The 72,089-nt window shown below is 37.4% G+C and overlaps 1 long non-coding RNA gene across 1 annotated transcript; it reads left to right on the top strand.

Annotated features, from left to right (window-relative positions):
• Positions 1-40,594: 40,594 nt before the first annotated feature.
• On the top strand, positions 40,595-61,626 carry LOC149795123 (uncharacterized). The gene is made up of 2 exons (XR_016422260.1): positions 40,595-41,017; positions 60,953-61,626. It is a non-coding gene; the product is annotated as an uncharacterized LOC149795123 (long non-coding RNA).
• The last annotated feature ends 10,463 nt before the right edge of the window (positions 61,627-72,089 follow it).

Genomic DNA, 72,089 nt, shown 5'->3' with positions numbered 1-72,089 from the left:
TTTGCGAACATTACAAATCTTGATATGTCAACTAATAATGAGCCATTATACAAGAGTCAATATTGTTTTGTTCTAACGACGTACACCCTGATCTCCTGATTTATTTGTCGGCAGACAGGGTTTTATGTTGTTGGATTTGAACTTTACGGACGGTATATACGGTATGGTCTGTTGTGTTCATGTATTAAATAAACTAAAATGTTATTTTTCATCGCAATTCACACACGAAAAGAGGCTTTAGAATTTATATTTTACACAGCATATCTCCTTTTCTTAAGTATTACCAGGAGTTTTAATGGAATACGGCGTGTTAATCCCTACATTCCTCTTTGTTCTGTTACACTCTCTTCAAACAGAGGGAAGATGATAAACAGTTCCAATTAAAATATCCATTTGTACACCATAATTTGATTCAACTCTCAAAACCTTTCTATCTCGCTAATTTGAAGTTTTTATACTAATTGTTCCATTTGAATCTGCTTAATTTTCTGAAAAGGAAATTGTTTTGTCATACATAGCCTCGCTTATCTATCAATTAGACATATAATCAAACAGAGAAATTGAACGCAAAGTTAATTGTTTCAAAATGAGCTGATGAGAGATGAGCTTGGATGTTTGAGTAGAGCGCGCGCGCGCGCGCGTCTGTGTGTGTGTGTGTGATATTTGGATTTTTAACTTTAACAAAGTTCCAGTCATATCGCTACGACGTCTGCAGCGAGACAGTTTATATTGATGTCTAGCAATGTGGCATCATGCCGCATACAAGTATTACGATGGCCCTCACAGTCACATTATCCTGACACCAGGCTGACCAGTCCTAACACTAACCTCTTCATGCTGAAGTTTTGCTTTGATTAATGACATTAGCATACATAGTAACTTGCAACCATCAACACAAAATACTACCACATGTCAGAAAACAAAACGGAACGGGAAATGGGTCTGGTCACATTTTATTTAACTCATGTTGTAATAACTTACTCAAAATCGAATCTAACTATGTTCACCTGCTGCTAAATGTAACCTAATACAAAATATGCTAGTTTATAATTTGCGTCATCCAAAACTACATCCAATGCAATTCAATGTGCCTTCTCTCTTCACTTGCACTCTAATCCTTCAAAGTTCATAAATAATGGACATGTACAAAACTGAACATTTATTATGTTTTTTAATCAATAAAAATTAAACATTAAATTTGTTATAAAATTAAAGAATGATACAAAATATATTGCATCACTAAGATCCCTACTTATGAATGGACAAACACAGTTATAAAGTCGGTAAAAGCATTTCAACATTGTTGATAAATCTGGATTTTCTTGACGTAGTGGATTTAATTTTTGCCTTCAGATTCTACAAATGTTTTTCTGAAAAATGTAACTTGTTTAGTTGTGCAGCTGGCAGGTTCAATCTGCGTTCCTGGTTCCATTTTGTTGTTATATGAAATATTTCCAGTTCTATTTTTCGTTAGAATAAATGTTGTGCCTTTCTGGTTCTCATCTTGAACATTGTACTTGTTACAATAATCCTTAGTTGCAAATATGTTAAGTCACTGAGTTGTTAAATGACAACACGTTTCCATAATTTCTTGTTTTTACGACACGTGTATTTAAACACGTGCATTTAAACGATATATAATATCAAATCAATTCTGTCCGCGTGGACTCGAGTCTCGGGCCCGTACAATGTGGGCATGTGAAAAATTTACTAGTAGCTTCCCGTAGGTCGTTAGTTTAGTATGTATCTATGCGTTCTTTAAAGTATGACTGAATACAACGCTAGTATCACGATTATTACGTATTTAGAGTATGTCTTTATATTTTACTAACGCAACGAACAGTAATATTAACATTTGACATCGAAATCTTGAAGAAAAGCATTCTAAACATATTTTAAAGACTGTCTAGTAAAAAGGTGCCTGAAACAATACAAGAGAAAAATGATCACAACAAACAATTAATTAATCTGAAAACGGTCTTATTTAGAAAAAAACAACAACTAAGGTGACTATCATGGCATAAAATCCAAGAGAAAGCACCAATCCAAACACGTAGAATAGTGAAGAGCACATGGCATAATGTCTGGCTGTGGAATCACGTCCTTTTCGAAACGCAACATCCGACTGGTGCATAAACAACAAGGCGGGGATGCAACAGATAAACACGAAGTACAGTATACATGGACACCACAGACAGTCATGGATTTCCCGGTTCCAATGGTTGTGTCTATTTGCTGTTACATCCACAATTGCTTCACTATCAATCTTTCTTGTCGTAGTAATACCGGGTATGTCATCCTGAACAATCTTGTGTGAAGTTTCTTCTCCGGTCATTACCCATTTGGAATCTCCCTTTTGGCACTCTCCATGTCCGTGATGGAGACAGTTTTCCTCATATGGAATAATTGATGCCGCTCCATCAGCGTTTAGTGGAATCCATATTGTTACACGTCCATCATGGATACTTTCCTTAATATCATTATGTTTAGCTAGACTGGACTCCGATAGACCTACTTGAAGGTTAGGTTCATAGTGAGGATACGAACTTTTTGAAAACTCGTCTGATGAATTGTCTGATTTCGCAGCATCGAATAATTTATTGGTCTCATCTACCGTGCCTAGAGTAATAAATTTACCCTGCATTTTTTCTGTTTGGTCTTCAAAATAGTCACTTTCTGGCCCATTTTCAAACCTGTTATGATAGTAATCGTAAGGTTTGTTTGTCACTTGGATATTGTTTTCACTGATGACCGAAACTTTGAGAGACGCTGAATGCATGATTGATCATCGTCAGTATTCAAATGTCTGCAATCCTGTTTTGTCGAGTGTTTTACTCCTGGTATTTACAAGCGGCCGTTCAGTTTTAAAAATCATATGAAAAAGGGAATCCGTTGAAAGACCATTGAAAATAGTGTAAGAAGTTAATGCCAATAACACATTTGAATAGTCAAAAAGTGCAATTTCTGTGAAAAGTGATCGTCTTGCACGGAATAGAGAAGGCTTTCTCTTTATACAAGATAAACTAATTGTTATCACTACGTGATCTTTTCGGCCTGTAATCACACCCTTATGCAATCTGTTTCATTGGGTATGAACTCCACCGTATGCTCTGAAGGTTTCAAGTTTTCAGTTGAAATAATTGCTTAAATAACCTCTCAAAAAGAAAGTATTCACACACAGAGGTAATTGAATCAGATGAAAAGGTCAGTTGTATATAAAGAAAATGTTCGAATTCGCTATATGCACTTCTTAAAAGAAACGTTACCGTTGTAAATCCACCAAGATGCACGTGTTTCGTTACAAAGTCGCATGTTAACTGATGAATCCATTGGTCGAAGAAAGTGAAAGCAGCACTCCCACATGAGGTAGGGTGCAAACAGGGTTTATATTTTACACATGTACCAGCCCCTGCGACATGAGGAAATTGTTGATAATGCACTTAATTACAACACAAAGGCATGTTCCACTCTCCACACCACCACAACTCAGCAATGGTTTGAAAAGAACAAACACGAATTTCTTAACTTTGAAATCAGTATTAGTTTATATGGTTTATACCTGGATAAATCCAGTATTGATTACAAAAGACACGCCTGCTTAACTGCATCAAAGTCAACAGGATACTATTAATTTTCCAGGTAAAATACACATTTACTTTCATAGTATACATTACCTTCTTGTCCCTTCGTGAAAAAGGGGAGTGGCATCATGCAAACCCGTTTTCCAGGTGTACCTGTTAGCACGCTTTCAAGTGTGTCTTATTGCACACAAATCTCATCATATCCTGTTTAACAGAGCGACTTCAGTTGTTTTTCTTTAGGGTGCGAACACAGTAGAACATAGTAAAACAAAGTGTTTAATCTTTAAATAACATGGTATTGAAAACATGGTTAACATAGACTGGTCGTATATGGTACCAATACAAATGCATGTCTCGTACCAATACAAATATATGACTTGTACCATTACAAATGTATGACTCGTACAAACTTAATAGTCTCTCCCATTTTCAAGGAATATGGTCTACAGTTTGTTTAAAAAAAATTAAAAAAACGTGTTTACTACTCTGCTCGTCTGCACAGTCATGTGTATCGCATTAGCTGTGAGGGAATTATTCTTCCGCCTCATGAACTTATTGTATTGAACGTTTCTAGACAGACATATTTACCTCGCTCATGAAGGTGGCACGGGTTATCAAATAAAAAGAAAGTACCGGTTAAATCATTTATGCTTCACAATGCCTTTCTTGCTTGAAACGTTGTAAAAACAAAAAGGACTAACAAATAAAAATTTTGGGATGGAAAATAGATCTTTGCACGAGCAAGATTTGGACTTATGAAAGGACTTGTGAGGAGTTGCCTAATATTTTAGCATTTTCCATGCGATCGTGTTGCATCAAAATATTTTGTTTGCTGATATAAAATAGTGTTTACCTAACATTTAACAGTTTTATCTCCGTAATAATTTTCCATTCAACATAACTGAAACACTTTTGAGGTTATATATATATATATATATATATATATATATATATATATATATATATATATATATATATATATGGACAGATTTCTGTCTCCTTTGTACTTGAATCTTTAGAATACCATAAGTTTGTTATGTTCAAACAATGAATCATTCTATCATGGCGTTTACCTACCACTTTACGTGTTGTTTATCCTGCCAATATCTTAATTTATGACATCAAACATGTTGTTCTGTATTGGATATTGTCTTTAAATCAAGCTTATTCGTACACAGGGCACCGGATGACCGAATGGTCTGAATCGCTCGCCTTTCCAAATCAATGCCATCTCACCTCTGTCCGCATGGATTGGAGTCAATGTGGGCATGCAAAAACGTCTTTGCGGTAACTTCCCCTGGGTCGATGGTTCTTGTATGAGTTTATCTTGGTTCTTCCACCACTAAATACATGCTATACAGGTCGCATGTATAGTCTATCATCCGCTGAAATATGGTCTTAAACCCAAACCAAAAACAACATATTGATGCACTCTAATAATGAGATTAAAACGGAAACAAAAATTCTAATCTATTAAAACTTATATATCTTTCTCTTTGTTATTCTGAGAGTTTAAAATTATTAAAGATGTTATGACTTGTAACTGCTCAAGTTTTCATACTAACTGGCCACCATTCAGTCGGTTTTCTTGAAGGATTTATTTATATGTCCTAGAGGTTAAAAAGCGTCCGCCTCGGATGCGGGACATCGTGGGTTAGAACCCCAGATGAGTGATACCAAACACTTATAAAAATGGTACTAGCAGCTACCTCGATTGGTACTCAGAATTAAGAGATTAGTACTAGGATTGGTCGGCCTGGTGTCAAGATAATGTGACTATGTGGTACATGATGCTACGTGTCTGGCATGATGCCACAGTGGTAGACATCACAATAAACTGTCACACTGCACAGAAATCCTACCTATATGACTGATACATTGTTAAAGCTACGTTAAAAATTCCAAATCGCACACACACACACACACACACACACACACACACGCGCACGCACGCACACACACTCCTTCAAATTTTTTCCGTTCGTTTAAATCAAAATGTAACTGGTTTAATTGTGATGCTGGCGGGTTCAGTCTGTGTTTATGCGTCCATTTTGTCGATATACGAAATATGTCCTCTCCATTTGTCGTTCGATTACATTTTGTGTCTTTCCAGTTCTCATCTTGCACCTTTTACTTGACACAAATAGTTGCAAATATGTTTAGTCACTGAGTTTTTCATTGACAACACATTTGCGAAAATTCTTCTATTACAACACGTGCCTTTTAAACGACAGATAATTCGCATCAAGGGCCATGGGTGACACAGTGGTCTAAAGCGCTGGCCTTTACCGATCACAGCCACCTCAGCTCTGTCCGCGTGGGTTCGAGTCTTCGGTCGGCCAATGTGAACATGTAAAAAAAAAACTGCCAATAGCTTCCCGTGGGTCGGTGGTTGGTGCCGGGATTTCCAGGTTCTTCCTCCAACAGTTAAACTGGCTATTATGTATCGTATGCTTAAAAATAGCGTTAAATCCACATAAAAAACACAACAACAGAAAAACAAATGACTCTCTTCCATACAAATACTGCTTTAATGCCAATGTATTTATTATGTACATAACCTTTATTATGTACACTGGTTTTATGTAAATGCTGGCATCACTTTTATTCTGTTAACGCGACTAATATTAATATTATTATTGGACATTGGAAACTCGAAGAAAATAGTTTTAAAAATATATAATAAAACCTTGCTTCAATAAAATGACAAGAGGAATATCATCACAATAAACAATTAACTAATCTGCTGTAGGTCTTATTTGGCGAAAACAACAACTAAGGCGACTATCATGGCATAAAATCCAAGAGAAAGCACCAATCCAGACAAGTAGAACATCGAAGGGCACATGGCATAATGTCTGGCTGTGGGATCACGTCCTTCTCGAAACGCACCATCCGATTGGTGGATAAACAACAGGGCGGGGAGTAGTGTATAGGGATACCCTAGCGTCAAGGGGACTTTAATGTTAAACTAGGAGGGTTGTACCCTGGCGTCAAGGGAAATTTAATATGGGGCAAAGCGAGTTTGTACCCTGGCGTCAAGGGAAATTTAACATGGTGGTACTGTCTAGCTTCAAGGGATATTGAACATGGGAAATGGGTAGAACACAGACAATAGATAACAGACATTTTAAAAAAGAAGAAATTAGGCATGAAAGTTAATTTCTTTTCGAGGAATATGATTGGCCCTGAAAAGGGTCTTTGGGTTCTGCTTCTGCTTCTTCTTCTATTTTTTCCATTTCTTCATCCATCCCCAGACCTTTCCAAAAATTCCTTTCTTCTTCCTCTTTTCATTTTCTGGTAACCAGTCAGGATGACCCATAGACCTGAACTTCTCCTGTATTTTGATCCAATTATTATTCAGCCTCTCAAACTCTTCCTGTTTCTTTAAGTTTTCCTTATCCTTTCTTTCTTTACTCCATTTCTCTTTGTTCTTCTTGACTTCTTTCTCAATCACTTTTCTCATAAGATCTTCCGCTTTCTTCAGCTTGTCCAACCCCCATTTTACGTTCCGCCACTCCGTCCAATACAATATGATTTCTAGGAAGCACATTACTTGGATGACATGATCCAGTGCTTCCTTCAAACTTCCCACTCTGACATAAGGTGGGTCAATGAATCCTCTCGACTTATTGGCTTCTTCTTCTATCATCCCCGCTATCAGATTACTGGCTACCTTTAGACCTTTAACTTGACTGGTTGCCAAGTCTTTGGTATCTCCATTCCTCCATTCCTTTTCTATCCTTTCTATCACATATTCTAAATCCATCATCCAGAAATAGATGTCTCTCAATAGATTGAATAAAGCAGACACTTGCACAATTTTGTATCGGTTATTCCGTAGAATGGCGCGAACGACGAACGCTGTGGGTTCTTATATGTAAAGCGCGGACGTGAAGAAAAACATCCACTACTTTTCTCATCTCATATTATCTACTATCCACACACGTGAAGCAGCTAAAAACATAACCCAAATATACTATCCACACACGCGAATCAGCAAAAACCAAAACCAAAATCTACTATCCACACACGCTAAACAGCAAAAAACATTATCATAATCTACTATCCACACACGCGAAGCAGCAAAAAACATAACCATAATCTACTATCCACACACGGGAAGCAGCAAAATCAAACCTACAATCTACTATCCACACAGACGTACGAGAGCGCTTACAATCACACACACACACACACATGAACACATACAATCACACCAGGAAAGGAGTGAGTGTTTTTTTTTCACACTACTCCACATCCACACATTGGCAAATTGATTACTATTTCTTTTCTAGAGTTTTGGTTAGCCCTGAAAAGGGCTGTTTTTCGGGAACTCCAGAGACATCTGTTATTGATGACACCTCCCCGGCCTGGCACCACACACTCATCTCCTACTGCAATCATTCTCCCAATTCACCATTGTGACTGGAAACGCAGAAGGGGGATGATTGGCTTCAGAATCCCAGTCTTCACTCTCTGGGACCCTGAAGACTTCCCTCTGTCTGTGCCAGAGCCGTGGATGTTGTTGTGGTTTCCTATTTTCCACACGCACTTCGACTGGTCTTTGTACTGGCGGAAGAGGCTGTGGCTATGGCTGTGGTGCAGCTACTGACTGGGGAGGCGTCCTCACCTCTGGTTTAACCTCACACATGCCTCTCATCATAGGGTGAGGCAAGATTGTTCTCTTCTTTTTCTTCTCTTCTTTCCTCTTCTTTTCTTAATCTTCCTCCTCTATCCTAGCTTGTTCTGCTATGGCCTCCATGGCCAGCTCGTCCAACAAGCGTCTGGCATATTCCAGATGCATCTGGAGTTCCATTACTTTTTGAAGCCTGTTGCTCATTTTCGTTCTTCACGAATCAACAAGGGTAGCCAGATTGCCGAGAGTTTCCCTGTTTATATGAAAAGCACGGACGTGAAGGAAAACACCCCCTAAGACCCAAAACGTATATTAGCTAGATCATTAACTAAAAATGCGCGGACCTAAAAGAAACACTCACTTTTTTACTACCCATCACTATTCTAAAAGAAATTCACAAGCCACTTAAAGAAAATGCTTATACACTCACTTTCTAACCAAGATAAAGAATTCATGTGCTTATACACGCACTTCTATTTTTTTATATCTCATCATAGGCAATCGATTGTTATTTCTTTCCTAGAATATGGGGTAGCCCTGAAAAGGGCTATTTTTTGTGTGAACTTGAAGCTATGGCAATCTTTTAGGTTCTAAGATTGCAACCTCCTCTGACGACAGGCTTTCTCACAGGATAAGGTCTGCATCTTCGGAAAGAGAAGGAGAACTCTTTGGTGTCGACACTATAGTGGACAAAACCTCTGTCAGGTTCAGGTTGCTGCTGCTGCTGTTGTTGTTGCTGCTCTCTCTGTTCTGTCTGCTGTTTCTGAAGTCTGTACTTCTCTGTCCATTCTTCTTCGACAATGGATGGACAGACTGGAGACTACGCCGTTTTTATGGTCAAAGCGCTGAAGTGAAGGAAAACATCCCTACACGGTTTTCGAGTCGGAACGTTCAAATAGTGTGATGTGAGGGATAGAGAGAAGTCGAAGAGCATGAATCATGATACAAATAGCAAAACAAACGACAAAGGCATTTTATTTCTTCAAAACACAACATTTTAATCATAACCACTTAACACTAACAAGTAACAATAAAATTTTAACATTAACCATTCAATATAACATTAAACATTTTTTCAATAACAAACATTTTTTTCTCAAAAATCACTCTATTTTGGACATGGCTGACAACGTTGTGAATGAAATTGTGATTTCCACTGTTGGAAGTCATTGGGCCATTGATGGACACTACGTTTCCTAGCTTGAGACAAAAGATAAGCATAATGGTCACAAAACCATCGATCTACTTTCTCATCGTTTCTAGAAGAATGACGATCAAAATAAGTCACTAAATGTTCTAAAGACTGCGATGATGCAGAAAATACACACAATATTGTCCACACACCAAGGAATCTGTGCCTTGTAATTTCACATTATTGAATCGTGTGGTCTGAGCATTTCTTCTCATAAAGTCAATGATATCGTCTTCCAAAGGGGGCATTCCATACGAATCAAAATATTCCACACATCCTTCTTGAGGAAAGTAGACGGCTACCCAGTGGGTTCCTGGGAGATGACTGTCGTCCGTGTTGATCACATAAGCTTGATGGTTTTGAGATTTGCGATGAGGGAGTTCATCTTTAGCACATACCACAGGATTCCAGGAAGCAGTGTACGAACTGTGGTTCAAAAGATAATAAAGTTCCCAGGTATCCATGTTTTGTGTTGTTTTTTTTTTCTTCACAGGTGATAATAGGTGATCAATTCGATCCTGATTTTCTCTTGGAAAATGTCTGACAAGTAAAAGGCGTTTAGCTCCGACTTCTTTTCCTGATCCACGAGAGTTTCGATGCGACGGATCTCCAGAGGCGTTAATGGAGGAAAAGAATATTCACGCAAGCCTTTATACCACTGATCAAACACGAATTCTCTCTCGATGAGACCCCAAGCTTCGTCCAGATACTCGTCCAATTTTTCTTCTTGACTCAGCATCAGACATTTATCGTGTTGAATTTGACTGGGATGATCGTTTTGACATCCATAGCAATTTTTCTTGATCAATTCCTTCATTTTATCTCCCAGCACTGTAGCAAAACAGAAGACTAAATGGGCTTCTTGTTCTGGCCATCGGGACTTCATCATAACTTGGTCGTCTTTGTCTTGGGATTCTTCTTCCATGGTCTCCTCACATTCCATGTCCAAAGTTTCTCCACTAGGTAAAGAGGAATAACAGTCTTCCATGGCTTCTAATAGTCTAGAATGACTTCTCCCAAACTGTTGATTTCTACCGTATTGTCAAATTCTGCATACAGGATGACGTTTACCGTGTGGTCTGCAGGTGGTGTGCAAACTGAAGTCCCATTCGAATCTGACCCGATTTTATAGGGTGGAAATGTCCCTCGTCGCTTACTTGGTCTGGAGTGAAATCAAAACCCCACAAAGCATAGCCTCCTGCATATTCCTCGTACGTAATGCCGTGACTGGTGTTGGTTCCTAACTGTCCGGTAGCTTCGTACAGGGACATGTACGACCTCAAGTAATTCTTCTCGTTACCAAACTTAGGTTCGAAAGGTCTGGTACACAAGGTCTTGCCATCGCGACTGACTTCAATCTTGGACACATTGTAATGTTGAAACTGGAAAGGACTTTCATTGTAGGCTCCGTTGAAAGTTGAATTCTTGACGATACCAATGATCAAACGTTTGGGTAGCTGTCCTTGGAACAGATGATCTTCAATCATGGATCGCTGTCCAGCGGGAATGGTGAAGGTTTTCACTTCCACACGTCGTTATTGGATACTTGGAGGTCGTTCTGTTCAAAGTGTGACTGATGTCGTTTCCTACTTTAGGCAACACTTCCACACGACGATCTTAGAGCCTGGCTTCTTCGATTTTGGTTTTGTAAGTGGCATCAGCAGCAGCCATCAAATGGAAAGCGGCACTGCTACGATTCAGTCTCAGGCGGACATCCACACCGTTCAGCAAATACTTCTTTTGCAACCACATGTCCAAATGTAAGCGATCTGTCAGTTCTAAACTACGGATTCTAGCAATTTTTGTTCGTAGTTCTACAAATCCCGTTGTATTTTGATCATCCGCAGCAACTGTAATGCTGTTGACCTCAGTCGCTTTGTCAGGTTTCCATACCACGCAAGCATCCAGATGAGTGTTCTTTGCTTCTTTTCCGTACGTCAAGTGATTTTCCAGGTACGCTTGGTAAGAGAAAGTATCCATGCTGCTGCTGACCAGTTTGTTATTCAAGTACAAATCCACTTCACTGAACAAGGAATGCATGAAATTGTTGACGGGAGATACTACATCATCATTGTCTAAATCAGCGTTGGGCGGTTCGATCACTTTCACTTTCAAGTACAAGTAACTGCTATTCAGATTGATGTAATCTTCAGGTTGTCCTTTGATTTCAAACTCGATAGGAGCTAAATCCGTCAAAGAGGAGACGGGATGAAATTCGACCCATTGGGATTCTTGCATGGTCATCATGGTGGGTGGCATGGCAAGCAGATCTAGTTCCGACTTGGAACAGGCACAATTCACTCGGTGCATCATTTTTTCTGTTTCTCAATACTTTAATAATCGAAAACGTCTAAGTCTCGAACGGTTCTTCTTTTCTTTGTTTTTCTAGCTTTAGAAGTGTGAAGTCTGGTGAAAGGGTGTTTTCTTCGTCGTCTCCTTCTGCCTTGTCCTTGCTGTGGCTTCAGGGAAGTAGGACTGTCTGACTCACTAGAGCTCAGGGCATTTATAGGCGTTTCTCGTCGGCCCAAAAGGTCTTTGCCCGTTTGCAGCAAGACATTTTTGCCTGCCCTCAAGAAGGCTTCTTTAGGGTTTTGTTTGTCAATGATGACATTTTGGAGAAATTCTTTGCCTTGCGTCAATGCCGCATCTATCAAGGCGTGCAATCCACTTGTCACCATCGGTTTCAACACGGGGGCCACCGAACGAAAGGCTGATTTCAACATATCTCCTAAACCGTGTCCTCGCTGTCGAGCAAGGACTTGGTACACTGGATACATGACTTATGAGTCGTTAGAGAACCGTTTTCGAAAATGGAGTTTCACCGTGACTTTCCCTTTGGTGAATGGAATATTTTGTCCCAGATCTCCTTTTATAGCAATGTTGACAGTGTCCAAATAAGACTTGCTGAAAGACAAATAGTGAAGATGTACAAATTCGCGGTGAACGTGATAAGTGTTTCCACCTTCCTCGTCAGCGTTCGTGGCAGAATCCACTTTGAAAGGAATGACACGCAGTAACGGTACGGAGGTGTGTCCCACCACGTTATACTCCACCACATCGGAGTACTCAAAGATCAAATTCAGTCCTTGGTTCAGTTCTACCGGGGAACGAAATAACTTGGCAAAAGAATCGTTGTCGGAAATGACTGGTAATTCGTTTTTCTTCATCATGGCCATCCTCATCTCCATGTCCCCGCCCAACATGTCAAACAATTCAGGACAAAATAAAATGGACATGATTTTGCCTCCCTCAGGAAATTTCATCAGGAAGCGACGAGCTACTTTATGGTACTCCAGGGTGACACTTTTTCTGACACTCTCCAATGCTTTAAGAAACACGACATTAAACCTGGAAGCAATGGTGCTTACCAAATGTTGTCCACTAAAATAATAGCTTGGAGGAACGAACAAGTGATAGGTGGTCGACTTTTTATTTTTTGTGCCTGGGATTTTCTTATCATATTTTACATGGATATCCAAGTACTGTTGCAATTATTCGTCGTGAACTTCCACTGAAAAAAAATTTTGATTGGGATGGACATTGAGGACTTGGGTTGAGTGAATCATTTCTACCAAAGCCACTTCCCAATGGGCTTCGTGATCTAATTCAATGGCCTGAGGTAATTTGGCCGTGTAACAGCACAAAGTGTTGTTGGGAAACACCTCCATGGAACTGTCACTGGGCAAGGTTAAGTAAAATTGGTTAGTGTGACTCATAATTCCAGAGTTCTGTGGCTGTCCGAGGAGTTAAAGGAAGTCAGAGGAGTATCTCCGCCCAAAATGGGGTTAATGTTGTTGGAGTGGTGACTGTCACTGACACTGGACACAAGGTTCCCGTTGTTCCCGTTCGAGGAGAATTTCAGGGAGGGATTGGGAAGCAGGTAACCGATGCAACTGCTCAATAAAATGGTCCACAATTGTTTGTCTCTTTGTTGCAAACTCATATTGGCAAATGGCTGCACCGATGACACAATACACCACAAAGATTTGGCAGAAAAAGACGATTTGCGTTTTAGGCACACGTTCTCCACACCACACCCACAAGGGTTGTTTCTGTAAATCTTGCAGAAAAGAACTGGGTGAAGGAGTGGTAGCAGTAGCTGAGTCTGTGTGAAAGGACATGATGGTCACTTCTTTTCATAGTCAATGACTTGCGAAGCGTCGATCCAAGAATCAAAACTGGGTGGATATCCTTTCCAACGTACTTTGACTTCTTTGACACGTCGCTTGCCTATTTTACGGGTTCTACGATCGAGAATGCTTTCGATGTCGTACACGTCGTCTTCTTTTTTGGTGACACGTTGTAACTCGGGCAAATAAAACGTTCCTTTAAGCACTTCTCCGTTCATGTCTTCCAATTTATAAACGGAAGGATGACAGCCATGCACTCGTCCAGTGACACGAAACAATTCGGTCGTCCAGTTAGGTAAGTAACCTTTGTCGAAAGTGCGTTTGGTTTTGCCACTGCGCACCCAATCTCCTATGGCCAACACTCCGCTTTTCTTGGGGACAGCCCCCGTCGGAGACCTACCAAACAGGCGATCAGACACCAGCACTTCGTTGTCGAGAGTCACCTCTTGCGGGGCACGTCCAATGCTTCGATGGTAAGATTAGTTGTACGCTTGCACCAGGTGCGGTAAGATGTCGATGTACTTCAGAAAGTGGTGATGCGTAAAATATTTCCACATGCGTTTTTTCAAAGTGCGTTGAAAACGTTCCACGACGCTGGCTTTGGTTTCAGGATTCTCTGTGGTAAAAAAATGAATCTCACGTTTCTTTAATTCATTTTGGAAAGCTTGGTTCAGAAATTCGGTACCCATGTCCGTATGCCATCGAAGAGGGTAACGAACACTTTGTTTCAACACTCGTTGCAGGGCTCGCACTAACTCGTTGCTGGATTTGGAAGTCAAGGGCACGACCCAGGCAAATTTGGAAAAGACGTCGATGACACAAAACAAATATTTGTGCCACGATTGTAATTGGCCAAATGAGAGACATCGGCTAAATCGGCTTGCCATTGATGATCGATGCCTTCCACTTGTGTGCGACTTCTGGAAAAATTGCGTCGAATGGGTTTGTGTAAAGTGTAGGTAACTTGTTCTTGTAACCATCGTTGCACTTGAGGTAAACGGAGACTTTTCAGCCGAGTTTTGGCAGCACGAGACAATTTTTGAAATCCTCCGTAACCTGCAGGATGTAATGGATCGTAGTAAATGCTGGCTAACACATTTTCCATTTTGTTTATTAATAAGTCACCCACTATTCGCTTATGCTACTTGGAATGGGGTGAAAGGGTGGCTTGGAAACGGATTTACGTGTCCGATGGGCAACTGGAGTAGAAGTCGAAGCTTGTGGAGAGGTGGTAATGGAATGGCTTTGGTCTTCTTTTCTTTTTTAACTTCCGGTTTCCCTTACTTCTTTTTCACTTCTGTCGAAGGAGGAGTGGATATCATCTTTTTAACCCAAGCTTTCATTTCTTCTCGTTGTGGTGTGGGGGACGGAGTCAACAAGGATGCTGCAATCTTACTAGAAATGGGAGCTACTGACGGTGTTTGAAAAACTTCTCGTATCTCTTCTTCCTCAGGCCTTCGTGGGGTAGCGTTTCTGGTGAACCCTGGGGATGGTATTGGTAGTGGTGGTGATGGTGGTGGTGGTGTGGGGGATGGACTTTTCATCAAGGTCTTAAAATCTTTCAGAGTGGGTAGAGCTGTTTCGTCTAAAGCTTTCTGGTGAAAGAGTTGCAGTCGTTGCAAGAGTTGACCGTACTTTTGCGATTTTTCTGTTTCGGACAAATCGTGCCGATCCATCAAGGACTGCAATTCGTGTTGTAACTGGGACATCTCGGTCAAATTGGGATTGGGAGGTAAATGTGGGGTCCGCTGTTCTTGCCAACGATGGTATTTCATCCATGTTTGTAAGGCACTAATGCTCGTTTTCGTCCTTCCATTGGATGTCAAGGGTTACGTCTGAGATCCTGAGACTTCCGAGGGCCTTTTTATCTTGCTCCCACGAGACCTCCCAGCATGATTCCCAAAACTCCTTTCAGCAAAGGTCCTAACAAGAGGGGTAAAATTCCTCCACGTTGAACCAACAACTTCTTCTTTTGACGAATGGGGATTTTCTTTTGAACCATTTGACGAAGAACGTGACGATGTTTGCCTAAGCATTGTTTCTGGTGTTTGGACAAAGAGATCTTGCCTTTGAAAACGTTCAAACAACATTCGCACACGGTATCGATGACCTCTTTGGAGACCGATTGAATGAGGTTTTCTCGCAGGGGTGCAGAAGCTTTGGACAGGACAAATAACATGTCCCCATGTTTGACTAAACGAGGAGGCAGTCCTTTCCTTTTCTTTCCTTGGGATTTAGAAGAGGGATGCTTTTTGGAGGGTGACATCTTTGAGTCTTCAGGAGCACAAAAGCACTGATACCCCTACTTTGCCACAGACCTTTTTTTATACTGGAATGCATCACCACTGATTGACTTTACGTCGTATCAACTTGAGTACAGGCAACACACGTCGTGCAGGGGTTCGCAGCGGACTAAATCGAGCCAGTTCCTGCTTGGACAAATCCAGTAAACTCTGTAATGTGCCCGATCTCTTTTGGACTTTGATTTTGGGAGCAGGTACTTTGTGAGTAGCTGCCACTGCCACCAAAGAGGAGGGTCCCGCCAATGGAGAATTTCTTGGAGACACGGGTCTCCATGGGATCATCAACCGACAAGTGGATGAACCTGAGGCTACCGGAGACGCAGTCACCGTCGTTGCAGGCCGTGGTTTGCGAATAAAAGGTTGCGTCCTGGTCGAAGGGCCTCTCTTCCCACTAGTTTTCTGTGGGCTTTTCTTTTTCGGAGGACTTCTCTGTTTCTTTTTCTGTGGACTTTTCTTTTTCCGGGGTGCTGACCTGGTCTTGACACCGCTACTCTTTTTCTTCTTGGGGCTTCGTTTGACATTTTTCTTGGGGAGAACTTTGGGCGCATTAGGATCACATCTTAAGAGAGAGAGCGAATGATGACACCTCCTAGAGTACCGCTTCCTCCAGGTTTCAAAATGATTTGATTTTTGGTTTGAGTGTCGATGCGGGGATCGGCCACTTGGGTCAAAGCTACTTTGTTTCGATCAAAAAAAGCGTTTGGTTTGATGAGGAATCTGAATGATGCCTTGCAGTAATTGACGTGCTGTCACCGTGAACCATCGTAAGACTTCTTTGAGACTGGCTTCTAAGACACGAGCATGTATTTGTGGATGTTTTTCGCGACTGATGCCATACAAGGCACGAATCAATTTGACGGGGAGATGCGACTGAAGGGACGTCATGTTCAAACTGTGTGAGACAGACGAAAAGTGTCAAAGGTTTTTATAGATTTTTTGGGGTTAAGTTGAGGACTGAGTCGTGTACAGGACAGGCCCTCCGTCTTGACACCAGTGGTGAAACAATTGGGTACGAAATCGCAAATAATCAGGGGTAGTGGGTTTCAAATCGCCGAGTAAATAGGCGTGTGGAGCTTAAGTGGCATCGTCGTACGTCTGAGTGAGGCAAGGCGTTCCTAACTGATTGGCTAAGACTTGCACTTGAGATTTATCTCGAGGACTTTTAAACAAGACCACGTAATGAGCATTGAGACTGATGGTGCGATGGGCTTTTCTTTGTTGAAACAAATTTTGAGTGATGTAAATGACACTGGCATTGCGATGATGACCTTTGCGCGTAAACCAAAGTTTAATTTCTTCTTCGTCTTCTCCTAACATGTCGTCGAAAATGACCAAATGGGTTTGACGGGAGTCAGACACGATTCCGTCGTCTTCGTTAGGAATGCCTTCCACAAACACGATGGAATCGCCTTGACTTTCTCGCAAGAGGCCAAACACCGATTGCCACTCTTTGTAACACCACACGATGCGTTGAGGCGAAAGATCGATCAAATGATGTTTATGTTCGATCAAACGTTTGATAAATTCGATTTTACCTGAACCGCTAGGTCCAGCAATGAGCATGTTAAAGGGATGGTGAAGATACAAAGCCTCCCAACTGGCACGATCTAAGTGTTCGTCGATGACTTTGAAAGTGGAGGAAGAGAGAGCAGAGACAGCAGAGGTAGCCATAGTTTCAGGAATGTCACTTGTGACACGAAAACAGACAAGACAAGAGTTTTTATACTTTTTCAGGACACGTTTATTAATGTTTTAAAAATGAACATGAAAGACTAAAATACATAAACGCCAAAGGCTTAAGTATAACGATAAAATGCACATGAAAACAATCAACGTGGAATAGAAACAAGTTTCTGTACAACATGTTTTGGGTAATGTTCTGACCAGTTCAACAGGGTGTAAGATCACACAAGTGTCATCCCGAAGGGGTCTTTCAGGAATGTCCATGACAGTCCTGTCCTGACTGACGGGTTCTTCTTCTTCTGGTACTGTCACTAACACAGGTTGAAAAGTGACATTTTTTTTGGGACGTTGAAAGGAAGGATCACAACTCTCGAGCATACTGGGCCACTTCTTGGGTCCAAGCCTTAAAACCGCATTTTTTCCAGTCACGTGCATCTGTCCAATGGGGGTGTAAGTCACAAGCTACACACACATCGTCATACACGTCTTCGGTAGCTAAAAGTTAACAAATCTTTCTTGCCCGTAAAGGACGAGAAGTATCCAGATGAAAACTCAAGGCTTCGAGCAAAATGAGTCTTTCGTGAACATTTAAGGCCATTCGGGTGGTAAGTACTGTTCATAAAGAGTCCACAAGGAATCGGCTGGTAAAGGAAATCCCAGAAAACAAGTCACTAAGACACACACCACTTGTCGACCCAAATTGAACGGAAACAGTTCTTGTAATAATTGATGGTAATGATCCACGGTTTGAATATTGTCATTGAGTTCATTCAACGGAATCTGTTCAATCACTTGTGATAAAAGCCTTGGCATGGCAACCTGTTTTTACACTCTCTTTTTCGGAAGCAATAAATGTACTTTCTGCCCAGAGATCTTCGTTCTCCAGTTGGAGATCTAAATGCTCCAAACTGTAACCTACAGTCCAGAGTTCGTTCAAACGTTTCCTCTTCCACTAAACAGATGTTGCATAAAAGAATTTTGTAACCCTTCAACTCTTCTTCCTCGATGCATTAAGTTTACAATATAGTACATAGAATCATCAATAGCAAGGCCATGCTTTTTTAAACCAAGGCGTCGTTGATGAATGTCTGTCCAATGAACACTTTCAACTGAATCAGTCCTTGTATTGCATTCATGAACCAGTGGTTCAAAGACTGGTGACGTAACGGACGCAATTGTTCTTTACGTTTGACTTGTATTTTGACCAGTTCTCGGTAAATGCGTTCTCTCAACTCCACAGGCAAGCCACGAATGTTCTCTTGTAAAGTATCCATGAATGGGTCAGTCAGACATGGTAGGTTACTTCAATGTCTCGGTCCCACTATGGGCAAGTAATGACAACTGGGAGACCATCGAGCATGTTCCAGGTAGGCCGAATCTTGTGGTTCCCAGTGGTGAAGTGACACACCGCAACTGAAGCACTTGACTTTATCCCCTTCGCCCAAGTAGAAAAATCCAGCTCTGGCTAATTCTTCGGGAGTCGGTCCTCCCAGATACTTAGGCCATTTTCCTTTGAACGATTGAAGACGATTTTCAAAGTCGCAGTATTCAGGCAAACGCACAGGGAACGAATATTAGTCTTTCACAGGTTCGTTTCGATGAGGGTAGGGTGACATCGATAGGAGTTTGCTCAGGGCTGAATGACATCCGTAGGATGGTAGACGTGAAGGTTGACATCCACATACACCATGAAACCCAGTAAAGTGTCCAAGAGGACGGGTAGCATCGCTTTCGCATCCATCAGGTTTGACAAGCACATCATCACTTTCCATGATTAGGGTAGTGAGAACAAAGTTCCCATGATGCTTTACGGCATCGCTAAGGTCACAGCTCACAGCATTGCTCTCATCGCAAGGCTCACAATCGCACTCGTCTGCAAACTCCGTTACGCAATTACAATGGTAACCGCATGGACACTTGCAGTTTCCTTTCGGACATTTTCCGTCGCAATGCATGGGTCTAATCCATCGAATATTAGGCACACTATGGGAAGGTAAAACTTTTTTACAATCCCCAAATTTGAACGATGTCTCTTTCAAAGGATTCATCTTGTGCGCTTGGTCTTGGTAGTCACAATGAACTATCGATCTTGGACATTGTCCCTTTTTATATACAGACCAATACCAACGTGTCCATACGGCAAAGTGAAGTGATTGGGAAGTGGCACTCGGTTCTGGTACACAATTTGATAGACTTTTTCCAAGGGTCGACTGACGATTTAGTGAGTGGGTAAACGTACAATCTTGTTTGGCTGATAGGTGGTCACTTTCAAGTTTTCATCTTCTCCAGACTGCAAGGCTTCTTTCAATACGCCAAAGTTAACCACTCGACTGGTACGATAATTCAGAGTCAATCCTTTCACTTTACACTCCGTGTGCACTTATCTTTGTTTGTCCTTGTATTCGTAGCCGTAATTTTTAGGACCGCCACTGGCGAAACTTAGATTCTTGTCGTCGGGGTGCTAGTCTGTCCACGCTCCTAAACGGTCTCCTTCGATGTCAGGGTGATGTTGACCCGGGCACTCAATGTAGATACAACTGTCCGTGTCAAAGTACAGGACCCGTTCCCCTAACAGTTCTAAAGCTTCGTACAATTTTAAGCGGGCATGAGCTGTCACGTAAGCCGCAATGATGACATTTCCAAATCCGTCGGCTTCTACAAAGTCCATATCTTCTTCGTAATTGACTAAGATCAAATCCTCACGAACGAAGTCCACGTGTTTCATGAATTTGGTTTTGTCGTGAATCATCGGAAAGTAGCGAGAAGGTTCTGGCAAGTACTACGTCTTGGGTAAACACGGTCGTTGTGCCATTTTACCCCAAAAGCAATTTAACGTCACTTTGTCAAACGATCTCCTGCCTTCGTTTTTCTCGATGTGCTCTAAAGTAATGCCTTCTTGTGCCCAGTATTTCTCTTTGAATTTATTTTGGTCTTCGGGAGTGTGACACTAGGAAGGATAGCCACTGGCTTCTTGTTTCAGTTTCAAAAAAGCATCCACGTAGTCTGCGAAAATGCCTTTCTGACTGGGGTCACTCTTGTGGTATTGTTGTGTCTTGTGAAAGTGACAAATTTCGTACACTTCTAACAGTTGGTATCCCATGTCCAGAGCTTTTAACAATTCCACGCTAACCCACGTCCCTGTCAAGGCACGTTCTTCCTGGGTGTGCTGACAAGGCTGATCTTGGTTACACGTTTCGGCACAATTACGACACAAGGGAAACATCAACCTGCCTTGACAATGGTGAGGTAACACGGGATGGTACAAGTCCGTGGGAGGCAAGACTTTGCACTTGATCAAGCCTTCATTATTGTCGAATGTTTATCAGGTCGATGTGTTCCGTCAGCAATTGCGGGTGCCCTGCAGGAAAGCGACAATATTTGCACACGTAAGGATACAGGGAACACACGTCCAAGTATTTGCTTTCTTCTCCTTTCTCTTCGTTAGCGTGGTACAGCAAACAGGTAGCATTGGTCCTTCCTCCGTACAAACTATCCCTCGGGTTCAGGGGGTCCATCAGCTTGTAACTGTCCACGATGCGTTTAAACTCGGGATCGGTTTTCAAACGGTGATCGTACTCGTGTTCCCACATTACCAACACTTTGTATCCTTGCTGTTCTAACTTCAAACGTCGCTGACAGGTGGCCTGGTACAAGTCTTCCATGGTTAGTTGTAAAAACTGATTTTTAGTGCCAAGGTCAGGGTAACAGACGGGACATCCGTGAAATAAGCAACCGTTAAACTCGTACACGATCTTGGGGTTTTCTAAGTCTCAGCCATCGACCGAATGCGTTCCGATGGTCTTTTCGCCCCCTCCGTTGCGGGCATGCTGAATCCATTTGTCTTCCTTGTCGCACAAGTAATGTAACCAGCGTAGGGCTTTGACCGAGTATTGACGTTTGACATAGTTGGTCGTTTGAGGGCTGATGATAGCCACGGTGTTTTCAGGCATGAATCGTTGCCGGTACACTAAAGAACACGCTTTGGCAATGGTGCAAGCTTCTTTCAAAGGATCGACCCCTCCGTGTTCCATGAACAGTTCTCGAAATGTTCCACAGCAACGTCGTAAAATGTCCACGTCGGAACGACAATACTTTAACATTTCTTCCTGAAAGTCGAAAGGGTCCGAGGCGTCAGCCTGGTACCAAGCGTAGAAAGCTTCTCGTTGTTCGGTACGCATGTTGTCAGGGCCTTAATAGTGAGCCTCAGGTAAATGGGGTAGAACGGCGTGTTGATTGGCTTCCGTATTGAAAAAGTGTGGAAAGTACCCTTTAGCCATTTCTGTCATTCCAAATGTTTTAGGCATTCGGCTCAAAGGCATGGCCAAGTAACTCATCGAATCTTTAAACTGTACTTGTCCCACTTGCATGAAAATGATTTTGGCTCCGTTCAAAGTGACTTTAGGACGCTCGGTGCCATGTTCCGTATAGTATCTCAAAAGAAACTGTCCATCGTATCCGGAGAAATTGTGAGCCATCACCGTGGCATGACGATGACAATCTCCGTAACGTTCGATGTCCTCTTGGCTCCACGTCTTGTCGATGGGGTCTACGACCCATTGGGCAAAATCGGCTAGCGTGTTCGGTCCCCGAAAGATTTTTTCACGTCCTCCAGGAATCTTGCTGCAGTGAGGGCAATGACTGAAGATAGGTTCTTGAATGCACTTCTCGCACGCTCGATGAGCCACGCAGAAATTAGGAACGTGAATGCCAGTCTCTTGCATGCATTCGAAATCGAAAAAGATGAAATTGCCTTTCTTCTCGTGGTCCTCATTTTCCTCTTGTCGGGGTTGGTATTTTTTCATGAAACATTGGTGTTCCAAGTCCACAATTTGGTGACAAATGTGACATTTTTTCTTTCCTCGACATACGTGTGCCTTGGCACTGTTGGTACATATGCCTTGTCCACACGTAGGGTACAATCTCAGGAGTTGTCAAGCACATTTCTGCTGTGAACCTTGCATCTTCAGATGTTGTTGGTAACAGGCAGGGCTGACAAACGTGCGCAGACAAGCAGGACAGTGCACTCGTTCTTGTCCTTTGTACAGACAGGGTTGAAAGGCTAAACATCCTGAGCATTTCGATCCACAATGCATGTGTTGTTCTCGATTGTTATAGCCATAGTCACATTTCTCACAGCAATACCCGTATCCCAGGAATGCAGTGACTCTGGTAATGGTATCGAAATGTTCATCGTGATGATAGAGGTGGATGTATTTTCCATCTTTAAAATCTTGGCCTCGAAACAACAGAGGCCCGTGCACTTCTTGAGGGTGTACTTTCAAGGTGTAGCGTGGAGCTAGGACATCTTACAATTTTTGCATCTCAGGAATGCCACAGGGTGAGTCTTTGGACAGTCCGGCTTGTTGTAACAGGAGTTCTGCTTCATTTCGTTGTTTGGCTCGGTCCGATTGGTGAATAGTTTTCCAGGCTCTTTTCGATTATGCCGTCTCGTTCTTGTCGGCATACGTTCGTCCCACCACGATGGCGCGGGCTAAACACATCTGGTCTTGAGAGTTGTTAATTCGGATGAGGTTAGCAGCAGGGAGGGCGAACAGACTCTAATTGAAAATTTCCATTTTATACCAAAGAAGACTTCCACGAAAAAATCATAAATAACATCAGTGTTTTTATGTCTGCCTCGGGAAAATATCCTGGCAGGATTTGATTGTTTATCTAACATTACGTCAACGTATACGATTAAATTATTAATGGATCGGTCAATGGAATCAACAGATGGTGCTTCATCGATGTTAGTGATAGTGATAAATTCAATAATATCACCAGTTTCACTTAACAGCGATGCATTTTCATTAAAATCTTTCAAAACCTGGTAACATCTCTGATCATCAACAGATGGTGCTATCAAATATAACTTGTCCCATTTTAACCATCTCATTATCAAATTAAGCAACAACTGCGTTTTTCCACGACCTATTATGATCATTCTGATAGAATGTGGTGGTGCTGCATGATGTTTGACTGGTTCATGTTTCTTTGTGGCGGAAAAATCAATTACATACATGGTATAATTATATCATGAATTTATATTGTGTAAAATGCCGATCACGTACACCAACAACAGGCCTAATTACAGTTGTTACGCGCAATAATAAATCAGCTGTTGCATGTACATGCGTAAAATGCGGCACAAAGAAGTTTAAATTTGTTTCGGGTCAAAAACCAAAAACTAATCAAAAAAAAAAAAAAAAAGAAACACGGCGGTGATATTACAACATAATTAACATCACTGCCAGGATTATTTTGGTCCAAATACAGCGGAGAAAAACATCTTCCTGGGTATAATTATTGTGGTCCAGGAACTCGACTTGATATCAGACTTGACGATCATGATACGCCAAAATCAAATGAAGAACCAGTAAATGCGATTGATCAAGCGTGTCTCACTCATGATATTGCTTATCGAAGCAATGATTTACAACAAAAACATATCGCTGTTGTAAAATTAATTCATTCGCTAAATTCTATAAAAAAAATAAAAATTTTCAAGAAAGGTTAGCTAATTGGTTAATAAGATCCGCAATGAAAGGCAAATTAGCGTTAGGTGCTGGTAATTAAGATTATGGAATCGATTTATTATTCTCCATTTGGATTTTGGAAAGGTAAAACAGCAATTAAAAAACTTACCGCAGCTGCAAAAGTAAAACCTGCTACTGCTGCGTCGTGGTTGTCCAAGCAGGCAGCGTGGCAAATTTATCTACCGCCGCCTAAACGAATCGAACACGCACATTTTGACGTTAGTGTTCCTAATAAAGTTTATTAGACTGATATTATGTTTTTACCGCACGATGTTGTTAACGATAAAACATACAAGTCCGTACTAACGATAGTTGATATCTCAAGTAGATACAAAGAAGCGGAACCGTTATCGACAAAATGCATTTATAAAAATTTATCAGCGAGGACCGTTAAAATGGCCAATTTTACTTCAAGTTGATCCTGGTAGGGAATTTTTAGGTGCGCTATCATTTTTAATGAAACAAAAAAACGTTAATATACGGCGCGGACATACTGGAATTCATCGCGATCAAGCTATTGTTGAACGATTTAATAAAACACTTGCTGAGCGATTATTTGGATATCAGTACGCGAGAGAATTTATTCAGGATAAGAGATCCCACGAATGGGTGGAAGGATTACCAGATGTAATATTAGCGATAAATAATGAATCAACACGAGCAATAAATATGAAACCGGCGATCGCGATTACGCGCGAGGTCAAACCAATAAAAAGATATGATTTTTCAACACGACCAGTGCTAGGTAGTATCATTGTGAGATATTTATATAAACCAGGCGAGGCTGAGGGTGGCAGAAAAAGAGCAACTGATCCTATTTTGGAGTATAACAACACATAAAATATCCACCGTGACAAGATCAACCGGTAGAACTAGCAATTTATGTACTTGATTCACTTGCTCCTCAGCGTGAAGAATTACAAGTAATTCCCGAGGATACTCAATTACCGCCGCAATCACTTAAATAACAAACTCCACGTCGATTACATTCCAAACACGCTAGAGTGATGTTTTCTCGCGTATGACCGTAATTATTATTTTCCTGTCAACGGTAAATTGTCTTGAATCATTTTCTGATACTGCCACGTTATTATACAATTACAACCTGAACAGTGATTGTTTTGTTGTTGTTTCAGCGATATAACAAATTGCACATCCAGGTCAAATTTATAATTATTTTGTTATCAAATTGTTTATAACTAAATAATTTTTTCCTTATTACGTAATCGTCGATTTCATCATTAATTATTGATTTATCTAAAACGATCCGTTTCAGTTGAGATATTTTTCTAACTCTAGATACAGCTACATAAACTAAATTTGACCATTATATGTGATCATCGACGATCCAAACTCGTGTATCAGTAATTGTTAATCCTTGAGACGAATGAATCGTCAATGCATATCCTAACGTCCATGGAGATTTATCCGCGTGTAGTGCTTGCTCGACAAGTTCAGCATTAACAGTAACAATATAATTTAATACTAAATGTTGATTTCCTTGCCCTGGCACGTTAACGTCAATATTTTGTCGTCGTCTATCTGCTGGCAGATAGCATAACGACACCGGTAATAATGGAAATTTGTCTTTATGTAACTGAAATAATTCCCGTTGAAGCGCATCACGAACTATTTTTCTACTTGCAACTATTAAATCATTTGGCGTCCATAGATTTAAAAATTCCTTCATGGATGTTTCTGAAATTACTCTACGCATAATCGTGCACTGAGTTTTATTTGATTGTAATCGAAATAATTTTTTAAATTAACTTAATTCTGTATCAAGTGATCTGTAATCGGTATCAACTTCTTCATAATAATCAACAAAATTCTTCAGCCAGTCATGAGGAGATTCTCCATCAATGGGATTCGGTTGACCGTGATCACCGCACATAATTATAGCAGTATTTTTCAACAATAACCAATCAAGGAATGTTTTTAGTGTTTCCAACGAAACAGTACAAATTTCATCCCAAATAATAACTTTACTGATATATTTTTCCCCCATTCGCGAAGAAGTCCATGTACCACCGCTGTATTTAAAAAAACTATGGTACGTCCACGAATTAACTTCTCGTTGTTTCATCTCCCGCTCTAGTTTGTGTGTGGGCGTCAACACGATCACGTCAGAATTTCTAACTAATTCTATTATTCTTGTGGTTTTACCAGAACTACCCGGCCCGTTCACGCAGACGGTTTTACATCGTGATACCGGATCGTACAAACACGGTGATGAAGAAATTTCTAATACTGCATCGCGGTAATATTTATCTTCAATCGCAACATAAGCTGGCTCACAATAATTAAGAATATTTTCGTTTTTGATTCTCCATGTGCCCCATGAACCGTCACCGGTTAAATTTTCTAACGCCGCTGAGTGATTTCTATCGATGTAAAACGAATCAGTAGCTACTCTAACTGCCTCGCTGGGAAATCTTTTTTATTATCGAAAGTAAATTTATACTTACATATGCGAACATCGATGATCTTAAATGAGTATACTGCGGAGATTCTCCATCAATGTAACTGACAACGGTACCTAATTTTTTTCAGTTTAATAAATAAACGTTTTCTCGATTACAAAATATATTTCTTGATGCGGTATCAGCGATTATAAAATCTAATTCAGGGTCGTCCATGATTAATCTGCAAAGATGTCGTTGATGATCATATGCACCACCTTGAGTGAATTTACCGATTATTTTTCTACTTAGATCTTTTGCTGCTTCGTGTTCCGTTGGCAACCAAACCGAAGTTTGTTTTTTATATGATATAATTGCATCGCTGATCGTCAGCGTCGTTAACATCGCCGAATCAAGCATATATCGCAGCAACACTATTGGTACCCAGCATCGTTCCGAAAAAAGTTTACCAAACCAAATATAACAAATTTTATGTAAATTCGCAGCAAACTCAAATGATACTACACGAGCGAATCCTGTCAGTGGAAAATCCGGTAACGGACCATTAATTGATACTAGCGTCAATTCGTCACAAGGATGTCCAGATTGTGTAAAATATTTAGCACATTCGCCTAATCCTAAAAAACTTCCAGGATAACACGCGATTATGTCAAATGATACCATATCGACACAATTGTATTTGGTATTCCATAATCCGCCGTGTCCATATTCGATACAACTTTGTTGTACATCTTTGAGAAATTCCCCCCCCCAGTTGGTTTCCATGTATTTTTTTCCTTGGCAGTGTGGGCAGCAACAGATGGAACAGTTAAACAATTAATCAATAACTGTTCAGGATTTGTTGAGTATTTTTCTGACAATTTTTTCATTTCGTTGTGTAATAATTCATTTCTATATAATTCACCATTATGTCTTACAAACTGATCATATTCATCCTCGTTGCTCTTAAACAACCACACCGATACTGGATCGGATTTACTTATTTTATAAATAAAATCAAACATATCTGCCTCAGAATTTTCTGAGGAATATTGTTACCGCGGACGTCCATGCGTGCGAATTCTGATCAACAATTATAATTGGTGCTCCTCGAGATTTACTCGCTGACTCGTATAAAACTTCCCCCGACAGCGTTTTTACCATCATGGGACATTTTAATTTAGTTGATAACGCAGCAACATCATTTACTGACGCACCCGCAGTGACCGATTCCGTCCATGCGATTATTATTTTTCGTCTTGAATCGGTTAAACCTGATCCGCATTTGCGTTTGCAAAATGCTCCATTACTCGCTCAGCTACACAATTTAATTTTGAAGAAAATTTCATCAAAGTAAGATTTCCAATATCAGGTTTATTTAGCCAATAAATTCCAGAAACGATTCGCCTGATCTAACTCCGTTTTCGCTAATTGCAATAGTTAGTGAGTTTCATGAGGAATTTCAGCGGCGAATTAAAAAACTTTCACAAAGAAATTTTATTAAATTTCAGGAATTTCTAGAAGCAGCTGAATATGTTAAAATTGCCGCAGATAAATCTAAAATTCATTATCATACTTCGATGATATTTAATATCAAAGATTACCTTATTAGGTATAATTTTTATATTCCAAAATTATGAAATTTTAAAAAAATATATTTTATTATTTTTTGTTGGTTTTTATCTTTTTTTTTATTTTTTTTTTTTCAGGTATAGAGGTTGGAAACATTTTACGATAAAGATCTTACGATCTTATAAGTAAATTAATACTTAATGTTTCGTTTCTTAAATCAAGCAAATTTCCAGATTGATCTGTTAGTCTGAAATTCATTCTTGATAATAAACGATTATGACATCGCAGATAAACCGGATTAATTGGTTCTTGCACAATTAAGTATCCCGGTGGTTGTTTCGGCGAGAACGAATAAAGAATAAATCCTTGCTGGGCCTGATTTGACACTGATGTGTCTGCGCTGTAGCTGTTTTCGACGATGTCACAACTAAGATTAACCGCAACCACGGTCGTTATATTTACCGGCTCCGGCGAAATATGTCTGCCGCCGCCAGATGGAGCATTTTCGCGTCTAAGTATAGCTGGTGGTGGTAATAATTATTTCCACGCGGATAATTCATAAAATAATTCATCAATGGTGTCGCTGACAGATTTTCTTAATTCAGGTGCGTTATAACCAGAAAATTTAAATTTTGGTAATTCAGCTTCCGTCAGCGAGTACGCGTCTAAAAATTTTTCTTTATTTTATAAGCCTAACGGATTAATTACTGCCTGAACCATTCGTGTGTGAAAATATTTCATGTCGGATGCAAGCTGATTCATTATTTCTATGTGTTTGATAATCTCGCTACATGAACTTGATACGTTAAAAACACATTCACGAAAATATTTCTTTAATTGATTTAGTTGATTAAAATGTTCTTGATTAATTTCTTTAAAATACTCAAAAAATTCACTTACATCAACAGAGACGCCTCTTCTTGTTCCCGCTTGAATTCGCTTACTATAAAAACTACACGGTATTTGATCTTTCTCTCTGAGAATAAAATCGCTTTTTATGGTTGCATCCTTTATAACATCTAAATTTTGTTTGTATTTTGGATCAGTATCATAATATGATTGTTTGTCTGTGATATAATCAGATTTTTTAATTTCTGGTGGATCTGGTGGTTGTGCTGGTACAATTTCAGGCCATCCTAAGACGGTTCTAATTAAATTGCATAAATATCAACAACGTAGTTTGAACTTACCTTGATGATCGAAGTTAGTGTTGGTTCATGCGCGGATATTTTTATCCCAGGTTCTTTTCCGGTTATATTTTTTATTCTGCGTGTTAATTCATCATTAATTTCTTCAATTTGATAACTACCTGTTGGTATTCCAACGACGATCCAATTAGGGGTGCCATCGGTTTTATTTTTATTAGTAAACACAAATGAATTATTTGATTGTAATCCACCAAATGATTTAGATCTGATGTTGGGCCAGCTGTGATATACTCGCAACTGTGCTAGTGCGATTTCGTCAATGGAAATTGCAGCTGGAAAATTAATATTAAATTCTGGTTTAGTCGAACTTACCGAGATCATCGTGGTTTTTCTTGGAACCGTATTTGTCACGATCTGCTGAAGTAATTCCGCCATTATTAATATTCGTAGCTTTAATATCAGCTTGGTTGTAAATTTTCATCATCGACGAGAACTCAGAGTCGGATATAATTTCATCACTGAGACTCTCCTACAACAGCGAAGATAATTTCGAATACGCGGCCGTCCCTGTATGTAATTTAATAACATACTCGGATAATTTTTCATTCGTACAGGAACACACTTTTTTTGAGACCATGTTAAGGACACCTGCGACCGTCGTTGCCGCGGAAACACAAATAGTTATAGTTACCGGTGCCATCATTGTTACCGCGGATAATATTATTCTAGCTCCAGCAACAGCCGCGGATACCGAATAAACAATCACATCAATGATAACTAATCGTCCCTGATATTTTTTTTATCTTTGCCGTGTATACGTCGATGATATTTTTCAGCGACGACTGTCATTCACGCACTTGATCATACCTGTACTTGGATGCACTCATTATGTTTTTACCTAGTAAATAATTGAGGCGACTCAGCTATGAACTCCATGCACCACCAGTACGATGTTGGTTTTGTTGTTTTATCAGTTTCTAACGTAAATGTTTCTTCGACTCCTTTATTTAATAAAACAGTTAAAAATCCGAGAAATCTATCACTGGGATGTCTCCAGTCGTATTCTTTAGTAATTATTCTGAATCTTACAGGGGAAAATATGTATAATCTGTGCACGCCAGTAACTGCAGCGGTGTATTTGAGAGTATTATTTTCTGGCGTCCATGTTGATGATCCCGTCAACGTCGTAAATAAGATATTGTTTACGTTTATTCTTGCTGGAATCTTAACAAGGTTAGTTTTTCCAATAATTCCAGGAATTAATAATTCAGTTCCTTTGAATTAATCTATGCTGGTATTGATATCGGTGAGTTTTTTGTTAATTTATTCTATTTTTTTGATAGTTTCATCGATTTTATTATCGTTTTTTTATGATATATTCAAGGACTCTTACAGCATATCTGTCGATTTTTTCAGTAATAGTTTCATCAGTTTTTCTGATAGCTTCTTGAAGGGTAGTAAAATCATTCACGTGAGTATTATATTCGCTCCGTCGAATTATATCATTTAATTTGATATGATTTCATGAAAAATAATAGATCGGATATAATGTTATAAAATCCAATTGTGATATTTGCAAACCAGTATCGATATTTTCATCTCGTCCCATAAAACTCAACAACCGACGATATCCACGCGCTACTGAATTAGTATCAAAATCTAACGATATTTCTTCAGATGGTTCTTGATGCCCATTTATCCGCAATGATATTTCACTAGCGTTAAAATGATCAAATATCATATGACTAGCTCTTTGATTATTATCTGATCGATCAGCGTTTTGAAGAGCAATAAAGATATGTCTAGGTGCAGAAACACCTTGTTGTGATGATATATGCCAAGTAAAATACCATTTATGTTATTGCTGGTACTATCGGTGATCGTTGTCAACCAATACATTATTGATTTACCACCCTGATTCATAAAAGAAAGTAATTTACTTTCTTCAGATATTGATGGGGTCATTACTGGCATCCACAGTGAAAGTTTAGATAGTACTACTTTACCAGCATTAGCAGCATCAACAGCAGGATCATCATCACCCTCTCTCCAGATTGCATCATTACTATCGCCTTTTCGATAAAGAACAACTGTGTGTTTGGCTCCAAAAATTACTTTTCTAAAATCTCTGCAGAATCCAAATATATGAGATAACGGAATCATACCCGAAAATCTTCTGCGGTTACCTTTTAACATGTGTCTGCGTGTTGCAAATCCCATATTAAAATTATGATTAACGCTTTGCACTACCGGAAATGGAGCACCTGACCGAGCTATCGTTCCAGCTGCGGCAGCACCCGCAGAAACATGAGTCAATTGTACGAGATTGAATTGATTATGATCAGCTTCATTAAAATTATCCTTGGCAAACATCATACTAGGATCAGCTGATCTAGTAAAATCATTTGAGTATCTCGCTAGGTCTATAATCGTCGTAGCAACATCGACATTGTCATGAATTGATTCAATTTCTTTTCCATCAACCATGTATATGGCGCTCTTAAATAATGTCATAATACCATTATTAACAAAACCAACTTTGAAAGCTTCTGGATATACGTTATTATCGGCTTTTATGAGTTCACCAACAACTTCGATCAACGCTTCACAAGGTAAAAAGTATCTGCTTGTGTCATGAACCTGAAGTTCAACTCGCCCATCTTGATTTGGTTTTACCGCGTCATATGAATAATACTGATAATCACGCACCGAATCATCTTTGCTTATTAGTTCATCCATGTCAAAAACAGCGTTAGATATTCGCGAGAACATTTTATTAAAAACATTACCTTCCTGATATCATGCTCGTATTTATTTGTTCTGCTTCTTGATTTATCAACGATGATAGATTTTGATTTGCTGCGTCGTTTATTATTTTACTGACGTCGCTGGGCATCACTGCGGTGCTTGGTAATTTGACCGCCGCGACAGGTTGTTTTTTTTCTGCGTACTAAATTGAATATTCCGTCTTTGACGGTGTTGAACGTTTTGCTGGCAGCGCTACCAACAGCAGCAAAAGCTTTATCACGAATAAAGTCTATAGCCTTCATTGATAATTGTTTCACGATAGGACCCGCTTTAGGAGCTAGTCTTGTAATAAAACCTTTAATAATATCACCTAATCCATTTCCGTAAGTGAATTTGTACATGGGTAACCGCGCATTCACCACTCGAACAGGCACAGGTTTACGATAATTTTTATGCACGATCATTTTATTTAATTATTTGTTTATTTAACAACTAGTCACTGTAATCGTCAACGAGTTCATCAATGAGATTTCGGTAAATGCTAATATCCATGACGCCGGCCTGAAACAATCTTCGGCAGATATCAGTTGGCTCGTTGATTATTTCTGATGAATTATTTCCAGCTCGTTTTCCTCCAATAAAAACTTCTAATCGCGATACATCATTGAGAACATTGTCGGAACAAACAGAATTATAACCACTACCGGTAACACCAAGAGATTTTAGTATATCGAAAGATTGTTCTTCCGTAGATTCTTTTTGTTGATATGTTTTAATCAAACGCTCACTTACATCTTTAAAAAAAAATTTATACTCTGGATCTGATAAATTTATTTTATCTCCTGTAGAAGCAAAATATACTGAAGGAATCCATTCTTTTTCAGATGTTATGTCATCAACAAATTCTGGTTTCAGATAATCATCTCTGTAATCATAATTATGCGCAGCAATATTAATTAATTTATCTCTGTCTTTAAAAGTATTAAGAGTATCATCAGTAAACATCATACTAGGTTGAGATGATAATTTAGGTTGTTGTTGCAAAGGCGCAGGAAGTTTATATGAAGGTTGTTGTTTTTCTGGCACACTTTTCAGTACCTTCTTTGCTTTTTGCATAATTTTTTTCCATTTTTTCTTCTTTCTTCTTCCTTTTTTTCTAGATCATATTTTTCTTTTAATATTTTTCCCTCACTAAACTTACGATAAATATCATCACCAATTTTATTTACACGGGAAATATTTCGTTTTGCTTTATATATCCAATCAATCCACGAATTGCTACTTTTACTTTTTGTAAAATATTCAGTTTTTAAAAAATTATGTTTTTCTTTAAAAATTGAGTAAGCAAATGCACCAAATTCAATTATATCATCAGCAGTTTCAAATGGAAATTTTTTATTGTTCGTGCAGCATCATCAGTAAATCTTTCTATGAAAGAAACCTGTTCAGGTTGAGCTACAGGTTCAGGTTGAGCTGCAGGTTGAGCTTGAGCTTGAGGTCGAGTTTGAGCTTCAAATTGTTTTAACACTGGAAGGATGCCTCTATTTCTTTCTTCGGGATCTTCAATATCTCAAAGCAGGATTCTTTCAGCAGCCTCGGCGGCTTTTTCAGTAGCTTTAGTTACAGGTTTAAATAATAACTCAGTTGACTCCGCGAAACCTTGTTTTGCATCTTCAACTGCTTGCATTTTTCGTTTGACAGAATCTCTCAGTGGAAGATATTTCTTTATTGCTTCTAATCGTTCTGGTACTAATCTAGTAGTATATGCTTCTCCAACATCCATGATTATTAATATATTAATGATTTTAATTTATAATGATAAAATATTTTAATCAAGACTGATTTAGAAAATATTCTGAAATGAATAGCAGCAGGGAGGGTCCGTCTCAAGTATATTTTAAGATTGTTTTCTCGCTGGCTAAGATCTTTAAATCATCATAGAAGTGTTTATTTTTAACAAACAAAGACTTACATGATGATTTTTTCGTGGAAGTCTTCTTTGGCATAAAATGGAAATTTTCAATTAGAGTCTGTTCGCCCTCCCTGCTGCTTTAGGCTTGTTTTGATGCTGCGAAGATCGTTCACCAATAAGACCTTTTTGCGTCCGGTCCCTTGAGGAGGAGAGACGTGGGTCACGGACAGTGTGGCTTTACCGTCTGTGATGTCAATTTGGTCATTAGATTGTTGTACATATTGAATCTTGTCCATGACTTTGGAAGCGGTCAATTATGCAGGGCTGCTAAACTCGATCCAAACAGGGGATTTAAAACCGTCGTGTTCTATGGAAAGTCTCAAGCGATCGTATTCTTTTGGGTTGACATTGTCGCTTTAGTGTGGTGAGCAAAGAATCCCACACCTCGGTGATGAACCCTTCTGCTTTCTCCAATGGTACGTCGGACTTGAAATCTTTAAACTTCACCGTGTATTTGTAAGCCGTGGTTCTAAATTTTCTAGAGGGACGCTTTTCCGTCTCTCGAATGTGATAGTACTTTTCAGGGTTGACTCGTGAACTTCGACTAGGTGTAGACTCTCTGGGCCTGGATTCTGGTTCACTCATGTCCTCTTCAAAATCACTGGCATGAATTTGTGCCAAGACTTCAGCGATGGTACGAGGCGATAGATCACGTTTCTGCCTCTTACTTTCTTCTTCTCCTTTCTTCACGAGTGGATTGGATTGTTTCATCTTGACTGCAAAAAGTCAAATGACTACATGAGAAACACCATGGGTCACTTTATATCCATGACAGACCAGCGTATATATAAAGGGTGTGTGTCTTGTCCTTCCATTATTCATTTCACTCTCAAACTGAGCAGAACAATGGACGAGACTACACAGATCGAACGTTTCATCAGAGCTTTGCGAGGGGTCATCAGAAAATTTTCTTCAGACAAGCCTACGGACTACTCATCCTCCTTTCGAGATAAAAGTCAAGATACTTGCTATATCTGTAAGAATAAAGGACATTGGTCTTCAGAGTGTCCAGACTGTCAAGAAAACAAAACAGGGGTTAGAAGAGACAAACGTCAAGATGCATGTTATCATTGTCAAGAGAAAGGACATTGGTCTCCAGATTGCCCTAAGAAACAACAGGAGCAAGAAGAAGAGGGGAGTTATAGAGAGGAAGAAGAGGAAGAAAGCAAACAGGTGAAGAAACAGAAACAGGAGAAAAAAAAGAAGGGAAGAAAGTGAGGATGAAGAGGAGGAAAAAACTGTGAAAGTGAAGACATTTAAAAAAAAGAGAGAGTGAAAACAGACAAAGAAGAAGCCTATGAACTTTTTAAAGTGCTATGTTGTGTTGTGAATTGGATTGTAAAATTCGTACCAGAACAGACAGTCTATAAAAAGTAAGTGTCTCTTGGTTTTGATTTTAAGAATAAGAACCTATACTCACGCACTCAACCATTCACACGTACTATATGGGTAAAAAAGATTTTTTAGTTTTAATTGATGTTGGCAATTGAAATACTATCTCTTTTCAAGAGAAATGGGTGGCACTGAAAAGGGCCTTTGGGTATTTGTTGGTTTTAAACAACAAACTTAGGAAGCAATCAACTTTAACTGCCTTAAGCCTTTGCCACGGCCAAGGCCTACTTCTGGACTGCGTCCTGTCGATGATGATTTGGTAGAAATCATTAAGGGTGGTATTGTAGGTGTTGTCACAGGGTTGGGTTGTTTAGCTCGGGAAGGTCTTTTTCTCTTCGGTCGTAATAAAGAAGTCTGATACATTTGTTTCAGACTTCTTAACTCCGCTAAAATGTCTAACAGTATCGTAACCGTTTGACTTTCACCCTCTTGTTTCTTTGCTGCTTCTTCTTATTGTTTCTTTCTTACCTCTTCTTCTTGCTGTCGTAGGAAAAAAGCTTGTTCTGCTTCCTCTTGCTGTTGTATAAATTTCTCCAATTGTTCTTTCTGTTTCTGTTTAAAATTCTCCACGTGTGGTAAAGAAGGAGAAGGTGGCGAAGGTAATGGTTGAGGAACAAATTCTTGCGAAAGAAAATCCACAAAATCCCAATTCACCTCTTCTGGAAGTAAGTCCGGGTTCACTTGGGTAGTTTCCACGGCCGGTGCACCCCAATTCATTGTCTTCTGAGTTTGTGTCATGTTTATGCTGTGTCGCATGGATTGACTGCGCACAAACGCTAGTGCCTCTTTATAGGGAATGTGACTTCACGGACTGATCTCTTCCGATTGGACGAATGGTGATTGAATTTTGTAACGCGTGATTGGATTGGTCAACCAACTCAATCCGTTTCGATCATCCCTTCCCCTATAAATAACCGCAGTTCGCTGCATTCCTTCACCTGTTCTCGTCACCAAGATGTGGACCGACGTGGAATCCTCTACTCTCGTCTCTTCAATGCTACTTCGGTCGGACTTACCGATGTATGTCCGATCCTCGTGGACTATTGTCAAGATGACGGATACATGTGTGTGGAAAATAAGAATCTACGTAGAAAGACAAGGCCGTTTAAAGAGGGTTTTGATTTACGGATCAGAAGTGAGACAGAGTTTAAGGAAAACAAGGAGACCTCAGCGGTACCCTCTATGCTAACAGTATGGTATGTTAACATAAAGCCAAAGGCCCTTTTCAGGGCCAATCATATGCCTCGAAAAGAATTAACTTTCATGTCTAATTTCTTTTTTTTTAAATGTCTGTTGTCTATTGTCTGTATTCTATCCATTTCCCATGTTCACTTTCCCTTGACGCTAGACAGTCCCACCATGTTCAATTTCCCTTGACACTAGACAGTCCCACCATGTTAAATTTCTCTTGACGGCAAGGTACAAACTCACTTTGCCCCATGTTAAATTTCCCTTGACGCCAGGATACAACCCTCCTAGTTTAACATTAAAGTCCCCTTGACGCTAGGGTATCCCTATACACTACTGCGAGGATACAACAGATCAACGCAAAGTACGGTATACACGGACACATTAGACAGTCATGGATTTCCCGGTTCTAATGGTTGTGTTTATTTTCTGCTACGTCCACAGTTGCTTCCCTATCACTCTTCCTTGTCGTAGTTTGATCGGGTATGTCATCCTGGACAATCTTGTGTGGAGTTTCTTCTCCGATCATTACCCATTTGGAATCGCCCTTTTGGCACTATCTATACCCATGATGGACACTGTATTTCTCAGATGGAAGTACTGATACAGCTCTATCAACATTTAGCGGGTTGCATATTGGTATATGTCCATCTTGGAAGATTTTTCTAATATCGTTCTGTTGAGCTAGATTGGACTGCGACATATCTACTTAAAGGTTAGGTCCATATTAGAATTTCTTGAAAACTCGTCTGAAGAAATGACTGATTTCGCAGTATCGATTGCTTTCTTGTGCTCGTCTCCCATACCTAGAGTGATAAATTTTCCTTTCTTGGATTTTTCCGTTTGGTTTTCAAAATGTTGACGTTTTGGTTCATTTTCAAATCTATTGTTATAGTAGTCATAAGGGTTGTTTGTCACTTGGAGATTGTTGAAAATAGTATAAGAAGTTAATGCCAATCACACATTTGAACATTTAAAGAGTGCAGTTTTTTGAAAAGTTATTGTCTTGCACGGAATAGAGAAGGCTTTCTCTTTACGAAAGAAATATTAGGTAATCTATTTCACTGGGTGTTAACTCCACCGTATGCGATGAAGGTTTCAAGTTTTCAGTTGAAATAATTGCTTATATAACCTGTCAAAAAGAAAGCATTCACACACAGAGGTAATTGAATCAGATGAAAAGATCAGTTGTATATAAAGAAAATGTTCGAATTTGCTATAAGCACTACTTAAAGAAACGTTCAAGTTGTAAAACCTCCAAGATGCACATGTTTCGTTACATTCAATCGTGTCTTGCTGCAAACAGAAAATCGTCATACCCTGTTTAAAAGAGCGACCGCCAAAATGATCCAAATCGGGCCCTTCGTTTGCTAATGACGTTACTGATATCAATAGATTCAAACCGTCGTACATATTAGTAAGAGTGTAGTTTGATCTACACCACCGCCATATATATATATATAAATATATATATATATATATATATATATATATATATATATATATATATATATATATATATATATATATATATATATATATATATATATATATATATATATATATATATATATATATATATATATATATATATATATATATATATATATATATATATATATATATATATATATGTTCAGTCATGAAAGCCTGTGTTCGAATCCTTCAGGCGTTCGCTTATTTGTTTATTGGAAACGTCTAAAATACAGTGGAAGTTTATGTCATTTTTAAAGATTTTTTACACCATATGCGCATGGTTTCTAGAATTTAAATGTGTTGCATTAAAAACAAAATTTTAACAATCTTCAATTATACTTTACAAATAATTTGGTCTTTCCCAGACGCTCCAAAAATTTGAATGAAGCAAAGAAATTTCAGTACCCTCGTTAGGTCCCCTATTTGTGTCATTATCCTCAAAAGGAGTTTCTAAGAAGAGAGTCAATGAAATCAATAGAATATTCCTCATGTGTGGTAAAAAAAATTTTAAAAACTATTATGGAAGTTTTTGTGATGTTCATTTTTTTGTTCTTTGCCACTGAATAACACAGAACGATTGTTGTTGGGGCTTTAGGGCTGTTCTCCATTGTGAGTACTAGCCATGCAGACATGATGTGGAAAATCACATATTAAAGAAAAACACTCTGCCAAATCGTGTGGTATTGACGTTGTGCCTTGACAAAGAGAAGAGAATAAAAGAGCAGAAAAGATAAAGAAAACAATGAAATGCATCTTCTTTGTGACGGTGCCTTCATTGACAAGACACACAAGAAGGTTTCTACTTTATATGAACCCACGCGATATAATTTTGGGTGCCTTATATCTAGCAAGAATTTATTATTAGCAACCAATTATATCTGCCATTTAAAATGAACGAATTTTGGATGAAAACTATAATAAAAATATTTTGGAATTTCCCGCGATTGTTAAATGTAGTTGTGGGGCATGTAAAAGTACTGTACTAAAGGTATCGTTGTGTTATCAAGGACTTAAAGAAAAGATTATTCAGCAACAACAACAAAAACAACTACTACTACTACTATTTATTATTATTAATAATATTTATATTATAATTATTATTATTGTATTTTTATTATTATTATTATTATTATTATTATTATTAGAATTATTATTATATAATTCTTATTTAATTATTATTTTTATTCCATCCAGCTGTGTGTTGTCTGTCCAAGGCAATATGAGAAATGTTAAAGATAAAGGTATTTACAAAAATTGTGTTTCTACTGTATACAAGCATTCGTTGATTTTGATGGGAAACATTACAAAAAACTCTTATAAATCTCTCCTTATTTATTCCACAGAATGCATAGACATTCTGTGTTCCAAACGTTGCTGCTGATAAATATTCACTTAAAAGGATATTAACTTAAACCTTCATTGAAATTGTTTGTTTCCCGTCACAGGTAAATAGACATGTAAAACCATTTTTCTCTTCTTTTACATAATCATTGAATAAAATCCGGTTTAGCCTGTTCAACATGTTCCAACACATTTCTTCGAAAACGTCTTAGAGAAATGTTAATAAATGGCATCCAATACGTATAGGTTACTGCATTTTTATGGGAAAATATGAACGAGTTTTTCGGATGTAATTAAATGTACGAAATTGGTAGTGAAGTATATCCATCCGACAAAACAAGTTCATATTTTCCCATACAAACGCAGTAACCTTTTTATTATATGCTCATTTTCGTACTCTACCTAATGCTTAATTATATTAACAAAATACGCTGCAAGAAGCAAAGTAACTTAATGTATGCCGTATTCCAAACTAAATACACAAGCGAATATTTATCATTACACAACAACAACATTATTACTGCGCACATAACTCCGCCCAGATAAATTTGAACTTAGTCGCGCGCTCGACATAACTTTCGAAAGAAAATGGCGCGTCTAGTTAAAACTGAAATTTAGAGTCATATTGTGAATGAATGCTTATTGCAACAAATTTTCCATTTGATCTGGAATGAATATATTTTGGTATTTGTTTACGATTCTACGAAATTTCGTGATTATGGACTGGATTTATATGTGACAATACCACATGAAATACATCGGATTGAAGAAGCGAGGGAGAAGCTTGTTGACATCTGCAAATGTGTTTCTGTTTCTGTCATTGAATGTTTGAAATCATAATGTGGGAAAAATATGAAGTCTTTCAATTGCAATTATCAAAAAGACACAATGGAACGTAATGCTTATTTCATTTTGAGTTCAGTAAGGAGGATTTAATTGCACTTTTATTGGAAATTACAGTACAATTTCGAAATGTGTAATCAAGATTGAGAACTATGACATGACTCATGTAATTCGGTTTTGCAGAACTAAGAAAGTAAATTTTGAGGAAATTGAGAATGTAAACTGTAAGTATATTTTTTCGCCATCCTTATTATCAGCTAAAGAAGACAGTTTATACCTTGTCACTTGTATGTTATATGTAAGGACCCTTTCTGGCGTCTACTGTATACCTAGCCTAAACCATAAACATTGTATCAAAAAAAATTAACGAGAAATGTGCCGAAGCAGCTGGTATGTGGCAGTCCACGAAACGTCTGCCTTACTTCATTCAGAAACAAATTTAATCAGCCAAAACGTAAAACGCCTGCTACGCAAGTGTACATGAGTTGTTTATAAATCAATATTGCTGACGTCTGCGTCCATTGTTTGTTTACAATAGAAAGTAGTTCCTTTATGCACGTAAATGCAATATGAAGGTGTGCAATATCGTAAAATACTGAACGACTGTGATAATGTAGAGTTAACGGAGAAACAAAAGAGCATATAATAATAACAGTTCTGCTTCCGTAGTCATGACATTCAGATGTAAAACATTCGATTTATATCCCGTATGTCCTTAAAGCTGTGATATATTCTTCATCGAAGTCAAGGTCCAGCTCGACATCATCACAATGGATCCAGTTTTCCGTTTCTATCCAGCAAGCCGTCTTGCCTCAACTAAAAGAAAGTACGTCGTTTACCTTTGTTTGCACTTCATCTACTCAGTTTTAAGGTAGGCTACGAAATAGATTGCTCCTCTAACTCGTAAGTATACAATTTTATGTAATATAAATTCAAGTATCTTTTTTCGTTGAAAAACAGTTCGACGTTGCATGAATTTAAGTATGTACTGAAATTTGCGTTAATATGAAATATAATATACTGACATCGCAAGTTTTGAATTTGCTACATTACATTTATATAAGTGCCTCGATGTCTAGCCCGATTGCACTGACACGCCCTCCGTACAATGAAAACCGCAGAAGCATTCACATCCATCCAGCCAAGCATGACCGTCTGCAGTTCATTTTTAAACTTGCCCAGAATGTGTGTAGGTCCGACCTACCTGTGGGTGAGTCATTGATCCTTAATCTGAAACAGTTTTAGTGAGTCAGTTCATAGCCACCGTTAATAACACACTCGCCCCAAGTTCTTATAGATCGTTTAGTTTGCATGTTTAGGAAATCAGCATTCTGTATTTATACTTTGTGTTACGTGTCCCGATGAGGGTATAATTATAAGATGTCATTTTTTGAAAGTCTTTTTCATTACGTCGAATACAGCTCCGATGGCCAAGCAGTAAGAGCATCCGCCTCGGAAAATGGAGGTCGAGCGTTCGAACGCTGGCTGAGTCATACCAATGACTTGTATAAATGGTACTATCAGCTGCCTCACTTGGCGCTCATCATTATGAGGTTAGTGTTAGGACTGGTCGGCCTGGTGTCATGATAATGCGACAGGGTGGGATATATATATATATATATATATATATATATATATATATATATATATATATATATATATATATATACACATTAAGTCGATAATTCAATTTTGCGGCATGAATAACATAGTGTCACGTTGCAGTCTAAAGTAGGTACCATGTTTACCCGTGTATGCCACACACCTTTTTATTCAGATAGCAAAGATCCCAAGATCCCAATCAGAAATCTTCGCTGTTGGACTGGTGCTGGTGCTTTGTTCGAATTTACACCGATCGCAGTTAGAATGAGGGCATATTTGAAGAACATAAAAGTTATAATAACAGGAAAGACGGGTATTCATCAGTCCAATATTTTCAAAATATGAGGATTGTCTACAGAAAGTAACAAACCTAGTTAGGAAAGTGAGCTATTTTTCTCGACCCGTCTTTTATGTCTCAAAACACTATATTGTAACAACTATTTCCTGACGTTACATTATATGGACTTGATAGCTTTTATATATACGCTATATCATATTTATGTATAATGCCAAATATTTTTTTTAAAATTATAATTAACTAACAGAAAGGTATATTTATATTTATAACATATTTTACGTTTCGTTTTTTCGGTCACGAAATAATGAGTCCTTAATAACCGTGCGGAAGGCAACACAAATGGCCCGCTAGTTATTTAACTTGAACATGTTTCAGTTCTGTTTTATTTTTATTATTATCATTATTATTATTATTATTGCTGTTGTTGTTGTTGTTGTTATTATTATTATTATTATTATTATTATTATTATTATTCTAATGTGTCAATAGGTGAATCGAGATTCAAACGGTATAAATGGATATCAATTAAATTTATTTGGCAAATATAAATTGGCATTTTAGTAAATAAAATGTCCTGCAAAAGGTAATAGTAGAATATTCCTTCTTCTGTCAAAATGTTAAATTGTGATAAGAGTTTGCAGAAAGTAAACAAAGAACACACAAATCTGCAAAATCTGTCCATTTTCAATAGAGTGATGACATTTTGTTTTGGTTGGAACTTCACATATCCATAACTACAAACCGAGAACAGAAATCGGATTTTGTTTGTGCTGAACATCAATACGTACATCAGCATGTCTAATAACCGAAGACCGATGTATATACGTGTTTTTAACGAATTTTGTCTCATGTCTACTTGATGCGATATTTTAAGATGATAATACAATACATTAATAAGTAACGGGTTAACAATACATTTTCGTTGTAAAAACAATAGAAATATAACCTTTTATTAAAACGAGTTTAAAACTACAATATTAACATTTGTCTTATTTTTTACTGGATGGCTCTTAAACCTAGGTCACAATTGCCTATTTCTTTTAGGATACACACGTCTTACACAATTTGTATTTATTATTCTCCATCTTTAAGGTGTCAAAAATATATAGTCAAACCAAGGAAGGAGAACTCGGACGAAAACAGTTGCGTTGGATTGTACCTGGGGAATAATTTGCAACGTCATTCCTTTTAAGTATAACCTTTTCAGAGTTTTGTATGTAGCACATGTTAGAAATGTAAACCTTGGTGTAGTCTCCGTAATACTAATAAAAAAGACAATGCATTACAATACGATCATGCGAATATGAGCAAGTGTTTCACATCAAATGATTTTTGGCTTAGAGAATCAATTTGTAATTAAATCCCCAAAAATATATGTTATGATATTGATACTCTGGAGAGCACATATTAAAATATGAATCAGATTCATGATTAAAAATTAATTCTTTAATTAAATTAACATTTATATCACTAGATGAATCAAGGTATTGGTAGGAGAAATACGATTGCTTGTTTCATGCTGATCGTAAGGGCTAAATCTTGTCTTCAAAGACATCATACCAAATCAAAACACGGGCTCGAGGGATCGAGATTCAAACTCGAGCTGGAACATCAGAAAACAGTTTTACATGTTACCAATGAGATCGACAAATATTTGGTCATGCAATTAATCGGCGTTCTGAATAGCGTCGAAGCTTGTGTTAACTCTCATCGACATGAAGTTATCTCATGAGTGAGGAAGAATTTTTTGCATTATCTGGGAGAGTAAACGAAGAAATATGGCGTCCGCATCAATGTATATCATATATGTCGCTTCCGTCTTTGTTCAAATGGAGATGAATGTAAACAGTAAGTAACAGATAAGGTAGACAGGAGCACCTGGTGAACTTTGCACATTTCATTAAAAGTAGATCTAAGGAGTAAATGGTATTTGATTGCGAGAAAACATAGTATGAGATTCAGTCTAAATATAAAGTGATCCCGAATATATCTACACAAATACACACACGTTCACTGCTCACTTGTAGATGGTTATTTTTGAATTTTCTAACTGTCGTTAATCTATCAAAGAAATTCACTTTCACAGATAATATGTGCCTTAACATGTTATCCTAACAATCTTCAAACTCGTTCATTGATATCTGAATATCAATTCGTTGATGCATATTTGAACATCAACTCTTTTATGCGTGTTTGAGCATCAATGTTTTAAACATATTTGTTTAACTCGTTTATACGTATGTGGGCATCAACTCATTTATACGTATGTGGGCATCAACTCGTTTATAAGTATGTGGGCATCAACTCATTTATACGTATGTGGGCATCAACTCGTTTATACGTATGTGGGCATCAACTCATTTATACGTATGTGGGCATCAACTCGTTTATACGTATATGGGCATCAACTCGTTTATACGTATGTGGGCATCAACTCATTTATACGTATGTGGGCATCAACTCGTTTATACGTATGTGGGCATCAACTCGCTAATTTCATCCAGGCTTACTTCTCTGCATATCGCGTCATAAATACGGTTAAACGTAGTGAATGTAGATGTTCCTATTTCATCATGTATTAAATTGTTTGACTGAAGCAACGTCGTCAAAGTTCTTTTATAACAACTCTATTCAGTTTTGCTCTAAATTGGCTTAAAACCAATGTAACATCAATACCGACATGTATTTATGCTGCACCTAACCCATTTGATGCTATTCCCATAGAACCTTCAACTGCTGCAGAGCTAACCTCTGTCTGATTCAAAGCAATGTGGACTACATTTACTGTGTATTTCTTTCTAACATCTTTACGGTGTTCTGCATATATCATCTCCAAATCATTTTCATCCTCGTTAAAGGCGTGCAACCTACTCCTACAAACATTGTTTATCTTTCTTGTCTCAGAGGAACAATCCTTTTAACCGAGCATCAGTGTCAGTATAGGACATCATAGTGGAGCACGTAGTGTCTTGTAGCTCATTTATATATATGAAAGAGACAAGTTAGTCTCTATAGTTATCTCCGTTTTATTTTTTAACTCTGTAGATTTTGTTCCTGGTCTGATTCACTCTCCGTCTTTTTCCTGTTTTGGCAGACCTTTTACGATGTTCAATAGATTCATTCAAGACAGCATAACGTAGGCTACTCAATGAACAGAGTGCAATGTTGCACAATGAACTGTTTTGTTTCTCGTTTTGGTCGACATTTGTTTACAGAAAAATCTATACTAGTTAATAGCCATAAATGTTCACGCATTAACAGATTTAAGCGCTGAATGCTAAATGATATTTATTAAAAACTTTGTTTTTCTCGATATTGTTTTTCTGCTCGAAAAGCTACGCTATTCATTATACGGAAGATTAAAGCATTTCTGTTATTGCTTTATATACAGACAAATCCTTCTCATGTTCTTCTTTAGTGCTGAAGATTTCTGGGTCTCAAATGCTTACTTTGTAAAGCCTTGTCTCATCAGCTTTAGAAAGAGAAACAACTTCACCTTGTGAATAATGATCACAATATTCAAATTGCCACACAGCAACGCATTAATTAATATACTGTTCTGTGTGAACATAAATAATATCTTTTGCGCATTGCGATTACAGAGACGTGGAAAGTTGTGCTTTGTCGTCTTCGACTTTTTGGGTTCTTCTTGTTTTTTATTTCAGCCTTCGAACTTTTGGGCTCCTCTTGTTCTTGATTGCAGCCTTCGACCTTTAGGGCTATTCTTGTTCTTGACTTCAGCCTTCGACCATTTTGGCTCTTCTTACTCTTTGTTCGAGCGTTCAGGTTCGAATTTTTTAAATTCTGTTAAAGTTTGTAAAGTTGTCTAACAAGTTCAACTCTATGTGAATGTTCATATTTCGTGAAGTACATTTTTCTGAATCTTCGTAACCTTAGATTCATCATCCTTTTTGCCTTCTTCACTTTCCATTCGTTTGCGATGAAATTTAAAATGTTGATTCACCATGATGTCAGAATGTAGGAATGGTTATTTGTAATTTGGCTTATTATGCTACTTTGAGTAATGAAAATTATTTTGAAATACAATTGTTGAATTAAGAGATATGGATTTCAAAACCTATACAACATTTCGAGAATATTAAACATGACGTAAACAAACATGGTACTTATTGCAGACCATGTCGTAAGACATATCCTAATGACTTTGTAGTTGGAAATAAAAGATATATTCAGCAGTTGTATAACGAAAACAGAGAACATTGACATGAATATACTTGATCAAGATAATATGGTTGTGAAAATCACAGAATTTCACAAATGGTATGAAGAAGCATTTTTCATGTATTCAGTTTTGGTTTGGTGCTTTACAGTACAGCAACACAAGTATGTTATTTCGTGCCGACGCAATGTGAGTATAGTGCATTGCCAAAGGACACACCACGGTAGCTGACCTAGGCTGATCCCGATGTTTGGATTCCAATTCTCGCTCTTTTGGTCAGAGGTCCTGCACGCTAACCACTGAATTACTATGGCATCCCATAAAAGCGTTAAGAAACGAAATTAAATCAGCCACGACTTTGAACGTCTATAGACTGTTGTCGAAGATGGCAAAAAATCACACACATAAGGTTATTAATGATGCTATGGTCAAATCATAATATAGCATGTCTCTTTTTGACACTCCTGGACCTGAGCAACATACAAAAATGCTTTCTATTGTCAACTGATAAGTACTTGAAACCAGTGGCAACAAACAAAACATAATAATGATAAAATGCATTGTGAAGATGAAATAGCATATGAAAGAAATTAATATTTTAATATGGCAAACATTATCATTGAGGAGATTTTGGAAACCATTAATTGAGTTGTTGTAGTTATATGTGTCTCGTCTGGTTTTCATTAACGAGATTACTGCATGACTGGGCCTTCAACGTACGATCAGAATTGGATAAGCAGGTTCTCCTGTAATAATAGGTGTTGGAGCAAAATTAGCTTATTTGTTAGGAAGACTAATTGTATTTTCAGATATTTATTTTCTTGTAATTTTTTAATGAATGTTTTGAGATAATGAAACTAGCACGGAATTTAGATTGGGATACGCCCAGCTTGAATGAAAAATTCCAGTGAAGTATCTGATATCGGTTAAAGTAACTTTACCATTGTGTAGTTTAGTTTCCAAACTGTTCAAATATGTCGATTGGAATTAATTTGTTGATCATTGAAGACACTGTCTCTAGAACTAACAATGATTTAATATATTGTCATAAATCCAAATTCGTTTTTACCTACTATTAGGTGTGACTAGCTCCGGCGTTCACATTCTCGTTGATCCCATCGTGTCGTCAGGTGTACATAATCTAGATGCTTCCATTGTAGTCGTCAGGCGTACATACCCTGATTGATCCCATAGTGCCGTCAGGCGTTCATACCCTCTGTGACGTGACGGGCTTGTTATGCCACCACTGTGGTAGGTGTGTTATGTTTGGGGTGGGGTGCTCACGATACATAATATTTAAATTAATATAAAAGTCCCACCCAGGCTCGATTTTGGTTGGAAGTTAAATTAGTGAAAGATAGATGTAAAGCGCCGAGCCCCCAGTCAGCAATGCCGACGGATAAATGATAGAATTTACAAAATAGTGAAATTCAACGAATAACAATTTAATAATAATTCGATAGTCAAGATCTTCAAATTTCCCAAGTACTTTCCTTCCGCTCGACCCTGTGATAGCCTTTTGCATCATTTAATTAGCAGTGTGAGATAGCTTTCCACCTGTCCTTGTATTCTACTCATCTGTGTATTCTTCTCATTTGTATTCGTCACTCCTATTCCTCAAATTCCTTCTACTCTTCCTCCCGACTTTCTCCAAATTCATTCTCCTCCTCGACGTCTCTATACTCCTTCTACTTCTCCACTTTCTCCTCGACTTCTTTTCATCCGCCTCCTCGACTCTCTCCACCGACTAGACTTGTCGACTTCGACTGCTATGCTAGTTTCACTTCCGTCTCCCGTCGTAGAGACTCGGTTCTTAACTAAACAGGAAGTTCTGTCCCCAAAATAAATTCATGTGAAAACACAAGGACGGTACAGTATTTTCTGTAGCCGTCATATTTCACACTACACCAAGCCTATCATCTGATAACAACTATTCAATTTATTCGGTCACGCATTCATTCACATCGAAATACTCATACGTTCTTGTATGGTAAAACAACGTCGTAATAAAAGCACGGTATCAATTGCTTATCATATATACATCACTAAATTGCGTCACATCAGTACATTTTCCTAATCCCATTATACTAAACAATATCATAGCAATCAGACGCATTTCTTTACATTACAACTCACACAAAATAAACAAACATTCAAATATCCATGATCTAATATATCCATACATACATATTAAATAATCTTACACATTTCAACCATTTTCCGAGTTCACAATTCAAGCACGTGTAAAATCTAACATATATCATGAATAAATGCACTAGTTTGCTACAAAGTAACCTATTAGGGAATGACAAAACTAATTCTGACCACAAGCTAACAATCTACATAATTCTCTAAATAATACTCAAGTTCATATCTCAAATACGCATGTAAATTAAATACTACAAAGGTAATTATACATTCTAAATGATCATATTAATTAATTATGCATACTTCACATAATTACAGTTACAATACCGTAATAATCTGCAAAAATCGAGCAACTACCTCACTGATCTTTACGAAGCTTTGTACTTATTTAAAATCTCCTATCTAAGTTTTAGCGACAAATTACGAGTGGCTTCCTCTGAATAACCCTATATTCACCAACAATCTTCCTAGGCGAGACTAAATTTTTGCTTGTCAGTTAGAAGTTATCATTCGGATCGAAATTGTTATCACAATTAAAATTGGGTTTCTCCGAACCGATCCAATCAAACGTGGTGGACAATGTTCTTCTCGTTGACTGTCCACGAGCAGACGAATTTAGAACACGCCCCAGTCCCTCGCGGGTACCTCTGATTTTAGGACTAAACTGCAACACATAGGTGGGAAGTCGCGCGATCCAACACCTGTGCCGATTCAAGATGTCGGGTATTCGCTCTGGTCACGGTAACCGTGCGTAAGAGATTATCTCTAGCCTGCGGCAATGTTTAGACATCAAACCATATATTGTAATAATACCTTAGTTTATACACAACTTACGAACTGGGGCTTAGCAAAAGTGACACATTCGCTGATCCCGTTGTGTCGTCACGTGTACATATCCGAGTCGAACCTATTGTTTCGTCAATCGTACATACCCTCACTGAGCTCATTCTTTCGGCAGGCGTCGTTATACCCTCGTTTGTCTCATTGTGTCGTCAGGCGTGCATACCTTAGTTCATCCCATTGTGCCGTCAGGTGTACTTACCCTCACTGAGGTCATTGTGTCGTCAGGCGTACACAACCTCGTTGACCCATTATATCACAAAGCTTCCACACCATCGTAGAAAGCTCGGGGATCAAAATACATCAAAGCTAGAAATATATGCCGAGCAGTTGTGTTTCCAGCGTGCAAAACAAAAAACAGACAACATTTGTTTTGAGTAGTCTGTGTTCTTAAAACCAGCAGACACCACGTCTTGCAAACCACGATTACAAAGAATATCTTGGCAGCCTAACTTTACAGAAATTATGTTTCCATTACAGAAATCATTGTTGGAGCGAGAGAAGCATATATATTTTGCTGAAACGGAAGTCCTTATTAACACACGGCCAACGACGTGTTTGTTTAATGAAACTATGAATTTTCCCGTTGTTTTCTATTGGAATAATTTTATTCTCTCGAACAAATTCCATAAATATTTCGCCAGGGTATGGACCTCCTGGTTCCACCATGATTTTATCAAAGGGATATGCTGCTTGGGTGCTATAGGCTCAACGAGGGTACAGACACTTGGTCGCAGCGACAACTAACATGTGGAGCATAGATTTGGCTTCCTGGTCGTGTTTGCCTCAACGAAGGCTAGGGTATACTGGCAGCACAATAAGCTCTGTACTGGCTTGGACTCACAGGGAATTAGGGGCCTAACGACGGAGAGCATGCCAGAGGGCGCAGTAGGCCCGACGAGGGGCTCGGCAACGGAGTTAGATACCTGGTCGCAGCAAAATAAAGCAGCATGTGCTGGCCTAGTCTAAGTGAAATGACGGTTTCAGGCTGGACGCGAGACGAATGGAACGTGGCTAGCTGGGAGACTGGAATCCTCATTTCATATACTACCCTCATGCATCTTTTGTCGGTGTTCTTTGCATAAAGAAGTAAGCCCATCTTGTAGGTTCGTCCTTCTATGTCTTATCATTCATATTATCAGGTGATAATGTCCTCCAGTATTCAATATGACCTTCTCTATAATCATGTTCGTGCAAATAACAACAATGGGTGTATAGCATTATTTTTCGGTCCGTTATTGACCAAGTATATCGTTTTCCAATTAGATGTATACATTCAGGTTTTGTTGTGATTTTTATTCCTTCATCTCAACTAAAAGTGTTTTTGATCTGCATTACAGTTTGTTTCTTTTAGAGTGCATACTAATCGGGTACATGTATTTTACATTCACACAATAATGTTCGCATCTGTAAAGAATTATGATATTTTTAAGCTGATTTGATTCAGTCTGGTATATTATTGCCCTTCAAATATCAGTGGAAGATCGTACAACAAGATGATTATATCCTCACTGCTCAGTTCGTTATATTTTTCCACAATTTCTTATCACACTGTGTATTTGTTTTTTACAGAGCCGTCATCTTCAAAGTGGGGTTATCCAAAATGTTTCTTGGCAGGTCTGAGATGAATTGAGTTTCAGTATAGTAAATTTATTTTAAATGATATTTTGGTCATTCAGTTGAAGCGGCGCAAAATATAAAGGTCAATACTTTATTCTTGATAAATGTCTTTGATTTTATAATCAAGTTAAGACGCTATTCAAAAGAACATTCAGAACCCAAAAATTCTTCAAAATTCAATAATTGTGAACGTTTTTCAATCATTCAATAGTATTATTTATTTGAGATTTTCGACAAGGTTTTTAATCAATATAGTTGATCTAGAACATTTAACTAGTATACTACTCCACATGCGTTTGTTCATCACAAGGAATATCTATGTTGTTGTTGAATTAATGTCAAAATGTATGTGACCTTAAGACCGAACAAAAATTTATATATTTACTCAAATCAAATGCATTCCATATTGCTATCGTGGTTTTTGCTGCTCAGTTCGATAAATCCGTTATTTTTATTTATTTGTTGTACTTAATATTTACCAAGCATTACATGATAAATAGTTCATATTAAAATAAGTATTCGTTGTACTTAATATTTAACAAGCGTTACATGATAAATATTTCATATTAAAATAAGTACATTTTGTGTGATATTTTGAAATTAAATACTTTTTCCCCATCTAAAAACTGCAAATGCAGATGCTGTTTTGATTGCGACATGGTTGATTCATGTTAAACAAAATATTTAAACTCTGAAACTGTTGAATTCAAAACGATGTAGCTTTGGCCTTTTACTTATCATGAGTAACAATGTTAGACCAAACCAATTCAGAGTGTAGCTGTTCTAGTAATTTTCCTTTTTATATTGACACAAAAATATGAACTCTTGAATATTTAAGTTTTTTTACTTTTAAAGTTCTGGCATTTATGTAGTGGATTTAAAATAATAAGAATGTTTATTCGATATTCCGCATACGCCAATTACTTCAACTGATCATGTTGAAAAAATTTGACATTGTTCCTCTATCATAAAAAGAAGGTCACAGTAACTTAAAGGTTTGTGAACATCAATTTTCATAGCAGCACTAGACAGGTTAAACGTACAATACAATCTTAACATTCTCCTGCTGTCGTTTGTAGAAAGGTCATGGGCCAGGACGTTGAACTGAAAAGTTTCATTTTCTTCACGCCAACGAAGGCTTTGACATGGATGACCACGACAGCAGCACAAATGACAAAGATATGTAAAAAATATGCCAATCTTGCGGACAAGAGAGAGAGAGAGAAAAAAAATAGATGAGATCTTCCTTTCTGTATTACTTTATCTAGCTGTCAGCGGTTCTCTGACGAGCAAGATAGTGACTCTGTCCCTACATATGTACAAAAAGACGTGGAACGCGGCACAGGAGATGTGCAAGGCAAATGTTGGTAATCTTGTAACAGAAGATTCGGAGGAAAGGAAAAACATCCTCGCCTCATTCAAAAGTTGTAGGTATCACTCTTTAATGCTTATTGCGATGCAGAAATAAGATAAACTGTAAATTAAAATTGATAATAACCCTTACTAAATATTGTCATGTATAGTTTAACCATAAGAACTTTAAAGCAAGAACATAGACGAATATCGTTAGAAAATACCTTTCTGGATTTACCGGCCTCTAAATGTACAACTAATGTAACAGTTACTTGTGGAAAATGTGCTCAATGTGAGGTCGGATAGGTATGTTGGACTGGATCCGGTCAGTGAAACGTAACACAGAGAACAAATTTTGTGTTTGATTCTAGATCGAATGGATAGCCAGTGTAGGGTATAGAGCAGCGGAGAGGTGTTCTCTGATCGTGGTACTCTAAGTATGATCCGAGCAGCTGTGTTTTGAACTTTATGAAGTTTCTGGAGTAGATATTGAGATTAACCAGACAGAATTGAGTTACAATAGTCCATTCTTGAAAGTACTAATGAAAATACAAGTGCTTTAGTGGCATCAACTGAAAGATATTTGCAAATGGGTTCTGATGCGTCTCAGCTCAAGATATGCAGCCTTGCATATGTTCATGACATGTTTGTATATGTGGGTGTCATCAGAGTATAATTGGTGAGACACTGGATGATGATCTATGACACTTGAGAGCGGGTGAGTTTATAGAATGAAGAGAACAGGTCCAAGAACGGACTCCTGTGGAACACCACAACATAGCTCACCTGGGCTGGAATGTATTCCATTTGCAGATACAATTTGTGTCCTGTTGACCATGTAGGACTTGAACCACAGTAAGGCTGTATCATGAATGCCAAATACATGCTGGAGACGGACAAGTAATATATCATGGTCTATTGTGTCGAATGCTGCAGACAAATCAAGGAGGGTGAGGACTGTAATCTTTTCGCAATCCAAAGCAGAGAGAATGTCATTAACTACTTTTAGAAGAGTAGTTTCAGTACTGTGGCAAGGGCGATATGCAGATTGTACATTGCTAAAAAGACTGTTTGAATTCAGATGAGATACAAGCTGGGATAGAACAACCTTTTCTAAGATTTTTGAAAGGATTGGGAGATTAGAAACTGGGCGGCAGTTCTTTAAATCGTTATGGTCTAGTGTTGGTTTCTTCAGCAGGCTTTACAATGGCAGTTTTGAAAAATGATGGGAATTCCCCGGTTGAGAGAGAGTTATTGATAACATCAGTTAGTGAAGGCAATACTGGATCTAAGCACTCAAGCAGCAGTGATGTGGAATTGGATCAAGTTCACATGACTTTGGTGCACTCTTCATCACGATTGTACGTACGAAATCCATAGAGACAGGTTCAAATGCTGCTAATGGTTGCCGCTCAAATTCTGTATCCCAAATGTATGGTGACGACAAGTCAATTGAAATTGTGGTGTCATCTCTAATTGTCTGTACTTTGTCACGGAAAAAATTTGCAAACAAGTCCGGAAGGTCGACTGGAGAGAGGGTAGTTGGAAGTGGTGTAGACACTTTCTAAACAAACAAAATGTAAGTATTCTTCAAATAAATCAACGAATACTTCAGTCAATTTCATGTTAATTTCTTTAGTATTGTGCAATGAGTTTTAACACTGTAAGAGACCTTGTGTCTTAAGGAAGTAAATAATGAATCTATATACTGTAAATATTGCTCGTTAAGCATCAGGCGATTTGTCATATTTGTAACTACTTTAAATTTCCAGTAATATAGTTTGTACTTACTCTAATAAATCTTCTATATAATTTGAGGATTGACATTCGAGCCTTTTGATGTACTACTGCTTCAGGTGGTATGCAAATTAGATGCTTTTCTAGTGGTTTCCGCCGTGCTATTTGCTTTTACGACTGATTTCATTTAGTTGCATGCGGAACTCATCAGTATTCATAGTTCGTATTACTGCTGTCTTGATCAAGTTATTACCTTGAGCACTTCGTAATTGTTATATATGTCAGTCAGCGATGTACTGATAACGAATACGATCACCATCTAGGTGTGAATCGTTACGAAACGGGAGTGTGGATAAAAGCTTGCTTGATCGAGTATATCACATGCAAACATTGAGCTCGTTTTCTTTCAAACGATTCCCATTAGGTGCCTATTTTAGAGGACAAGCACAATGGTGCTTTTGTGAGAAATGGTATATGTTTGTACACGTCTTTTGCAGATCGATCATAGTTGTGCTGTTCCTAACCAGTTATGATCGATCATTCAGAGGGCCGAAAATTTGCTTTAATTAATTCTATGACCCGATTTAACTATTGTTCATCTTGTTTACAGTACATAGTATATACTTCGTACTCTGTACCAATTAATTTACCAGAAAAATATTTTTTTAATAGCAGAGTTTCGATTTTGGCCAAGGCAAAACATCAATATGTCAGTGGTAAGCTATGAACGTGGATACATGAGGGTAAAAAGGTAAATACGAAACAGAACTCGATCATAATATTTAAATATTCTTATAAAATGCCCCATTTTTCATAATTTTGTGTGTGTTTGTTTTGGATGTTGTTTGCGGGGATGTATTAATAAAATATTTGTAAAGTCTTAATTGAGGAAAGTACTCATAATTTTCTCGATATTTATCCTCAATTAAAACTTAACACATATTTTATTAATTTCATTTTCTCAGCATTTAACAGCTATTATGAATTAAAAGTTAATGCAGCCATTTCTGTCAATTGCTTTGAAAAACGTTTAGTTATTCTGGCTGGAAAATCTTAGGAAACGATAAACTCTTTTTTTAGAGTAAAATGACCAAACGGTTGATGAAACTAGAGATGCTTTGTTTAGCATTTCTACTTTCTGTAGCTCTGACAAAAATCTCTTTTTTTATCAAAAGTGTCATAGCTTTGATAGAAAAACACCGGGATCGGATTTGCACTTATGTCAATGTTATTTTACAAATCTATTACAATTTTCATTTCTTAAGCACTCTTTACCTCAGGATGAAAGAGCAGCCAAACAAAATTAAATATTAGTGCCAATGTTATTCTATAATCGAAGTAATGTGCATCGAGAGTTAGGTTAAATTTAGCTTTCTTCGGACAAATGAATGCAAGCTCATGCATACCTGATACTTGTGAAAATAAACTTCTTGTATCAACTGTTTACGACAGTAATGATCTTTTAGGTTAGAAAGGAAATTCGTCCAACATTTGGATCTATCAACTGTATTCAACGTTTCAGGCAGTTAATGCTTACACGTGTGACAAAGAACAATTTTTAAAAAATGAGGAAACCAAACCTTTATCGCGAGAAAGAATCAAATATTTATATCATCATTGTTTATACCATCATTTTCATATCACTTCTATCTGATAAACGTTTGGTTATTGCAGTCATCTTCAGTTTGAGCTTCTTTTTTAAATGCATGTGTCTTCCAAAAATATGTCACATCTGTAATTCCATTGCTTTGATTGTAATATACATTATACAATTAAGACAGTGCTTCAGCAGGCTAAAGTTGTTCACACAGCCAAATTTACTGGACAAGGTCTAGTACTTCGTTCTAAACGTTTCACTAGGCAATCATCGAATATTTTTCAGTGAATTATCGGTCACGTGATGAATGTTTTAGCTACGTGTATTCCATTTTGAAATACTTCAAATCTGGGAAGAGATTTTGTTATGAATGTTGCTTGTACCAGTATTAAAACTTTACAGAAGGACTTCATGAGATAATTTGGTGCTTCCTTTGTGATGACGTTGGGGTTCATTCATACGATTTTTATATTTTTTTTTAATAACTATTATTATTAACCACTAAGCAATGTATTCATGTTTTGATAATGTTAGCCATCTTACACAACTACCCTTATTGCTTTCTAGACAATGAAACGACGAAATGCGAATAAATGTATCTCACGACAAATAATAAACATATATCGGGTTCATAGCCTAAGAAAGAGCCATATTTAAGAATGTAATGCATTCACCCTTCACACACCCACATCATGCATCGTCTGAATGCTTTCCACGCCTACGTAAAGATTAAGGATGATATATGGAAAGCGCTGCTGTAGGAGATACGATACAAATTCCTAAAATAAATTCATAAAAACACAAAAACTTTGAAAACTCTGTACCTTTCAATTTCTAAATAGTGAAGACCAAGCATATAGTTCTTCAAGACTCAAGATGCAAGACTTTTAATTAGTAATCTACCCACGACCCATGGTACAACTATATATATATATATATATATATATATATATATATATATATATATATATATATATATATATAATGACGAAATCTATCACCTGAAGCGTACATACACATTTTGTGTCTATATTAAACAGTCGATGTATTTTCTTGTAAATGCAGCAGGTGGTATATAAACAATACGTTATAGTTTAATTTACTTCAGCATTTTGTAACATTCTGAGGGATATCGCGTATCCATATTTTAAAATTTACACCATATTTAACACAACTAGAATAATATGTAACCCACAACGCTAGTCTGCCACATACTCCAAGGACAACATTCATGTTTGCAACGACGTGAGATATATATATATATATATATATATATATATATATATATATATATATATATATATATATATATATATATATATATATTGCTTGTAGAAACTGCTTTAAACACTTTCAATTCGTTCTGAATAGGCATGCTCCCAAATTTTACAACCATACATTTCTATGAGTTTTACCATAATATCAAACATTTTCAAGGCATCTAGACAACTAAAAATACCCGAATTTCACGGGTAATAAGAAAAAGCGCAACTGTTATGATACTCTGGGCTAATAAGGTTTCTTTAGCTTTCGTCAAGGATAATTTGGATGGAAACACAAGACCCATATACTTATAAAATTAAACTGTCCAATTTTTGCCACATTTAAGAACCATTTTTCATTATTCCTTAAAGGTTATCAAATGCGAAACTCAATTTTTTTGTCTTATCTAAGTTAACTACTATTCCATTGTTATTACAAATACGTTTCATTATGTGTATATGTTATTGCAATGTTATTGCTGTATCGCAGTAATTGTCTACATCATCAGCAAATAAGAGTGCTTAAAGATCGAAAACATTTTCTGAAATATAAATAGTTTTTTCTAACTTTCCATCATCAGTAAAGGAATCAAATCGTTAACAAACACAAACAATAACAGTGGACTCAAAACACAATCATGTCTGTTCCCCAGCATACAGTCAACGTATTGGGTTAAGCCTTCACTCAACTTTACACATAAGCGCAAATGAGAGTACATTGAATTTACAATGGATGCAAATTTTCCATTAATAACTTTTGAGGCAATAAGTATCCACAATTTATCGCGTTCAATCTTTTCAAACACTTTAGGAAGATCTACGCACAAACAGTTAAACCTTCGTACCTTTTTGATATGTATTCCTGTATGAAAGACTGTACAGTGAATATGTTATCAGTAGCGGAATATCCAAGCCTAAACCCTGCCTGTGCTTTGCCAGTAATGCAGCCACGTTCAGTTCATTGGTATAAATACTTGTTTAAAACAAAAGTTAAGAAAATATACATCATGTAGTTTTAGGCGGTTTTCGGATTATATTTCGGAAACCTTTGTGGAGATGTTGTATTGCTAGATACCCTGGTCCAGTCTAACGATATTTATGCTATAGATATAATAGATACTCGTCGCACTGCATGTCACAGCTTTATTGTAGTCTCTGTTTTATTCTAGTAGACGTTGATTAATTTTAGAAAGATCATTCTATTCTCATTGAGTCAAATGGTTTTTCAAGACCACCTTTCAACGCCCACCTTATCCTCTCAAGTGTAAAGTTTTATTGCACAGGTAGATTTTACCAACACATGCGATAAATCAAATATTTGCCCTACCTTATACACTGACAGGTCCAAGTATACCTTGTACAATTTATTAATTCTTGCTACATCATTTCACCCGAACCAGTTCACTGTACCTTTATGTGAATTTGGTCTCGGATGTGTTCTAGTGCTTGCCATTGAATTCAAAATTGGGGAAGATCTACAAGAATTGAAAACAAAATGCTCAACCACATTTCCCACTGCAGCAAAAGAGATTAAAGGATACTAGTATATGTCAGCCATCATAAGAATTTTAGTCATCGGAAACACTCTGATATTATTCAGTAATCTAATTAAGATAACTGACAGGCTAATGGAGAATAAACATAGCATATCGTCCTTTAAAAACTCAGTATGTGACATGTCTTAAGACTGGTTAGTTACTTACTTTTATAGCCCCTGAATGTATATTTCTGATGCAGACCCAATGGCACAAATACCAATATGTCTTAATTTTAGTTAAAATACTTAACTTTCATATCACTAGAATGTATATCTGGGCTCAGACAAACCAGGAATATAACTTGAAAGACCAATATCTCTATGACAATTGAAATAATGTAGCAACCAACGCTCAAAACTTGCCTGTGTATTTATATCGACAGCAGGTAAATGATATTCCTCCACCAATGTCGTTCATCGTTAACATTGTTTTCCCTGTCAACAATGATGGCAAAATATGAAGGCACCTAAAGCAGATTTAGTCCATTTGTTTAGAGCTCAAGGTGAACATATATATATATATATATATATATATATATATATATATATATATATATATATATATATATATATATATATATATATATATATAAGACTTCAGTGTTGGTCAGTTATGTGATAAATTAAACGTGTCCCAGATTATCTTTGAATCCACGCCTATGTGTAACAAATAGGTCAAGAAGAAAAACAAATTCAAAGGCTCTGAGAATTATATAAATGACTATTTGATGCTAAGTACGTGAACTAACGCTGTTGAAAAGGGGATATAACGACACTGAAAGTGAAAATGTGACGTCACATGTCTAAAAAGGAGAAGAAATATCAAAATCATGGTAACTATATGAACACACTGTACCCGCGGTACTACATAGTATAAATAAATGAAACCTTGGTTGCTTCCTGTTATTCTGTGATCTAAAGAGAGAGAGAGAGAGAGAGAGAGAGAGAGAGAGACGTAAATATATCGAAGCGGGCACTGACTGCACTTGTGCGACCACGCGTGGCTTTGAGACCACTTTGAGTTAAGAGCATTGTTTCAGTTAAGTAACCGTAAGAATTTGATTTCATCATATAGCCACTGAATACTATTTCTTCATGTGCAAGCAAATTGCAACTTGCATAAACCTTTTCCATTTGCATCTGCAACAGTCTTTGTGCGTTACATGTAATAACATAAATCACTTTTGAATCCTGTTTCAGTAGGGGGATAAAAAAAAGCCTTGGTGTCTTCCACATATTACTTGAAGAATAAACAAAGATGGCAAACATTGACAATTGTGCAATGTGTTTGTCGCTGCAGACACCATCCTGTACGATGAACAAGGAGAGGATATGGTTTTGTAAGAGGCCTTTGGAGAACATATTTGTCCAGTTCAAGGAACAAAGGATTTCGAAGCTCTCATATAAGATTCTAAAGTATTTTAATGGGAAGGAGTTGCTGCAGAATGAGTTTCGAATCTGTATAGAATTTTAAATATCCCTAGGTAAATATTGTTTCCTGATCAGGAAACAGGCATCGACTTGCATGGCGGTTTTGACAATCAATATAGACAACCAATCTAAACAAAAATAATATTAATGTTTTTGTTAACAGAAGCGTCAAAAATTATTTCAAATTACGGATGCTTGAAAACTTTGGTACCAGACTGCCACACATATATATTTAAATACTTCTCTAAGTAAAGTAAAAACTCTTATTGTTTGTCCTAATTAACTCATACAGACCCCAGCCATCAGGAAAATGACAAAAGGTCATTGCCTATCATTTTATAGTCTTTGGTTTCATTCAGTGCTGGACAGAAAGAGACTAATTGCTCACCATTTTCAAGTCGGTAGATATAACTGAATGGTTTACAATTACAAAAGTATGTTCAGCATTTCATATTACAGTTGACTGCATATTCCATTATGAAACCAGTCTAGAATTTCATATTGCAGTTTATTGTATATTTCATTCTGAAACCAGTATAGTATTTCATATTACAGTTGATGGTATACTCCATTCTGAAACCAGTCTAGCATTTCATTAGGCCGTTCGTAGTGTTCGTGCATCAACAGTGTCAATTAGTCGTATACTCGTCTATATTCTGGTTTGCAACCACGTGTTTCAGTACGTTCTGGGCGTAAAGATTTGCTGCAGAGCTCATAAATGCCGAAGACAGCTGGCACTTGGAGTGCATTAACTTCAGTGACATGGAACAAAACATGAGAAAAACAAAATGGCTTAGTATGCAGTATTCGAAATTTCGGCAATTATAACAAATTATGTCAATTAGATTGTTTTCTGTAAAGATACAGAATGTATAGTACTTTGCTACAGCTGAGGTGAACCATTTTTAACATTCGTACTTTAGATCAAAGGCTTTCGTAGCTTCGAACAACGTTTCCGCCATGCTGGGATCCTACTGTCTAAAGATATTAGGGCCATGTACGTCGATCTCAGACTTTCACATAAAGCTCTGATAAACAATAAGGAAAAGTAATAATTAGATTTATTCAGCTTGCCAAAACTATTTTGTAACTTGTAGGGTACTGCTGAATGAAATTAACATATTTTGTCCTTCTCCAAAGGTTTATTAATTGAGAAAGATTCCAACCAAGCTTTAACCATGTTTACTTATTTCATTTACAGGTCCTTGTTCTTTTGACCTAGACCGTCAGTATGTCCCCGCTGCGTGATCAGAGAGTCTTATCAGGAAGCTGCCGGCTAGAAACTCCACCATGTGCCAGTCGTTATGTTTAACAAAGATGTTAGATGGTTAGTTTAACTGCTGGGTTGCTGATTTCTATGAGCTCTATATTCAACCTAAATGCCAGCTTTTCTTTGGAGACAACCCTTTTTTGGCATGAAGATGGTGACAGAATACAGTCCGATACTTTGTCTGACATGTGCACCAAGAAATGTTACCAAGATTTCAATTTTCCTTTCTCCACGTATTATGGTATTTATTTTTCTCAGCTGTACCTTTGGTTTCGCGGTCTTTTAAAAGGAATCGTTTTATATCCATATTACACGCATAGCTAGTATTCAGGTACACATCGAAATGGCACTTGTAATTAAGTCCCCTACGGAATGGCAAGAAAATATGTAGAGAAGGGATGCGTAAAGTTTTGAAACTATATCAATTTTTTTAGATTAAAATGACACAAAAATCAGCAAATATTGAAAATGAAATACTAAAGAACTTATATAAACGACTCTGCATTGTTGGCTAGCTTACATAGCTGCCTTTGTTTTCCGATAAATGTTTATACTTACAAATCTATCGTAATTCGATTGGAATAAAAGTTGTGAAGAGTTACTAATCCTGTTTTTGAGTGTTTTCTTGGTGGTCCCTTACGTTAGTCACTATGGTGTAACTCGACTTGAAAACAAAACGTTGCGTCTCTAATCTCTGCGATACCTCTAATAGTAATATACTTACTAATGCGATTGATTGCGATGCGTTACACGATAGTGCTTTTCCCCATATTTCATCAAAAACAAATATTTCACCGACTCTTTTGAAACCGGCCACCCTCCTTTATCACATCTGAATAATATGCAAATGTCGTCGTCACAAACCGAAACCCAGGAGTTTGAGGACAGAGTTGAACAGCAAAGATGGTTCCACTACAGATAATGTTCAGTTAGTTGTCACAAAGTCTGCGTCTGAAGTTGCAGAGGCGACGAAAAAATCACGCAAGCATCCATACATTGTGCCTTGTTGCAGCCATGCCTGCACTGTCCTCCCAAACAACGTCAGTTTGCAACAAAGAATGTCCACCGAATCGTAATGGCGCAAAAACTTCTGAAGAACTTCAGGATAAAACACAATAGAACTAGTCAATGAGCTGACAGTTCCAAATTTTTTTTTTATCAGTTACCATCAGAAAAAAAAATATGTGCAGGCAACGAGCGCAAATCTTCCAAATCGACCACAATTATCGGAGTTGTGATTTTGTGTTGTTCGCTTGGGTTGCTAATATGCTAATAATGAGCGGTCTCCTTGAACTTTGCTGATTCGTGTCGCAAAGGAGATATACCATGTGAATAAGTAATGCTTTTTGTAAGTAGCTGGATATATAGGCTCAAATATGTTGGCAATATTTGTTTTTCCTTTTCTTGCTTAAAAAATACATTTTCTACATACCTTTTAGCCATGCTAAAGTTCATCTGACAGATTGTAATAATGACTTTATACAACGTTGATAATTCAAATATGCGGAAATAGTTTTGATATTCAATAAAACATCATAAAGCTTTCCTTAATAGAAATGGTAGAAAGTACATTCTTTGTCAATGCTAGTAAACTTCATGCAAATTTTATCGAAGTATGTATGCTTTGCTAAAAAATAAACATTCTCACGAATAAACCCGTATTCCTATGACTTCAAACCTGTAAAAAGCACACCACGTTAATTCAGTATTTCTTAATTGACAAAAAGAAACTATCGTATACTAGATTTGACAAGGTAATAATTGATATATAACATCCGATTAAGTGTTTTTAATTCGTTCGAAATTTTAAAAGACTTATGATGTCTACTGCTGTTGAAGGAACGCCTGAACGGATGCTGTAACCATGACAGCCGTAACTAGGTACATGATTTTGAATGTGAAAAGGTCTATTTTGTGTGGCTCTCGTGTTTTCCTTTGTCGATGTTTTGAAATAGAAAAATCCCCAAACACTTAAATCATTTCATGCTGTGACTTAAATCGGTGTCACACAGTTTAAAGACTGTTGTAGTATTTAGTTATAATTTGTTATAACTCACATGTGAAAGAGCATCTGTATATATCTAAGATTTCTTTGAAAACAAAATGGCGTTATATCCTTTTTCTATACATTCTTTGAACCCGTTCGACATCATTCGTCTTTGGAGAGTTTTGTTGTAGAACAGTGCACTTCTTTACAAAGACGGATTTTACTTAAAAACGCAATGTTGTGCTCTAACCGCTTAGGTTTTCATCTCGGTTTCTTACCATTAAAAAATCTGTCTTCGCAGCTTTCATAACAAATGTTTGCCATTCTATATTTTTCTGCAAGGTGCTATCAATAAAACTGGAAATTGTCGACTAACATCAGTACAACATTTGTACATATCCTCAACTCCATTTGTTCTAAGTAATTGTGTTAAATCTATGAGGCCTCCGTCCTGTTGATCGTTAACTTCAGACACCCCTTTGGTCCTCCCGAAACGGCATGGAACTGGATTTCGTAATGGCGACATATCTTGATTTTAAAGGCGTCGTTTAAAAGATGACTTTGAAATCCTGAACTGCTTCTTTTCCTTTAAAACTTCGTATAATTTATTTGGTTCTACATCAGTAGACAGATTAGTTAGGTCATAACAACACCTTTCCAAACGTTCTTCTTCACATCTCCCTTCCTCATCTTCAGAGATGAATACCATATTTCCGGCTCATAAATGCATTATTTCAACTATTAATTAAAATTGAAGGGTTACCAATAATTACAAAAGTATAAAATTTAACTGGACACCACTACATTCAAACATTAAGACAATATGAAAATACATTGCTTTCATTCTTTTTCACATAAGCTGAGAAGCTGACATAGCGGCTAAAATAGTCTGTTATGTCAATTTGAATTTATATGTTTTAAAATATGCTTTCAGATACTCCTGTCTGCTGATCATTGTGTAGGGATGATCTCTTTGAACTGGTTGGTCAACTTAAAATCCATTAAAGTTTTCATTCGTATGATTTTGCACAACTTTGGTGTATAAAAGAAAACTACATGCCGTATGCTGATATTCAAATATTTCACACATATGCGTATCCATTTTCTTCAAAATTGTCCAGTAGTATTTGAAACCTTAGCGTCAAATAAAATTTCAAAATACGTCTGTCAGCCTCTTACACTTTCATACGATAACCTGTATATGGTGTCTGATGCCCCATTGACCTTTGAGTACCTTTGTCAGATGGCCATGACATAGATATGTAAGTGTTTGTTTGACCTGTTGGGGTCATTGAGTCTTTGACCTTTGAGACCCCATGTCATCGTAATGTAATTGTTGTTGCCCTGACGGGGTCATTGAGTCATTTACGTTTGAAAGTCGTGTGGTTTTGAGCAATTCATTGTCTGTAAACGGACATAACGAAGTCCACGACATAGCAAACTGAGCAGAAAACGTAACGGAAGAAAGATATAATCATGGACCTAGCACAAAGAAATGCACCTATTCTCTTACACCAAAACTAAGAAATTCCTTGAGGACGGGTTATGTTAAGAAATGTGCAAGGGTACAAAAGCTTTCTGTTTGACCCCCATATAAGGAGTCAGTTATACTTTTGCTTAATCTTAAATATTATATAGAATTAATAGTGTGCATTTATACATTTCCACCAAGATTTCAAAGCATTGAGTTACATTTATTACTCGATATGAATATTTATATTTTATGAAGAAGGAGGGAATGGCAAAAATCAAAACTGTTTCTTCTAGCACTGGAAATTAAGTTCCTTAATACATTTATGGCCCTCTATCGTCTTTATCTACGTCAGACCAATTGATTTTTTTAATCTCCGTTAGCTGTTCTCTTCTGTCTCTTTTCCATATTCAAATACATAAACACACGTACAAATCCACACACTCTCGATTAGAGAAACACAAACAAATTGACTGCCATACAGGAAGTCTTTTGTTTCTTTCATTCTTTCTATTGCTTTCTGAGATATGTAAAAAAGTAATATATTTATCACCCTCTTCCTCTGTCTATCTCTCTTCCTATTAATGATCACTAGACTGTCAGTTTGTCAGCTATCATTTGTCTGTCCATTCAGTTGTGACACCATATATATTCAACTGTCAGTCATCACTAGTCTGTCTGTCTGTCCATCAGTAATATTTTGACTGACTTCCAGTGATCACCTGGAAAATCTGATTACTTCCTTTCAAATGCTATCATAATAAAAAAAATCTACCTATGAATTTATTTATTCCAAGAGATTGAGCCTTATTACAATCATACAATTATATTACATCTCCATGGGAAATTACAATGTAGGTCAGTGTCTTAACACAATTATTGTACCTGTCCAAAAGTAATTACAATGTTGACCCGTTCCTTAATACAATTAAATTACCTGTCCATCAGTAATTTCGTTGGTTCGTGCCTTAATACAATTATATTACCTGTCGATCAGTAATTACGTTAGTCCGTGCCTTTGTACAGTTGTAATATCTGTCCAAAAGTAATTACAATGTTGACCCGTGCCTTACTACAATTAAATTACCTGTCCATCAGTAATTATGTTGGTCTTTGCCTTTACACAATGATTTTATATGTCCATATCTTGTTCCGTGCCTTAGTCTATTTACAGTACCTGTCCATAACTAGAATATTGATCGGTGTCTTCATACAATACCTGTCTATCAGTAATTACAGTGTTAGACCGTGCCTTAATACAAGTATATTACCTGTCCATCAGCAATTATAATGTTGGTCAGTCCAAATAAGGATCATTGGATACAAAAGTACGGGAAAAGTGCCCAATCACTAGATGTACATAGAATAATAACTGAATGAGTATTCAACAAAGCAAACCGTTTTTACAGGTTGAAGATCATAGACTTATCGAATACACAAAGGCATGTTGGTAAATGCTATAAGTATGGCACAGGGTGCGCTATACAGATATAATGAACGTCTGAGAGAGTGACTGGCGTAAGGTGAATGTAAGCGACCCACATTGCAAGAGGTTTGTGGGTTGGTGGATTGTACCTTCAAGGTGTCCTCCTAATTTGGTTCTCGTTATCTAGAGGTTGACCCCCCTTGATAGTATTGCCCGGTTCGAGTAAATATAAATATAAGTGGTTAAACTTATAGGTGGAATAGACAGAGATCTGAGCAGAGATATAGAACAGACCAACACGTGCCCCGGTGCATGTAAACAACAATTTAATCAATTACATAAAACAACTGTGAGAATTCACTGCATCAGGAATATACTCTGCTTCTTGAAATAAAACTTTCACCGAATTACAAAACACAAATATATTTAAATAAAGTAGCCGATCTGTTATACTGATAGATTTAGTTCATCATAGGATCAAGTGAACAATCGAAGTCAATGCCTTGTACAATTGTATAACCTGCTTCTCCGGTTCACTCCACTTCCACTGTAGCTGTTCCTTCGACTCCCATCTGTCTTGTTTCTTTCGGTCCTCAACGCTGTGCGTAGCACGTAGATTCGAAGATACCTGGATCTCAGGATAATACGTCTCACTATACGTCTCAGGATACGTCTCAGAGTTAAAACGTCACAGGATAAGTCGCAGAGACAATATTTCACATGATACGTCTCAGAGATATTATACCTCACAGGAGCTATTTGCTCCCTTTTAAAAAAGTATAAATAGAGACAACCTAAATTTTCTTTTGTTTATGAAAACAGGGGGTTGCATTATCCCCTCGCGTTTTCAGTTCTTACTATCGGTGCTAAACATATGCTAAGGGTATCAATCGGTAACACATGTCCAATAATGACCCTAGTTAGTTTAATGGCTAATTCATCTCGCATTAACACCAACCATTAACACTACACGAGGCATAACGGTTCCGAGCCAGCCTCAATTTACACAAGTGAATCAATGAGATACATTATATGTATTACTACGTCATTTCAGTCTATACACAATCAACCTTAATAATACGTGAAATCTTCTAAATTCGGTGAAATCACACGGATTCTCGAAACTCATATTAACGAATTTAATGCATGAAATTCTTATAATCTAATTCTTACGCAAACAAGACGACAGTTCAAACAATTTGTCAAACTTATCTACGACTTCCTATGCATAAACTCAACACAGTTATACTTCATAAAGCAAATTCATATACGAACGTAGCAAATAGATTCATGCAAATATAAGTAAATAAATGAATTATATATGGCATCAACAAATTACATGAATTTTCACAAATACATTTGAGGTTTCAGCGTTCCTCGCTTTAACCGCCAAATTTGTTCGTCGGTTTTCCTCTCACAACAGCCCTCTTGGACAACAGTTTTACGAGAGAATTTCTCTCAAATTTACTCTCGGAATCTTCTTACACTTCTTTTCTCTTGCAGAAAAGTTTAGACTGATTGAACATTTCGATGTGGGCGATATTAATACTAGGAAATTTAGTGTGGGAAACACGCCCCTTATCTAGCGAACCCTATCAGGATTAAAAATATTTGCCGCATTTTTCCAGAGGCGCCAAATTCGTGGTCAGCTTGACATTGTAGTTTGAGTAACAGAGTTCTGCAATCTTTCAATCCTGACATTCACAATATGGAATCAAAGTTAGCTTTTGCTTCCACCAGTATTCTATTGGCTAAATAAATGAATGCTTAATTAAGAATAAAATCCTCCCCTCGAAAAGACATTACCGGTCATGTCAGTATGGCGATTTGATATGCACCTGTCCCCATAAATCTAATTAATTGTTCTCTGGTCTCAAACTAATGTGTTCTTCATAGATCGCCAGAAATGTGCCATCTTCACAGTGAAGTTATTTGCATTTGTAATATTGGCATACCTCTATGCTGCTTTGATAAACTGTTAAGTCTGATGTCATAACGTTTATCCATAGATCAAGCTTTATATATATACAGAAACGTCTAGCAGAAAACAACAAAGTTGAAGTGGTTTGTTTTATGTTGCATGCAAAGCTATTGCTGTATGTTAATAATTACGGTTACATTTCAACCAATACCGTAATTTTGTTACGTGCTTCTATTTTGTCCACCGTCACCATGGAACTGCATTCTTTATGTAACTACATACGAAAACAATTATCATATAATGATATTGTTATCAGCATCGCTATTGTATCAGTATGCAACAATTTTATATGATATTACATGCACAGTAATCAGGCACATCATGTGGATTATGTGACTAGATGCATGCACATTATGTGGATCATAACATTAGGTTTATAAATATTATGTGATGCAGGATATTCGGTTCATGTTCACCATGGATCGATATATTGGGTCATGTATATCATGTATATCATGATATTAGTACGTGTATATCATGAGGATTGTAAAATGGATTCATGTATACTACAAGGATCATGATATTTGGTTCGTGTAAATCATGCAGACCAGGATATTAGGTTCATGCTCATCATGTGCATTGGGCTATTGTGTCATGTATATCATGTGAATCATGATATTTGGTTCATGCACATTGTAAAGGGGCAAATTTCTGGCGATCTATGAAGAACACATTACTTGAGAACAGAGAACAATTAATTAGATTTATGGGGACAGACGCGTATCAAATCGCCATACTGCCCTGTTCGGTAATGTCTTTTCGAGGGGAGAATTACATTCTTAATTAAGCATTTGTTTGTAGAGCAGCCAGAAGGACTATTAAGGACACGGTAAACTCTGATTTCATGGTAAAACTGTCACAAATTGAGACTTTCCATTAACCCGTAGACGCAACGTAGAAGGTAAAATTGACCCCAGATTTGGCGCCTCTGGAAAAAGGCGGTAAATATACTTAATCCTGATTGGTTACGCTAAATAAGGGGCGTGTTTCCCACACTAAATTTCCTAGTTTTAATATCGCCCACATCGAAAATTTTAATCAATCAAAGGTTTTCTGCAAGAGAAAATAAGTGTAAAGATGACTCCGGGAGAAATTTGGGAGAGAATCTCTCATTAAACTTATCCAAGAGGACTGTTTTCGAAGAAAACCCGACGAACACATTTGGCGATGGAAGCGAGGAACGTTGAAAGCAAAGGTAGTTGTGACAATTCCATGCAATTTGTTGATGCCATATATAATGCTTTGTTGAAATTATTTACTTATATTTGCATGAATTTAATTTCTACATTCGTATATCAATTTGCTTTATGAAGTAAAACTGTGTTGAGTTTATGCATAGGAAGTCGTACATTAATCTTTAGATAGGTTTGACGAATTGTTTTAATTTTGTCGTCTTGTTTGCATAAGAATTAGGTCCTATGAATTTCATGCATTACATTAGTTAATATGAGTTACGAGAATCCGCGTGAATTCACCGAATTTAGAAGATTTCACTTATGATTAAGGTTGAGTTTTTATTTCCCCGAACATGACGTAGTAAGGCATATAATGTATGTCATTTATTCACTTGTGTAAATTGAGGCTGGCTCGGAACCGTTATGCCTCGTATGGTGTTACTGCGTGATGTTAATGCGTGATGAAATAGCCATTAAACTAACTAGGGTCATTATAGGACATGTGGAGCCGACTGATAGCCTTAACAACTGTTTAGCACCGATATTAAGATCTGATAACGAGGGAGAATAATGCAAAAGCCCCTATATTCATAAACAACAGGAAATTTAGGTTGTCTCTATTTCTATTTTTTGAAAGGGAGAAAATAGCTCCTGCGACGTTTGCTGATACGTATTATTCCTGTGACGAATTATCTCTGCGACGTATGGTGCGACGTATTATTCTGAGACGTATTCTGAGACGTTAGTGAGACGTACTTATCATGAGATCCAGGTATCTGTGAATCTACGTGCTACGCACAGAGTGAGAACCGAAAGCGGGAAGAACGACGAAAGTTGAAGGAACAGCTACAGTGGAAGTGGAGTGAACGAAGAAACAGGTCATGTAATTGTACAAGGCATTGACTTCGATTGTTCACTCAATCCTATGATGAACTAAATCTATCTGTAAAACAGATCGGCTACTTTATTTAAATCTATGTGTGTTCTTTTTTCTGTAATTCGGTGAAAGTTTATTTCTAAAAGCAGTGTATATTCCTGATGTAATGAATTCTCACGGTTGTTTTATGTAATTTATTAAATTGTTTGTTTACATGTACGGGGGCTTGTGTTGGTTTGTTCTATATATCTGCTTAGATCTCTATCTATTCCACCTATAAGTTTCACCACTTATATTTATATTTACTCGAACCGGGCAATAATATCGAGGGCTGTCAATCTCTAGATAACGAGAACCGAATTAAACGGACACCTTGAAAGAAGGTACAAAATGCTAACACACACCTCTTGCAAGAACAGGGGACTTTGTGTAAGGTTTCTACAAAGTGGACCGTGGGTAGCGTGACACCCGCTTACACACATCATGAGGATAAATAGTCCATGTTCATCACGTGGATTATGATTTTAAGTTTATTTGTATCATGCTGATAATACAATCCGTTGTGATGTTACATTACGAGTTTACATTTTTTGTGATGGGATTATCTGTGTTTATAAACGTGTTTTTGCCTTATTTATCCTTACTGCAGATACAAAGTCAGCTATGCAGGCACTTAAGCAAACAGTATCAGCTGGTTTAAAATGTGCACAGCTGTGCCATTAGGTGTACTAAAATTTTTGAACTGCAAGTGTTATGGAAGTATCAATGGCATAATAATTAGGAAAGAGGCTCTAAATGAATTTCAATGATAGCGCACGCCCCACCCAAAAAAAGTATCTTTTCGCAGCGTTGCGGTGGCAACAGTTCCATTCATTTGTTCCTCCTTTAATCTGGCCTCGGTAAGTACAAAATAATTCTGTTTTTACAAAGGTCATATTTGTTGAGCTTTCCTAAAAAGTTTATATATATATATATATATATATATATATATATATATATATATATATATATATATATATATATATATACACTGATCATATAAACATATTAATCAAGAACAGCTTTCGTAAGGCAAATGTTTGCCAGAGCACTCAGGAAAATATTTTCAGCCCTATATATTCGCTCTATACTCTCAAAGACAAACGTTTAAAAAATAAAGGTGCGCACAATGTCAGTGACCTCGAGTATCTATTGTGACTGGTCCCAGTATAGTCTCACCTTTCTACTGAACCTTTTACTCGCACTCAACCAGTGTTTCTATATAATTTCACCTTTTATTGACCCCTTCAGTCCCAACCAAATAATATCTGTACGTATATAATTTCACCTCCTGTGAAACTAATGATCAACACGTATGGACATCCTCTCGATTGTTGCTGTTTTTGCCCTGGTCCACATATCTCCTTCGAAATTTCAAAAGTGGCGATACAAACTTTTAAAATTTCTGCCCTGGGTAATTACCTGAACTTAGAGGGCACACATTATAGTGAACTAATAATGGATAAATTTTCATATCACTGATCGCTAGAATCTGTATGTACAACTCGGAGAAATGCACTTTAATTTCTTAACAACACAGATTAATACATCGCTAAAACGGTCACAAGAAATTGTTATCCAAACATGCTCCATCTGACGCACCAAAAAACTTAACGCATGCACTATAACTCTCTCTCTCTCTCTCTCTGTATATATATATATATATATATATATATATATATATATATATATATATATATATATATATATATATATATATATATATATATATATATATATATATATATATATACACCGTTCCAGTGGCCTAGTAGTTAGAGCGTCCGACTAGAAAAAACTTAAGATTGAGATTAATGTACAGTGATAAGTTAATAATTGATTTAATCTGTTAGTTGAACAAACGTACGTACAGACCGACGGACACGCACACGGACACCAAAATGATCACTGTGATCGGCTATGTCGAGAGTCTTACCGTCTTGACTTTTCATTATATCAGTTGTTTATTTCTGATCCCCTGCCGAGTCATACCAACGACTTACAAAAATGGTACTAACAGCTGCCTCGCTCGGCGCTCAGCATTAAGAGGTTAGTGTTAGGACTGGTCGGTCTGGTGTCAGTATAATGTGACTGGGTGGGACATAATGCTAC

Source organism: Sinohyriopsis cumingii, chromosome 7 (assembly GCF_028554795.1).
Source record: "Sinohyriopsis cumingii isolate HCF-2022 chromosome 7, ASM2855479v2, whole genome shotgun sequence".
NCBI classification, from domain to species: domain Eukaryota; kingdom Metazoa; phylum Mollusca; class Bivalvia; order Unionida; family Unionidae; genus Sinohyriopsis; species Sinohyriopsis cumingii.
The sequence above is the reverse complement of the archived record's forward strand: the minus strand, read 5'-3'. Positions and strand labels throughout refer to the sequence as shown.